General features: G+C 42.3%; 13 non-coding genes across 13 annotated transcripts; 10 read left to right on the top strand and 3 right to left on the bottom strand.

Annotated features, from left to right (window-relative positions):
* Positions 1-20,231: 20,231 nt before the first annotated feature.
* trnag-gcc (transfer RNA glycine (anticodon GCC)) lies at positions 20,232-20,302 on the top strand. Its single transcript has one exon. It is a non-coding gene; the product is annotated as a tRNA-Gly (tRNA).
* Positions 20,303-23,517: 3,215 nt separating this feature from the next.
* On the top strand, positions 23,518-23,599 carry trnas-cga (transfer RNA serine (anticodon CGA)). Its single transcript has one exon. It is a non-coding gene; the product is annotated as a tRNA-Ser (tRNA).
* Positions 23,600-24,533: 934 nt separating this feature from the next.
* Positions 24,534-24,606, bottom strand: trnar-acg (transfer RNA arginine (anticodon ACG)). Its single transcript has one exon. It is a non-coding gene; the product is annotated as a tRNA-Arg (tRNA).
* Positions 24,607-26,223: 1,617 nt separating this feature from the next.
* trnas-gcu (transfer RNA serine (anticodon GCU)) lies at positions 26,224-26,305 on the top strand. Its single transcript has one exon. It is a non-coding gene; the product is annotated as a tRNA-Ser (tRNA).
* A 1,333-nt stretch (positions 26,306-27,638) lies between these two features.
* Positions 27,639-27,720, top strand: trnas-cga (transfer RNA serine (anticodon CGA)). Its single transcript has one exon. It is a non-coding gene; the product is annotated as a tRNA-Ser (tRNA).
* Positions 27,721-28,654: 934 nt separating this feature from the next.
* On the bottom strand, positions 28,655-28,727 carry trnap-agg (transfer RNA proline (anticodon AGG)). The gene has a single exon. It is a non-coding gene; the product is annotated as a tRNA-Pro (tRNA).
* A 1,616-nt stretch (positions 28,728-30,343) lies between these two features.
* Positions 30,344-30,425, top strand: trnas-gcu (transfer RNA serine (anticodon GCU)). The gene has a single exon. It is a non-coding gene; the product is annotated as a tRNA-Ser (tRNA).
* Positions 30,426-31,758: 1,333 nt separating this feature from the next.
* On the top strand, positions 31,759-31,840 carry trnas-cga (transfer RNA serine (anticodon CGA)). Its single transcript has one exon. It is a non-coding gene; the product is annotated as a tRNA-Ser (tRNA).
* A 2,621-nt stretch (positions 31,841-34,461) lies between these two features.
* trnas-gcu (transfer RNA serine (anticodon GCU)) lies at positions 34,462-34,543 on the top strand. The gene has a single exon. It is a non-coding gene; the product is annotated as a tRNA-Ser (tRNA).
* A 1,334-nt stretch (positions 34,544-35,877) lies between these two features.
* Positions 35,878-35,959, top strand: trnas-cga (transfer RNA serine (anticodon CGA)). Its single transcript has one exon. It is a non-coding gene; the product is annotated as a tRNA-Ser (tRNA).
* A 934-nt stretch (positions 35,960-36,893) lies between these two features.
* Positions 36,894-36,966, bottom strand: trnar-acg (transfer RNA arginine (anticodon ACG)). Its single transcript has one exon. It is a non-coding gene; the product is annotated as a tRNA-Arg (tRNA).
* A 1,616-nt stretch (positions 36,967-38,582) lies between these two features.
* On the top strand, positions 38,583-38,664 carry trnas-gcu (transfer RNA serine (anticodon GCU)). Its single transcript has one exon. It is a non-coding gene; the product is annotated as a tRNA-Ser (tRNA).
* A 1,333-nt stretch (positions 38,665-39,997) lies between these two features.
* On the top strand, positions 39,998-40,079 carry trnas-cga (transfer RNA serine (anticodon CGA)). The gene has a single exon. It is a non-coding gene; the product is annotated as a tRNA-Ser (tRNA).
* Positions 40,080-72,089: the final 32,010 nt, after the last annotated feature.

The following is a 72,089-nucleotide window of genomic DNA, read 5'->3' as shown; positions in this document are numbered from 1 at the left end:
AAAGTCTTACTGCTGCTCCAGTTCTTCAGAGCTCCCATGTTCCCCTTCATCTTCCTCGTCCTCCTCAGTCTTTGGAGGAGCCTGCGGCAGCTCTTTCTGCTGGACAGCAGGCGCTTCCTCAGGGCATCTGGAACTGTAAAAGTACCATTACATAAAATACTAACCGAGATAACCGGTTTCAAAAAAGCCTTTGAAAATACAATGAAGAAATGTCAAAATTTAATCTCTCACCTTGCTGGTTTGTCTTCAGGTCTCCCCCGTACGAAACAGCCCATGGACTCCACCAGTCTCACAGCTAGGTTCCTATTTGCCTTGTCAAACAATAGCTCTATGCTCTCGTAATCCACAACACGCCCTTTCCTCAGGTGACTCATCAAGTCCTTCCTGGCCTGGCGAGAGGCCATCCTGATCTCCTCTGGTGTGGCTTGCTTCATACACGCCCTCTTCAAGTGAGCAGGAAGCTGGTCAAATGTCCTCAGGCACATCTTGCACACCAGGGGAATCCTGCTGGGTTTCCTAAGACAACATAGAAAAATGTTTGTCTATAGAAACAAGAGAAGGCCTACATTTTCCTAATTAAGCTTTCTCCCTAATTGCATTTTATCAGATAGGTACGTGATTCTGAAATAAAACAACAATGAACTCTTACTTGGTGGATGTTCCAACTGAAGCCATTTGAGATCTGTCCCCAGACGTCTTCAGATGTAAAGGACTGAGGGAATTTTCCTTTTCAAAAGATATATGAAGAATGAAGTCAACATTATTAATATCAGGGGAAGTCAAAATGAATTAGCTAAAACAATTCCCTTAGGTTCTCATCTAATTGCCAGCAACCATACCACCCTGCAACTCACAACTAACAACCCACTGAAGCTAAGCAGGTATGAGCCTTGTCAGTACCTGGATGGGAGACCTCCTGGGAAAAAGGAAGGTAAGTAAAGTAAGGCTGCTGGAAGAGGTGTTAGTGGGACCAGCAGGGAGCGCTCACCCTGCAGTCTGTGTGGGCCTTAATGCCCCAGTATAGTGACAGAGAAACTGTACCGTAGAAAGGTGCTGTCTTTCGGATGAGACGTAAAACCGACCTGTTGGGTCCTGACCCCCTGTGGTGTTACCCAAGCATCCTGGCTAAATTTCTCATTGGCCTTTTCCAATCATGGCCTTGTAATAATCCCTATTTATGAATTGGCTTCATCACACTGTTCTTCTCCCCACTGAGAGCTGGTGTGGTGAGTATTCTGGCACACTATGGCTGCCATCGCATCAGAAAGAAATGAGTTTTACATTTGTTCTGTAAGTACTTTTTCAGAGATGTTCTGAACAATAACACATTAAAAGATAACTGTATAATATTCATATTTAAATGAACTCTTAGTGCCATTTTAAATATTCCAATAAACAGAGAATGTGGGAAACAGTCTCTTAACAATCAGAGTTAGGAAGTCTTAAAGTTTTAATTTTATATCACGTCAAAACTAAAATCAGTAAGATCATTGGGACATATTTAGCTCCGCTTCCACTTTCCTTATTCAATATACTGACACTGTTATATTTTCCATAAGCTTCTGTGAAGATGTATGCATACCCACAGTCCAATTACCCAATTACCAAAAAAATTTAGGAAGAAGTAAGAGTGCAAAGGAATATTTAAATGACCTCTAGTTAAATTGGAGATTTTACAGAGAGAATTAACTGCCTATCTGTCCCCCAGTCTGAGAACAGCAGGTGTCTGTCTCAGGTTACACCCAGACCCTCACAGACACAGGAGATGGAGGCTGACTCCTGACATCCTGACTCTGAATGTCTCTCTGTGGACTTGATTAACTGTCCACTTTCCTTATTCAATATACTGACACTGTTATATCTTCCATGAGCTTCTGTGAAGATGTATGCATACCCACAAAACAGTTAAGATATATGGCAATAAGAATCCATGGTTCTCAAAAGAATTGCAAGACCTGTGCCATAAAGAGGACAGGTCTTTTATCATGGCTGACTGAGCTGAATATATCTCTGACAAGTGTGAACTGTGCTCAGCAGTGAAGAAAGCAAAGAGAAGCCACATTACAAAGCTGGAAGAGCAATTGGATGAAAACAAGCAGAAATCAGACTGGAGAAAAAGAAAAAAATGACCAACTATGAAACAAAAAACTGGTCAAAGGCTCCAGCCTCCCAGGTAAATGTAATCAGTTTGATGCGCTCTTTGAGAAACTTGATTGAAGGGCTGTAGACAATATGTCACTGTGCAGACCACCTGGCTCCTGTGTTCACCGGATTTGATGATACTTCACAGTTTCAGAGTATCCACTCTAATTCCTGGTCCCGAATCTTCAAAAAAATCATGCCCTAATGGCTACAGGCCAGACCAACTGCTCTGAGCTCGAAGGCTATGAATGGCTTTGAGCATCTGGTGCTTAAGCACCTCCAGCTGTGCCCATCTCCCCTGTTGGATCCTTACCAGTCTGCCTCTCGGGCCATCAGGTCTGCTGAGGATGCTCTTAACCTGGCTCTCCACTTGACACCCCAGCACTTGGAAGAACCATATTTCTGCTCCTTGCTTTGTTTGGATTTTAGATTGGCCTTCGTCACCATTAACCCACATAAATTACTTGTTAAGATGGTAGTAGTGTCGTTGGCCTGTATAAGCATATATGATGTTTAAATACGATTTCTTACCTTTTGTCGGCAATATTGATTGCAGAAGCTGAACTCAGATGTTAATGATAGAAAATCCAGATCTTCGGGTTTTTTCTACCGCTAAAATAGAGGAGAAATCGAAAATGCAGCCAACAGTAGAAATGCCGGAGAGCTCATCCAGTGACTTGTGTCTCAAATGGAATTGGTGTCTCTAGTGAGTAGAGAGATGTGGCTTATCAAAAGAAATCCGTTCGGCTGCTCCACCCCCGCAGTCTCCTCCCCTCCTCCAAGCCCAGCCTTTTATTCAATCTAACTAACCAGATCAACTAACCAGGTCATGGAAAATAATGGCTTTCATATTAGCACACATCACTAGAAAAGGATTATATTTGTATATTTCTCTTAAATACAATTAATTTAGAAGTGCTGTTATTGCCTGGTCCTGATGCCCTTCATTGTGTGGTTCCCATATGGTTGTACAGTCAATACAGCGGGAAGAGTTTTACTCACTACACTCAAAACTTACAGAACAGAGACGTTCTGAACGACAAAACATAATTATTCTTAATCCTACAAGAAAGAAAAGAACAATCTTAATGTTAAGACATAATAAATTGTGTTCTTCCCAGTAGTAATTTGTACTACCAACCAACCCATCTTTGGGAACAGTCCAATTACCCAATTACCAAAAAAATGTAGGAAGAAGTAAGAGTGCAAAGGAATATTTTAATGATCTCTAGTTAAATTGGAGATTTTACAGAGAGAATTAACTGCCTCTCTGTCCCCCAGTCTGAGAGCAGCAGGTGTCTGTCTCAGGTTACACCCAGACCCTCACAGACACAGGAGATGGAGGCTATAACATCCTGACTCTGAATGTCTCTCTGTGGACTTGATTAACTGTCCACTTAGCATGTCAATCAGCCCCATCAGTCTGTGCAGGAAGGGAAACTACTGAAACTAACCTCCAACCTGAAATTAGATTCCACGAGACACATTTATCTGTCTTTAGCGCCACGGTGAAAACAAAACTAAAACAATAATGAGAGTATTTTAATAAAGGAACAAGTAATAGGTTTATTCCATGCTGAAAAGAGAAGAGAGAAAACACATTATTTCGTCTGTGAAGCCTTCTTCAGGTGTGAGCAGGTGTGAATATTTTAATAAACCTGTGTGAGCAAGAGCTGTGATCTACATGAGACTTGGAAGAAGGTACATGGTGACATATTACATATATGGAGAATCTCAGTCATTATATACATCATGCTAACACACACTCTTCTGAAAAAATAAGAATATCATCTTATATACATCATGCTAACAGTGACAGACTGTGCTTCAGTGTGTCTCAGCACTTCCACTCCACCTACACTCTTCTGAAGAAATAAGACGGAATGGAGGAACACGCTGTAAGATGTTGGTGCCACAATAATATTTTCTTGGTTAGCTGAATACCCAGCTATATACAGTAAATAGACTAAACACAAAGAAAAGTCTTTTCTGATGACTATTACATAACGTGAAATGTACAGTACACAAAATTAATTTCATAGACTCCCTTCAACAATTTATAAATAACATATGAACAAAAATCACATTTCTGACAGAGCGCCATTATGAAGCTGAAATGTAGCACTCATGGTGTGTTCAACCAGCTCTCACATTTTAATTAACATCTTACACATTAAAATCTAACCCAGACATAAAATGAAATGAATAAATGAATGAATGAAAATGAATAAAACTAAAATATTTGCATTCTTGCTTAATTCTGAATGTTTAATTTGTTGTCTTGCTACAATGTAAACTGTTTTGGTGCAAAAGTGTCTGGATTCTGTGCTTCTTATGCCCCTTCAGATTTGTTGACGTTTTTCAACTTATAATGTTAGCCACATTCTGTTTCTTTATCTTCAGTAATATTTTACAAGAGTTTTTCTTGGTTTGCTCGTCGTATATGAAGTATCTCAGGCTCCAAATCTTTTTCTTCCAGCTGAAAGCATGAAGAACCACAGGCATTTCTTTTGTCTCCTTGCCTTTTATTTTCTCGAATCAAGGTGCTCTGATTTGAATCTTTAATCTAATTAACAGTGTACACATCTCATTGTCTATCTGCGTAGCAATCAGTTAACACACAATAGGGATTCATGACGTGGGGTGTGGAGCAGACCGAATGGAAAGAACTACAACTCAACAAGGGAGAAGAGGAGAGAGAACAGCATACCCCGATACTGGAGATTCTCACACAGCAGTAGCCCTGAGGCACTGCACAGCTCTGGGATTATTCCCAACACAGCCAGCCTGCTGTTGGCCAGACAGAAAGTAAATGCGCAAACTGCCAACTTAATGTGATGAAATTAATTTCCGTTTGCGTTTTAGTCAAACGGGTCATTTTGACTCATCCTAATTCACTCAAATAAAAATGCAAAGCAATTTAGTCTTCATCACGGTCACTGTGGATTTCATTCGCTAGCATTTCGTCATTGTTAACTAAAATGAGAAAAAGATTTTTTTTATCGGTTCAACCAATGGTTTTATTGTAGAAACCATTTACGTTAAGTTGGGGAGAAAGGTTTTATTCATTGGTTTTTCAAACACTTTGAATCTGGAGATGTCTTCTAATCAACAATGATCCTGTAAAGGGAGAGGTTGTGTGTGCTTACCATGGAGAAGTCATAACAAAGAAAACAGCACAGTCCTAAAGACATAGCTGGCACAGGAATCACAAGAATCTAGCACCTGTCATCCAGATAAAGACACGTTTGGAAGACAAATAAATTAAAGAGTCAACCTTAGACCAGTGAGGCAGGCTTTTGTGGTCGATGAACAGGACTTCATGACATTACTGTTCCTTGCCAAAAGAGATTGCTGTGGGAGAAGACCTGAAATATGATTAAGTGTCTCCAGGAGGTTTTTTTAGGGAGAACGACACGCTTTGGAGCAGGCGGGTGACTGTTTTTATCTTCTCTGCAAAATATGAGATTTGTTAGAGAGAGTTAATTGCCTCTCTGCAGCCCAGTCTGGGAACAGCAGGGGTCTCTCTCAGGACACACCCAGACCCTCATAGACAAACGAGAGGGAGGCTGTAACATCTTGACTCTGAATGTTTCTCTGTGAACTTGATTAACTGTCCACTTAGCATGAGAATCAGACCCATCAGTCTGTGCAGGAAGTGAAACTGCTGAAACCAACCTCTAACTTGACACCTTTATCTGCCTTTAGAGCAACAGAGAAACCAAACAAAAAAATACTGAAATTGAGAGTGTGTATTTTAATACCAAAGATGGTACACATAGGCCAGATGATATACGGGACACCTGGAAGAACCCATGAATCTCAGTCATGGGTCATTGCTGAGAAAACTGGGCCTGCTCTCCAGCAAGGCACATGAGAAATTTCTGTTGGGATTTGGGCTTTATTGAAGGTAAAGGCCTTAAAGAGCCTCGTTGATAACAAATAACCAACAGCTGGCTTTATTCCTCAGGAACAAAAATAGACTGAAACTGGCTTTTGTTTGAATATTTTCTCATGTAATTTTATGCTAAGTCTGTGTTGTTGCAGTTTCTCAAGTTCAACACTTCTATTTCCATAACAACTTCCTGAATTTTGCATCGAGTCTGGTTTGGTCAGCTCATGCAAGCAAAAGACATCAGTACAATATAGGACAGTACAAACATAAAACCAATAATAACATTCCCACATCATATACTGTCCTTACATACTCCAGTAATAATGTATTCATTTAACCTACATTATATAACTGTATTCACACATCTCAAAGCCTCTGGGCAGGTGCTGTTACAGAAGCTGTGCACCTTATTTTAACAGACCTAAGCACTACCAGAGAGGAGAAAGGTAAACAAAGGCTGGGCAGGGTGGAAGCAGCCGGCGAGCATCTTTAGAGCTTTGTGTTTCAGTCTAGAGATGGAGAATGAATCCACAAAGGGAAGGGGAGTTTTAGAGGCGATATACACTGCCCTCTCTACCTGTTCCGTGTCCTGGGCAGAAGTGTTGCCATCTCACACAGTGATGGGAAACAGCACAACACTCTCAATGACAGATCCGTAAAAGAGGGCCATTGCTTCCTGTGACCCTTCAAACTTCTTCTTGTGCTTCAGGGATAAATTGAAAATCTCTCTAAGACAGTAGCAAGATGGTTGGCACAGGATTTCAGTGTAGAGGTTACAGGAAAGCCAAGATGCTTCCCTGCTGTTCTGTATGTAGAAAAACAATCAACCCAGCAGCCCCTGCTCTCTAAAGCTACACTATAAGTAAGTAAGGGTTACCTTTTATGCTACTGTGGAGAGATAGTTGTCATTGAACTGTAGTAAAGTGTGTTCAAAGGTAAAATTCCAAAAAGAGTCTTTTGTTCCCTGAAAAATAGAAATGGTTGCCAGATAATCTGAAGTTCAGTGGTTTATAATTAGGATCTCTCATTGCGACAATCCTGGTTACTGGGACAGTACTAAGAAGTCTGACTTTAGATTACAGATTGAAAACACCCACGCAGAAATCCTAGCCAAGGCAATTTCCTCGTTTAAAAAGGAAGGGTACGGGTCTTATCCAGTTTAGCTTTAAACTGCTCTAGATAAATTTGAATTGACACTGGCCTGGTTGTCAAAAGCTCAGACGCTCAGAAGAAGAGTAAGCTGGAGGAATATAAAAAAGAGCAATTTGAAATATTGGGCATAATCAGTGGAAAGAAAATGGAAAATGAACAGAAAAAGAAACTACTCAAAGAAGCATTAGTGAAAATAGAAAATAGAAGACCCTCTGTCATGGACGAGGCCAGAAAAGAGATACAGGTAAGCTTGCATGAACAGGAAATCAAACTGGAAAGTTTACACAACAAGACTAACGAATAACTGAACAAAGAGAAATACTGATCAAGGAACAAGACTCTGCCCTGCAAGAAATCAGAGATCTCGAGCAGGGCATGTGTGTCTCAGGTAGGGACCAAGGGAACAAGGGCATTCAGGAAGCCTGGGCACAGAGAATCTCTAGGGCAAGATCTCCGAGTAGATCAGAAAGAACCCTATACAGGACGCTCAGGTGTATCCATCATGTTCTTGGTCCTTTTTGCAGGTAAGACAGCGGATTTAACCTCAAAAGACAAAGAAATGATTGATCTGACAATACCTAGTACAGGATGTGCATTTATTGATTCTAGAAAAAAAGCCTTTCTTTATTTCTCTAGTTCACTTTAAAATAAACTATTATTCCACAATGCAGAGTATTACATGGCCAGTATTTACACATGATATTTGTGATTTAAAGAAATTAACACAAGCAGCTTTTGGAGATTTAAGTGTTGGCTGAGTTATTGCAGGATAAAAGACTAGAGATGTTGGCAAGAAGAAGATAATTTGGGGAAAGCTGAGGAATACACTTATAACAAGAACACTTCCTATTGGGGTTAGGCATACTTTTGATGAAGATGAAGTTAACAGACTATATGTTTACATAGATACTGAAATAAGGATTGTATTTTAGATTATGTGTAGTTGCTGGCATTGAACTGTGTGTTGGATGCACATGAATTGAAGGAATGGGCAAACATAGCTGATGCGGATCCACAGAGCCAGCATATTAAGATGTTTATAATTAGAGGCAATTTGTTTAAATAACTAGGTATGGATACTGATGTGCAAGAGAGGTGGAAAGGCTGTTTCCTTAAGCCAGCACTATAAAATATTTTATTCTCAGTGAGATGCTGCCATTTCATCGTGGGTTTCTAACACTGTGTATAGTTCCATCCACACAGTGCCTTTACTTCCATCCATTTCTAATCTCTTTATCCAGTACAGAGGATTTGGAGCCTATCCCAGTAAGCAACGGACACAAGGCAGAATACACCCTGGACGTAGCGCCAGTCCATCACAGGACAGACAGACACAAACACACACACACCAGGGCCAGTTTTCCCATAAACCAATTAGATTACCAGTATGTTTTGGAGTGCGAGAGGGAGTCATATCACACATATGGAGAAAAACCATGTAACCCAGAGAGAACATGTAAATCCCACACACACAGGATGGCAGGAATTGAACCTAGGACCCCACTGCTGCAAGATAGCAATGCTAACCACTTCGCCACCATTATAAATGGATGGATATCTTAGTTATCTTTCTAGTTCACAGGTTTGCATGCATAATTTAATTTTGAAAGCCACTGAGACATCAGGTACTACTGTTGTATTTATGAAAAAGAAACAAAACAAAAAACGTACTAACAACTGTGCCATCCTACTCCTTAGTTAATACATTTTATTATTCATAAACAGTTAACATTGTTAGCAAAATATTTTGAATTATATTTAACCCTATTTTTTCTTTAGTTTTGTATTTAACTTATTATATGATAGTCAGACTTAATGTATATTTGAACAATGAAAATATATTTTTACAAGATGCGGGGGAAAGTGCAACAGCTTATTACAGTGCTAAATTTAATATTATTGATTGCTAATAGTTTATGCTAACACCTAACTTTCTTAATTAGATGTATTTAAAACAGTGAACTAAGTGTAACATACTATTCAGAAATACAATCGAAAATAGTTTTGTGGTGTTTGTATGGATGAAACGTTTCTAAAATGTATAACGTAACAGAATTAAAGACGGTTAAAATCTGTAATCTTTCCACTTGTAATGTCATTAGACAGAACAACACGTTTCTGATTTGTTTTAATTAGTATTAGTTAGTAGTTAGTAGTTTTAATTTAATTAGTTTTGCAATTCGCACTGATTCCCTTGCGAAGATATGGACTTAAGAATATTCGTGCCTGGTCAAAAAATGGCATTAAGCACTTAAAATTAATATGGTTAATAATAGTAAACTGTAACATGCTGTAACAAGATCGGTTAAACTGCGAAGAAAATGCTTTCAGAGAAAATGTTTCAGGTGTGAAGAACATAGATCTCCAATGCAATTTCAACCAAACCTGTTCCCACACACCCTGGCCCCACTACCATTAGAATATACACAAAGCACTGAAATCTTTCGAGCTAATGATCAGGTGACCCGAGAGAGAGCGAGAGAAACACCAAGGGGTGCGGAACCAGGGAACTATTTACATGGAAAACGGGCGATCTCCCCAGACTGTCCGCCCGTTTCACTGTTACCTGGATACAGTACCTCTTTATTTCGAACTCACTAACACTGATTTTTAGTTTAGAAGGATTCAAGTAGGGTTTTAGATGAAAGGCAGCGACCTTAATCAAGCCCAAATCATAATTGAACCCATTCAGAGCCTACATTACATTTTAGCGTTTCATTCTGAGCAGAAGACCCTCACACCTGAAGAAGGCTTGCGTTTTCTCTCTTCTCTTTTAAGCATGTGTACAATGTGTAATACAATTACAATGTGTAATTACAATGCTGTAATACAATTTGAATCGTATGAGGGTGGGGGGGAGGTGTCTTTCGCTGGAAATCTCGCCTGCTTCTACTTTACGAGTACAACCCCCTCTCTGCCGGAGTGCTGGCTGTGACAAATTAAACCGGTTTCACAGGTTTCAATCACAGACCATGTGACATGGGAGTCAGGAAACTAACACACAGCGCCACCGGATTTGATAACACTATAAAAACGCTATAAAATAATGTGACTAGGCACAGAACAAGTTTACAGCACAGTACAATAATAAATGCTGACCATGACTTTAGAAGCATAAATTGCCTTACACTCAATTTAAACACAAGCTGTCTTTAGCCCTCTAAGCTGGTTCATACAGAAATGTAGAGATCCAGGCTCAGAACACACAGCTTCATTAGCGAAAACATATGCAGGACAACTAGAGAAGACGTTTTACAGAGGATGGATTTTTAGAAACATCCCATCAGTGACATCACTGAAGTCAACTCCTAGGTACTGTAACTGTCGTGTGGATAGTTTCACAAGAATCAGACAAAGGTTTAAGCATCGCTTGTTCTAGATAAAACTGCAAAAAAAAACAACAACAACCCATAATGTACTTCTTTGCGGCTCTGTTTGCCCAAATCATATATTCACAACGTGAAATCTAGAAAATAATATTACGTAACCAAAATCCGCAATATGGAAACAGAACCTGTGTAATTGTTGATAGATGATGTACTCGTAACATTTTTTCAAGACGAACTACAACATTTAAAAAATGACTTGTATGTACTTGATATCTCTAATCAATCCACGGGTCCCAGCACAAAAACGAAACTAAAACGCATACCGTTTCGCGCTTCTTATTAGTTGCTCAAAAGTAATTTGACCGTATGAAATGCATAATATAAACCTAGAAACATATACGTGAGCAGTACTTAAGCACTGTAGTATCGGTGTTAAGACATACCTCTCAAATACTGTAAATCAAGTTAAAAATATCTCAAGACCGATTCTGGCCATAATGAAACCATGTTTCGTGTATGTTTTCTTTAAAGTACCAAGACCAGCCATATACTGTATGTTTATGTTCCAAAATTAATATCGTTTATGGCCTTCACACGCGTTGCAGTATGCTCCTATTCTTTTTATGCTCAGCTACTAAGATTTCCCTTCAGTGGTAAAATTAGATATGAATATTCAATACTTAAATGGGCACAGTTAAGACATTAAATATACATATACATACTGTATACAGTACAGTTTTCATACGGTAATATGTTTATGTTCCTAAATCAATCTCTTTTATGATCATGTGAAAGGCATGGTGAATCGATTCTCAAAAATTACTGTACTTTGCATGATTGGAAACAAATGCGTGATTGCGAAATGCTGTAGTGTTACTTTTACAAAGACGGTCGATGAAAAAAAGAATGTTGACCAGGGCAATACTTTGAGCTTACACTTACAGCTTGTCCAAGGTCATTCATTATTAATACTATTAGTAATATCTTCGTTAAAGACTTTGATGGCCACAGCTCAAACATGAGAGGTTGAGCTTTATTAGCTCCACCTTGCGGAAATTCCGGATACTATTATTTTGCTTGTCGTATTATAGGAGAATTTACGGTAACTCGCGGTATTTACCGGTAGCTTGCGGTAGACTGCGTACAGCGTACCGCAAAATAATGCGGTATCGCCCGTGCATTTTGAATGGCTGCATCTGTAGGCTGCCAAAAGTCTCCGAAACCAAATTTTGATAGCAGAAAATTCTCACTCGTCCAGAAGTTCCCTTGGGACCCAACATCCAGTACAGAGTGGTAAAAAAGCGTCTTTTTTGGAGACCCTTACAGCGTGCATTGGTGGTTCAGTGGTAGAATTCTCGCCTGCCACGCGGGAGGCCCGGGTTTGATTCCCGGCCAACGCAGTGGCTTTTGCAGCGAGCGGCTCCATCACTTGCATCCCGTTTCAACTCGCAACTGAAAACCCTCTGAAGCTTAGAAGCTGTGAGCCAGGTCAGTACCCGGATGAGGGTGACCTACAGGGAAAAGCAAAGCTTACAGCTGGAAGCGGTGTTAATGGAGCCAGCGGTGGGGCACTCACCCTGAGGTCTGTGCGGGTCCCAATGCCCCAGTATAGTGACGGAGACGCTGTGAGGTAAAAAGGCGCCGTCTTTTGGATGAGATGTAAATCCGAGGTCATAGCTCTCTGTGGTCATTAAAAGTGACCACCAAAACCTTTGACAAAAGCTCTTGGTAATTGATGGTCTTCAATAATGCTTCTCCTTTAGGTACATTTGAAATCAGCTGAAAAATGCTGTGAAATGGGGGGGCACTTCAGGCCAGTGTAGGATTTGGGATACAAGAACCATTAAACAGCACGAGAAAGCCCGTACACTGAATCGCACGGCTTCCTATTCAAAGAAGGACAAAAGAAATTTCTCTCAATTCCATTTTTTGCAGCACAGCGAAGACAGCGGGTACGAGGCCTGTTAGCTCAGTTGGTTAGAGCGTGGTGCTAATAACGCCAAGGGCGTGGGTTCGATCCCTGTTCGGGCCAGGCAGTCTCCTCCGCTCTTGCCAAAACCCGTTACTGTGGTGAGATCGGTGGTTTTGCAAAGACGCCACATACTGCCGACAGACGAGAGTGTTGCGGGAGAAGAGAGAAGTGATGGAAGATTGAAGAGTGTCCTAGGTGGAGCCAAGATGAAGTGTCACAATTGCCTAGGGGAGGATTTCAAATGTTTAAGATGGTAAAAATAACCGGAAGTGATCCCCCAGTCCGGCGCAGTCTGACGTACTTCTGTCATATAAAGTGAAACTAGATGTCGAACTGGAGCCTCACCATTTGCATAAGTGAGGCTCCAGTTATACATCTAGTTTCACTTTAAATGACAAAACTGAAGAGACTTAAAAGAGCTGGAGAGGATTTCTTACAACTTTTGAGCCGGCACAGTTTTCGAAAACGTTTTCTTCACGCTGCACTGTACAACACAGACAGCCAAGAGTCTCCAAAACAAAACGAATTGACAGATAGGAGAAAAGTCCCACTCGTCCTAAAGTTCCCAAAATCCAGAACTGAGCGTAAACAAAGTGTTCAAGTAGCGTGGGAATGCTACCCCTAATCCTAGCTGGAGTTTGAGCGTCTGGTTCAGAGTTTGCTCAAGAGTTTACCTTTCACAGATGCGCAAAGATGAATGTTGAGGGTGCACGCTTCAAGGCGCCTTACAGTGCAGGGAGTGATTAGAGACGATTCGTGACGTGTGCTCGTTCCCATATACCGTACGCCCCGGGTTGCAGTGCTAGGATGACGTCCAATACCGCTTCGGCACGTAACGGCATTATATTCAAGTGCAGGACGTGAGGGTTTTATTTTGTTCGTTTTGTTCTGCTCTGCTTTGCTTTGTTTTGCTTTCCATGGCGTTCGTAAGAGGGTCAATAAAAAGGCGATTCCTGGGGCTAACACGAATGTAAGAGCTATTTCAAGTGCGGCTTCTAAAATGCTTGTAGACATTTGTCTGTTGTTGATTGTTTTTTTGGGTCTAACAAAGTGCCATTTTCCTGTCCGGACGGGGAGACTATATCATTCCCACATGAAGCAACCCTTAATTCCTCTGAGGCGTGTCTGTCTGCAAGGCTTGTATTTTGGAAAGGTTTTTTTTTTAATGGAGATCGACTTTGAAAAAGGTTTCCGCCGGCGCCTCGCGATCCATGTGAGATTGTAGCAAGAACGCAACAACGGCGGCGCTCGCTGTAGTTGTGGCCGAATGTTTAAGGCGATGGACTAGAAATCCATTGGGGTCTCCCCGCGCAGGTTCGAATCCTGCCGACTACGGTGTCCTCCTCACGTCGTCGTGTGCCGGCGCAAGCAAGGAAAAGTGCCTTTCTGCTTTTCCTGGTGGTTTTAAAACGCGAGATCGCTTGTACCCGCTGCCTTGGAAAGAAATGTCTACATGTTTACTTGCACATTGTCTATTGTTTGTTTGTACATTGTCTTGATGCACTGTTTGCACTTTGTCTTGTTTTTTACACTTGTTTTACAATCGAGAGACCTTCTGTAAGTAAGAATTCCATTGTACCAGTACCGGTTACATATGGCAATAAAGTTCAAGTTCAAATGCTTCAGCGTCCGCAAACGGCATTTTGCAGCTGGAAGCAGATGGCGACGCTTTTTGCGGTCGCGTGTCTTGTGCCCCATTTCCGGCCTTTAACATCGAATCAATAAAGCTGTTAGAACCGACACCATAGGTGCTTTTCTTACAACTTTTGATCTGACTCAGTTTCGGAATGCAATTCCTGAACACTGCGAGAGACAACCTACAGATGCAGCCATTCAAAATGAGCGGTAAAAACCCGTGGTACAGTAACCAACCCGCAGGGCATCGTAGGGCACCGCGGTAAGTGATTGGCTGGCCAAAATGACCGACAGGGGCACTCGTGGTGCATTGGTTGGTAGTGAAAAGATTTAATCATTTAATGTCTTTACTGTGCACATTTCAATCCGCTTAGTTTTGAATATTTATATGGAATTTTACCACTAAAGGGAAATTTTAGTAGCTGAGCATAAAAAGAAGAGGAGCATAACGCATCTGAAGGTCATAAACGATATTAATTTAGGAACATAAACATTACTGTATGTACATAAACTGTACTGTGTATGGCTGGTCTTGATAGTTTAAAGAAAAAATACACACCAGTCTTCCATTTCTCCCTAAACATTTTAAGCATGAAAGTTTTATGAAACGGTACCCAAATATGTGATTGCTGTATAGAATGAATTTTAATTTTTAAAAATGATTTAACACGAAAATTAAGCTGTTTACATCTTCCGCCTGAGAACAGTCACCCGTTGCTTCCCAACGCAGAAACACAGCCACTAACTAGCAAAGAGAGGACATTAGCTAGCCAATATGATAAAGAAATAAATGATTATTTTGTTTATTTCTTTTGCACATTTATTTGAACATTTCCATCGATTGTACAAGCACTTGGAAACTGTCCAATCCCTAGTTCATCAAGCATTTACCGGTCTGGTGCCGGTCTGTGTCTTCTAGGATATAATGCCAGCGAACTCTTGTTTTTATGTCCACTATACCTACGCTGGGCAAACGTTCCGAGGTCAAATTCTTCCAGCACGGGGGTACCTTTAAAGCGGAGACGACGGCACCGACATTTTTTGGCGCGCCTTCTCTTTAAAGCCCTGGCCAAATATGAAGACAGTACGTACAGTTATAATTCAAACGGAATTAAAAACTACACATCCCAGTTACCATGGTGGTGCTTGTGATCATTGCGTTTAACCAACGAAACAGGGCGAAAAATCAGTCACATGACTTTGGGGCAGAGTTTCGAAAGCTTAACCTATCAGCAACAAAGCGAAATTTACACGATAGGCTACCTCAAACTGTCAGTTACACGACTGTGTATGTCGCTTAAGCCACTCCTATTTGGCATTTTAGTTATGGAGGCGAGAAGACGCCCCCCCCCCCCCCCTCTGGGTGTCTGATTTGCCGCCATCTTTAACTGTTCGGTGTCCGAATCGGAGTAGCTACGCGTACGAAATAAAGTTAATCCCAACTACAAAACATATATTTTTGTGGTAAGAGGGCGCAAAACATCAGTATTTACTGCTATTAATTACTGTACGATTTATAGTTGAAATCTGAGCCTAGATATAAAGTTAGATATAAAGTTAAAATCTCGACAAAGCAATGTAGGAAATACAGAGAAAATAAATCCTTTCTGACATCTAAAATCAGTTTCGATCAAGGTCTCTAAAACGAACAAGAAAAAGAGGATTTTCGGAGGGCAATTACGCTGTGTTTATATAGAATAACTGATTTATGAGCAATCTAATTTCTTGTTCGTTTAAAACAGTGAAATGTCAGCTGCAAAAGATCGCACCAGAAACAGCACTCTCTCTGCTTGTCATAGACGTTCAGGAAAGGCTGAATGAAGTCATGTCAAGTACAATAATTCGGTGATCAATAATAACAGTTGTAGGACAGTATATAAGGAGGATAAGGATTTTGAAGTTGACTCGAAATCTGATAGGTAACCAGTGCAAGGACTTGAAAACAGGTGTAATGCATCCCTGATAGGATTCTTGCTGTCATATTCTGAACATATTGAAGATTGCTCAGTGTGGATTTAATTTCCCCAGTGAACAGGATGTGCATTTATTGATTCTAGAAAAAAAGCCTTTCTTGATTTCTCTAGTTCACTTTAAAATAAACTATTATTCCACAATGCAGAGTATTACATGGCCAGTATTTACACATGATATTTGTGATTTAAAGAAATTAACACAAGCAGCTTTTGGAGATTTAAGTGTTGGAGTGTTGGAGTTATTGCAGGATAAAAGACTAGAGATGTTGGCAAGAAGAAGATAATTTGGGGAAAGCTGAGGAATACACTTATAACAAGAACACTTCCTATTGGGGTTAGGCATACTTTTGATGAAGATGAAGTTAACAGACTATATGTTTACATAGATAATGAAATAAGGATTGTATTTTAGATTATGTGTAGTTGCTGGCATTGAACTGTGTGTTGGATGCACATGAATTGAAGGAATGGGCAAACATAGCTGATGCGGATCCACAGAGCCAGCATATTAAGATGTTTATAATTAGAGGCAATTTGTTTAAATAACTAGGTATGGATACTGATGTGCAAGAGAGGTGGAAAGGCTGTTTCCTTAAGCCAGCACTATAAAATATTTTATTCTCAGTGAGATGCTGCCATTTCATCGTGGGTTTCTAACACTGTGTATAGTTCCATCCACACAGTGCCTTTACTTCCATCCATTTCTAATCTCTTTATCCAGTACAGAGGATTTGGAGCCTATCCCAGTAAGCAACGGACACAAGGCAGAATACACCCTGGACGTAGCGCCAGTCCATCACAGGACAGACAGACACAAACACACACACACCAGGGCCAGTTTTCCCATAAACCAATTAACTTACCAGTATGTTTTGGAGTGCGAGAGGGAGTCATATCACACATATGGAGAAAAACCATGTAACCCAGAGAGAACATGTAAACCCCACACACACAGGATGGCAGGAATTGAACCTAGGACCCCAGTGCTGCAAGACAGCAATGCTAACCACTTCGCCACCATTATAAATGGATGGATATCTTAGTTATCTTTCTAGTTCACAGGTTTGCATGCATAATTTAATTTTGAAAGCCACTGAGACATCAGGTACTACTGTTGTATTTATGAAAAAGAAACAAAACAAAAAACATACTAACAACTGTGCCATCCTACTCCTTAGTTAATACATTTTATTATTCATGAACAGTTAACATTGTTAGCAAAATATTTTGAATTATATTTAACCCCATTTTTTCTTTAGTTTTGTATTTAACTTATTATATGATAGTCAGACTTAATGTATATTTGAACAATGAAAATATATTTTTACAAGATGCGGGGGAAAGTGCAACAGCTTATTACAGTGCTAAATTTAATATTATTGATTGCTAATAGTTTATGCTAACACCTAACTTTCTTAATTAGATGTATTTAAAACAGTGAACTAAGTGTAACATACTATTCAGAAATACAATCGAAAATAGTTTTGTGGTGTTTGTATGGATGAAACGTTTCTAAAATGTATAACGTAACAAAATTCAAGACGATTAAAATCTGTAATCTTTCCACTTGTAATGTCATTAGACAGAACAACACGTTTCTGGTTTGTTTTAATTAGTATTAGTTAGTAGTTAGTAGTTTTAATTTAATTAGTTTTGCAATTCGCACTGATTCCCTTGCGAAGATATGGACTTAAGAATATTCGTGCCTGGTCAAAAAATGGCATTAAGCACTTAAAATTAATATGGTTAATAATAGTAAACTGTAACATGCTGTAACAAGATCGGTTAAACTGCGAAGAAAATGCTTTCAGAGAAAATGTTTCAGGTGTGAAGAACATAGATCTCCAATGCAATTTCAACCAAACCTGTTCCCACACACCCTGGCCCCACTACCATTAGAATATACACAAAGCACTGAAATCTTTCGAGCTAATGATCAGGTGACCCGAGAGAGAGCGAGAGAAACACCAAGGGGTGCGGAACCAGGGAACTATTTACATGGAAAACGGGCGATCTCCCCAGACTGTCCGCCCGTTTCACTGTTACCTGGATACCTCTTTATTTCGAACTCACTAACACTGATTTTTAGTTTAGAAGGATTCAAGTAGGGTTTTAGATGAAAGGCAGCGACCTTAATCAAGCCCAAATCATAATTGAACCCATTCAGAGCCTACATTACATTTTAGCGTTTCATTCTGAGCAGAAGACCCTCACACCTGAAGAAGGCTTGCGTTTTCTCTCTTCTCTTTTAAGCATGTGTACAATGTGTAATAGAATTACAATGTGTAATTACAATGCTGTAATACAATTTGAATCGTATGAGGGTGGGGGGGAGGTGTCTTTCGCTGGAAATCTCGCCTGCTTCTACTTTACGAGTACAACCCCCTCTCTGCCGGAGTGCTGGCTGTGACGAATTAAACCGGTTTCACAGGTTTCAATCACAGACCATGTGACATGGGAGTCAGGAAACTAACACACAGCGCCACCGGATTTGATAACACTATAAAAACGCTATAAAATAATGTGACTAGGCACAGAACAAGTTTACAGCACAGTACAATAATAAATGCTGACCATGACTTTAGAAGCATAAATTGCCTTACACTCAATTTAAACACAAGCTGTCTTTAGCCCTCTAAGCTGGTTCATACAGAAATGTAGAGATCCAGGCTCAGAACACACAGCTTCATTAGCGAAAACATATGCAGGACAACTAGAGAAGACGTTTTACAGAGGATGGATTTTTAGAAACATCCCATCAGTGACATCACTGAAGTCAACTCCTAGGTACTGTAACTGTCGTGTGGATAGTTTCACAAGAATCAGACAAAGGTTTAAGCATCGCTTGTTCTAGATAAAACTGCAAAAAAAAACAACAACAACCCATAATGTACTTCTTTGCGGCTCTGTTTGCCCAAATCATATATTCACAACGTGAAATCTAGAAAATAATATTACGTAACCAAAATCCGCAATATGGAAACAGAACCTGTGTAATTGTTGATAGATGATGTACTCGTAACATTTTTTCAAGACGAACTACAACATTTAAAAAATGACTTGTATGTACTTGATATCTCTAATCAATCCACGGGTCCCAGCACAAAAACGAAACTAAAACGCATACCGTTTCGCGCTTCTTATTAGTTGCTCAAAAGTAATTTGACCGTATGAAATGCATAATATAAACCTAGAAACATATACGTGAGCAGTACTTAAGCACTGTAGTATCGGTGTTAAGACATACCTCTCAAATACTGTAAATCAAGTTAAAAATATCTCAAGACCGATTCTGGCCATAATGAAACCATGTTTCGTGTATGTTTTCTTTAAAGTACCAAGACCAGTCATATACTGTATGTTTATGTTCCAAAATTAATATCGTTTATGGCCTTCACACGCGTTGCAGTATGCTCCTATTCTTTTTATGCTCAGCTACTAAGATTTCCCTTCAGTGGTAAAATTAGATATGAATATTCAATACTTAAACGGGCACAGTTAAGACATTAAATATACATATACATACTGTATACAGTACAGTTTTCATACGGTAATATGTTTATGTTCCTAAATCAATCTCTTTTATGAGCATGTGAAAGGCATGGTGAATCGAGTCTCAAAAATTACTGTACTTTGCATGATTGGAAACAAATGCGTGATTGCGAAATGCTGTAGTGTTACTTTTACAAAGACGGTCGATGAAAAAAAGAATGTTGACCAGGGCAATACTTTGAGTTTACACTTACAGCTTGTCCAAGGTCATTCATTATTAATACTATTAGTAATATCTTCGTTAAAGACTTTGATGGCCACAGCTCAAACATGAGAGGTTGAGCTTTATTAGCTCCACCTTGCGGAAATTCCGGATACTATTATTTTGCTTGTCGTATTATAGGAGAATTTACGGTAACTCGCGGTATTTACCGGTAGCTTGCGGTAGACTGCGTACAGCGTACCGCAAAATAATGCGGTATCGCCCGTGCATTTTGAATGGCTGCATCTGTAGGCTGCCAAAAGTCTCCGAAACCAAATTTTGATAGCAGAAAATTCTCACTCGTCCAGAAGTTCCCTTGGGACCCAACATCCAGCACAGAGTGGTAAAAAAGCGTCTTTTTTGAAGATTCTTACAGCGTGCATTGGTGGTTCAGTGGTAGAATTCTCGCCTGCCACGCGGGAGGCCCGGGTTCGATTCCCGGCCAATGCAGTGGCTTTTGCAGCGAGCGGCTCCATCACTTGCATCCCCTTTCAACTCGCAACTGAAAACCCTCTGAAGCTTAGAAGCTGTGAGCCAGGTCAGTACCCGGATGAGGGTGACCTACAGGGAAAAGCAAAGCTTACAGCTGGAAGCGGTGTTAATGGAGCCAGCGGTGGGGCACTCACCCTGAGGTCTGTGCGGGTCCCAATGCCCCAGTATAGTGACGGAGACGCTGTGTGGTAAAAAGGCGCCGTCTTTTGGATGAGATGTAAATCCGAGGTCATAGCTGTCTGTGGTCATTAAAAGTGACCACCAAAACCTTTGACAAAAGCTCTTGGTAATTGATGGTCTTCAATAATGCTTCTCCTTTAGGTACATTTGAAATCAACTGAAAAATGCTGTGAAATGGGGGGGCACTTCAGGCCAGTGTAGGATTTGGGATACAAGAACCATAAAACAGCACGAGAAAGCCCGTACACTGAATCGCAGGGCTTTCTATTCAAAGAAGGACAAAAGAAATTTCTCTGAATTCCATTTTTTGCAGCACAGCGAAGACAGCTGGCACGAGGCCTGTTAGCTCAGTTGGTTAGAGTGTGGTGCTAATAACGCCAAGGTCGTGGGTTCGATCCCCGTTAGGGCCAGGCAGTCTCCTCCGCTCTTGCCAAAACCCGTTACTCTGGTGAGATCGGTGGTTTTGCAAAGACGCCACATACTGCCGACAGACGAGAGTGTTGCAGGAGAAGAGAGAAGTGATGGAAGATTGAAGAGTGTCCTAGGTGGAGCCAAGATGAAGTGTCACAATTGCCTAGGGGAGGATTTCAAATGTTTAAGATGGTAAAAATAACCGGAAGTGATCCCCCAGTCCGGCGCAGTCTGACGTACTTCCGTCATATCAAGTGAAACTAGATGTCGAACTGGAGCCTCACCATTTGCATAAGTGAGGCTCCAGTTATACATCTAGTTTCACTTTAAATGACAAAACTGAAGAGACTTAAAAGAGCTGGAGAGGATTTCTTACAACTTTTGAGCCGGCACAGTTTTCGAAAACGTTTTCTTCACGCTGCACTGTACAACACAGACAGCCAAGAGTCTCCAAAACAAAACGAATTGACAGATAGGAGAAAAGTCCCACTCGTCCTAAAGTTCCCAAAATCCAGAACTGAGCGTAAACAAAGTGTTCAAGTAGCATGGGAATGCTACCCCTAATCCTAGCTGGAGTTTGAGCGTCTGGTTCAGAGTTTGCTCAAGAGTTTACCTTTCACAGATGTGCAAAGATGAATGTTGAATTGCACGCTTCAAGGCGCCTTACAGTGCAGGGAGTGATTAGAGACGATTCGTGACGTGTGCTCGTTCCCATATACCGTACGCCCCGGGTTGCAGTACTAGGATGACGTCCAATACCGCTTCGGCACGTAACGGCATTATATTCAAGTGCAGGACGTGAGGGTTTTATTTTGTTCGTTTTGTTCTGCTCTGCTTTGCTTTGTTTTGCTTTCCATGGCGTTCGTAAGAGCGTCAATAAAAAGGCGATTCCTGCGTCTAACACGAATGTAAGAGCTATTTCAAGTGCGGCTTCTAAAATGCTTGTAGACATTTGTCTGTTGTTGATTGTTTTTTTGTGTCTAACAAAGTGCCATTTTCCTGTCCGGACGGGGAGACTTTATCATTCCCACATGAAGCCACCCTTAAGTCCTCTGAGGCGTGTCTGTCTGCAAGGCTTGTATTTTGGAAAGGTTTTTTTTTTTAATGGAGAACGACTTTGAAAAAGGTTTCCGCCGACGCCTCGCGATCCATGTGAGATTGTAGTAAGAACGCAGCAATAACACCGCTTGCTGTAGTCGTGGCCGAGTGTTTAAGGCGATGGACTACTAATACGTTGTGCTCTGCATGCATGGGTTCAAATCCCACACTTGTCGCTCTCCATGTCTGACACGTGTGGTACTAGAGCAGTATGTTTTCCAGCGGTGGCTGAACATGGTATCGTAGGCTAACATTGGTATCAAGCAGTGACAATAACAGTAGTTAAGTGCCGCTACTGCCAAGTGGCTTTGGGTTGAGACCGCGTTTTCACTTACTTGCAACACGAACGGAGAAAGCGTTTTCTGACAGTCTCTCGAGAGACTGCGCTAGGTGTTTAGAGATAGACTTTGTCAGTTCCCCCTGGGATGATGGCCTCTCAAATAGTTTGTGATTCCTCTAGACGTTTATACAGTAGAAGCATGGCTCGTGGCTTAAATTCAAGCTGACCAAGACTAAGGAAACGAGTTAGAGGTCTGATGCAGAACTGCGAATTCAGTGAACGGGAACACTACAGTACATTGCACTGTATGTGTGAGGAAAGCTGCCCCCTTCAGTCCCTTGTCGACCGAACAGAGAACTGTAAAGGATACCGCCAAGAAACTTTAGGATGCTGGTTGGAATCCAGCTCCAAAGAAGCCCCTTTGGGTGTTATGTCATCAAAAAGTAAGAACAACGAATCTCCCTTTGATCAAAAGCGCAACAAAACTGTTTTCCGTGGAGCAGGTTTCAGACCCGTAGACCTGTTTTATTTGTAGGGCAGGCGCATTCCCAAACGCGAATCTCCTGTTTTAGAAATGCTTTGGGCGGCGTGAAGTGAAAATAAGAAATGAACTCCAGATGCACATGGAAGCAATCAAGTGTTTCATCCGAGCTGTTTCAAAGACTGCTCAAGAGCTTTCCTTTCACAGAGGCGCAACGATTAATGATGGCGGTGCACCCTTCAATGCGCCTTACAACTCTAGGGAGTGATTGAGACGATTCGTAGCGTGTGCTCATTTCCCTATATTCCCCGTGCTGCAGTGGAAGGATGACGTACGTTACTGCTTCGACACGTAACAGCATTATATTCAACTGCAGGAGCTGAGGGCTTTCGTAAGCGCGTAAATCAAAGGCAATTCCTGCGTCTAACACTAATGTAAATGCTTTTCAAAGTGCAGTGTGGTGCAGCTTGTAAAATCCTTGTCCACATTTGTGGTTTGTTGATGTTTTTTCTGTCTGCCAAAGTTGCATTTTGACATCCGGACGGGGAGACTTTATCCTTTGAACGTGAAGCCACCCTTAAACCCTCGGAGGCGTGTCTGTCTGCCGGCACATATTTTGTCAAAGGTATTTTTTTTTAACGGGGAGCGACTCTGAAAAGGTTTCCCCAGCCACCTCGCACTCGTGTTAGATTATAGGAGGAATGCGGCAACCCCAAACTCGCCGTAGTCGTGGCCGAGTGGTTAAGGCGATGGACTCGAAATCCATTGGGGACTCCCCGCGCAGGTTCAAATCCTGCCGACTACGGTGTCTGCCGCACGTTGTAGTGTGCCTGCGTGGCAGAGGCGAAGTGCCGCTTCTCCTTTTCTGGTACTATAAAAGCGCTAAATCGCTTGGACCCGCTGCCATGGAAATCAATTCTTCAGATAACCACACATTTTGCGTTCGCACGTCTGGTGCTCTACTTATGCCTTTGAAAACCGGATCAATAAAGCTCAAAGAACCCACACGATAGGTGCTCGTAAAGCACGCAGTAAAGAACTCTTATCAGCGAGGGTTTCAGTGGGTTAACTGAGGAGAAGGCGTGATCGCTAATTGTTGAGTTTTTATTTGGTGTTAGAAACACTCTTACTGTGCATGAAGTGCAACAAATGTAGCCACAGAAATTGCATCGCGCTTTCATTTATGCTATTGCAGACACCAACGTTGCCTAGATAGAAAACCGATAAAGCCGTGGGTTTGCTTGCCGGTCTGAAGGATCTCTCTTCGAATCTCTATCATTTGTCAATGGAAGTAAAAGGCGCTGCAATCTGATACGTTCACATTCAAACCCGCAGCTGTTGTTCGACTTTATTTCTTGACTAATTACAACTGAGTGTCGCATGAGCAGTTACGTAAACTTGTCTGCTATATTTGAACACAAATGCCGTTCTTCAATTAAAACTAACAGTACATTGTCAGGGACATTCAGTTATATACAAACAAGAGACAGACAAGAGAATATTTCTACCTTTCATGTGGACTACGTGTTGACTTACTGATTGGAATAATTGAAATGTTCGGGTTCATAGCCGATGCAGTGCGTGCTAATTAGAACAGCAACGCTGGGCTCTCAGCACCGTACTGAGCCCAGGTGCAGTTCATTTACATGAAGGAAATCTCGTACTGGGTACGATTACACCCACATACAGTAAGTAGCACAGGCTACTTAGGGAGTAGCCGGATGCGTTTAAAAGTGACCCGAGCCAGGTAGGAGTCGAACCTACAATCTCCTGATCCGTAGTCAGACGCGTTATCCATTGCGCCACTGGCCCTACTGTCACACTGCACGACTGTAACCCAGTGAGCTCAGCACTGCAACTAGTAAAACATTACCCCCGGTCCATTCTTTTCCAAAAGTGAGAAACACCTGTTTTCTACATTCTGTCTGTTTAAAACCATATCTCTTTAAACCAAACCAAGAGTTTGTCCTTTGCACTGATATTCTGATTCATTTCGATTTCAAAGAAAAAAAAAACACTTTCTTCCAAAGCATCATAAAATTGTCCCTTCTTCCAGACTCTACTTCTCTCTTGTAGTAGTACAGCAGACCTTTCCAGGTGAGCAGATCACAGAGTCCGAAATGAGCTTCCTCCATCCAGCAAAGTACCTGAACATGACTCTGTCATCATAAAAGCACCCCTGTAGTAAAGCAATTAAATCCGAAATCAAGAGGGCAATTGCCTACTGAAGTTCAAGAAGTCATCAATTTTAACCTAGCAACACATTAAAGGCTGCATCTATACAAGTACGATTCTAGAAATGCTCACCAGATTACGTTTTAAGAAGGAACTGCGGCTCAGGTTCCGCCGAGATCTAAACTCGGATGGCAGGATTCAGAGTCCAGAGTTTGGACGGGTGGCGCACAGAGGGTCCATATACTGTAGATCCCTCAGTGATCTTCCGCGTGTTCAAACCGCCAGCGTGTGACTCCCCTGTCCCCGTGACCTCATTGCTCTGCTCTCGCCTCTGTGCAGCCGAGCCCGACTCATGGTAAAGTGGAAAAAAAATGCCCTCAACGTGTGATTTACTCTGGAGCGAGGACAGATGTCACCTTCTTATCATTGAAGAGGATGTATGTGATGTGGCGACTAGGTTCAATTTTTTATCCTCTTTAAAAGATTAAGGACTGGGTGAGCCTGATTTACCACCCTTTCAGCTAAGAACCCGACGTGCGGACCGTTTAAGCTGCGTAGACTCGGTCGTTTAACTCTTCTCCATTAGCAGGGTTAAGGTTAAAGAAAAAACATTGCTGACTTCTTTTTTGTTTTCCAGCCGCGAGCGCTGATTAGCAAGGTTTGCATTTCATGTTTTGCAAGTTGCATTCTAAGAAAAACAAGTCGTTCAAGACAGGAAATGAATACTTGCATTTAATTAAGTCTAGCCGTAGGCGGTTGTCCATAATGACCAGTCCTGTTCGAGAAGTCAGAACAAAAAAAAGGCACCGCTGGGATTCGGACCCGGGATCTCCTGTTTACTAGGCAGGCGCTTTAACCAACTAAGCCACAGCGCGCCGGGAGCGCTGTCCTTTTGCAGCCACTTGGACACACAGCTCAGACACATCTGCATTCGCTGTGCGCTCCGCCTGCTCGCTGAGCAAGTTGCCACCTTTACATACAATAGCAACATCGACACCAAGAGAAAGGATGACAAATGGCTTTTAACTGGAACTTTTCATGTCCAAGGAGCTCAATGTGCTTTCCGTGTACAACAGGGCCACTGAACTCCACACCGGCCACTGAAGCACAGCAGTGGCTTGCTGGCTTGACATCTCCCAAGGAAGATGTTGAAATTGCATGTGGAACAGGAAAATGACCCTCGAGTACGAGGGAAAAAAAAGAAAAAGAAAATCTGGAGCGCGCCAACTCATATCCGGACAGCCTGGTTTCCTCGGCGAGGTGGCCGAGTGGTTAAGGCGATGGACTGCTAATCCATTGTGCTCTGCACGTATGGGTTCGAATCCCATCCTCGTCGCTCTCCATGTCTGACGCGTGTGCCTGTTCAAAGTCGGCCCTCGGTACGAGAGCAGTACGTTTTCCAGCGGTGGCTGAACATGGTATAGTAGGCTAACGGCGGTATCAGTAGTGCAGTGACAGAAACAGTATTTACGTGCTGCTGCTGCCAAGTGGCTCTGGGTTGAGACCGCGTTTTCACTTACTTGCAACACAAACGGAGAAAGCGTTTTCTGACAGTCTCTCGAGAGACTGCGCTAGGTGTTTAGAGATAGACTTTGTCAGTTCCCCCTGGGATGATGGCCTCTCAAATAGTTTGTGATTCCTCTAGACGTTTATACAGTAGAAGCATGGCTCGTGGCTTAAATTCAAGCTGACCAAGACTAAGGAAACGAGTTAGAGGTCTGATGCAGAACTGCGAATTCAGTGAACGGGAACACTACAGTACATTGCACTGTATGTGTGAGGAAAGCTGCCCCCTTCAGTCCCTTGTCGACCGAACAGAGAACTGTAAAGGATACCGCCAAGAAACTTTAGGATGCTGGTTGGAATCCAGCTCCAAAGAAGCCCCTTTGGGTGTTATGTCATCAAAAAGTAAGAACAACGAATCTCCCTTTGATCAAAAGCGCAACAAAACTGTTTTCCGTGGAGCAGGTTTCAGACCCGTAGACCTGTTTTATTTGTAGGGCAGGCGCATTCCCAAACGCGAATCTCCTGTTTTAGAAATGCTTTGGGCGGCGTGAAGTGAAAATAAGAAATGAACTCCAGATGCACATGGAAGCAATCAAGTGTTTCATCCGAGCTGTTTCAAAGACTGCTCAAGAGCTTTCCTTTCACAGAGGCGCAACGATTAATGATGGCGGTGCACCCTTCAATGCGCCTTACAACTCTAGGGAGTGATTGAGACGATTCGTAGCGTGTGCTCATTTCCCTATATTCCCCGTGCTGCAGTGGAAGGATGACGTACGTTACTGCTTCGACACGTAACAGCATTATATTCAACTGCAGGAGCTGAGGGCTTTCGTAAGCGCGTAAATCAAAGGCAATTCCTGCGTCTAACACTAATGTAAATGCTTTTCAAAGTGCAGTGTGGTGCAGCTTGTAAAATCCTTGTCCACATTTGTGGTTTGTTGATGTTTTTTCTGTCTGCCAAAGTTGCATTTTGACATCCGGACGGGGAGACTTTATCCTTTGAACGTGAAGCCACCCTTAAACCCTCGGAGGCGTGTCTGTCTGCCGGCACATATTTTGTCAAAGGTATTTTTTTTTAACGGGGAGCGACTCTGAAAAGGTTTCCCCAGCCACCTCGCACTCGTGTTAGATTATAGGAGGAATGCGGCGGCCACAAGCTCGCCGTAGTCGTGGCCGAGTGGTTAAGGTGATGGACTCGAAATCCATTGGGGACTCCCCGCGCATGTTCAAATCCTGCCGACTACGGTGTCTGCCGCACGTTGTAGTGTGCCTGCGTGGCAGAGGCGAAGTGCCGCTTCTCCTTTTCTGGTACTATAAAAGCGCTAAATCGCTTGGACCCGCTGCCATGGAAATCAATTCTTCAGATAACCACACATTTTGCGTTCGCACGTCTGGTGCTCTACTTATGCCTTTGAAAACCGGATCAATAAAGCTCAAAGAACCCACACGATAGGTGCTCGTAAAGCACGCAGTAAAGAACTCTTATCAGCGAGGGTTTCAGTGGGTTAACTGAGGAGAAGGCGTGATCGCTAATTGTTGAGTTTTTATTTGGCGTTAGAAACACTCTTACTGTGCATGAAGTGCAACAAATGTAGCCACAGAAATTGCATCGCGCTTTCATTTATGCTATTGCAGACACCAACGTTGCCTAGATAGAAAACCGATAAAGCCGTGGGTTTGCTTGCCGGTCTGAAGGATCTCTCTTCGAATCTCTATCATTTGTCAATGGAAGTAAAAGGCGCTGCAATCTGATACGTTCACATTCAAACCCGCAGCTGTTGTTCGACTTTATTTCTTGACTAATTACAACTGAGTGTCGCATGAGCAGTTACGTAAACTTGTCTGCTATATTTGAACACAAATGCCGTTCTTCAATTAAAACTAACAGTACATTGTCAGGGACATTCAGTTATATACAAACAAGAGACAGACAAGAGAATATTTCTACCTTTCATGTGGACTACGTGTTGACTTACTGATCGGAATAATTGAAATGTTCGGGTTCATAGCCGATGCAGTGCGTGCTAATTAGAACAGCAATGCTGGGCTCTCAGCACCGTACTGAGCCCAGGTGCAGTTCATTTACATGAAGGAAATCTCGTACTGGGTACGATTACACCCACATACAGTAAGTAGCACAGGCTACTTAGGGAGTAGCCGGATGCGTTTAAAAGTGACCCGAGCCAGGCAGGAGTCAAACCTACAATCTCCTGATCCCTAGTCAGACGCGTTATCCATTGCGCCACTGGCCCTACTGTCACACTGCACGACTGTAACCCAGTGAGCTCAGCACTGCAACTAGTAAAACATTACCCCCGGTCCATTCTTTTCCAAAAGTGAGAAACACCTGTTTTCTACATTCTGTCTGTTTAAAACCATATCTCTTTAAACCAAACCAAGAGTTTGTCCTTTGCACTGATATTCTGATTCATTTCGATTTCAAAGAAAAAAAAAACACTTTCTTCCAAAGCATCATAAAATTGTCCCTTCTTCCAGACTCTACTTCTCTCTTGTAGTAGTACAGCAGACCTTTCCAGGTGAGCAGATCACAGAGTCCGAAATGAGCTTCCTCCATCCAGCAAAGTACCTGAACATGACTCTGTCATCATAAAAGCACCCCTGTAGTAAAGCAATTAAATCCGAAATCAAGAGGGCAATTGCCTACTGAAGTTCAAGAAGTCATCAATTTTAACCTAGCAACACATTAAAGGCTGCATCTATACAAGTACGATTCTAGAAATGCTCACCAGATTACGTTTTAAGAAGGAACTGCGGCTCAGGTTCCGCCGAGATCTAAACTCGGATGGCAGGATTCAGAGTCCAGAGTTTGGACGGGTGGCGCACAGAGGGTCCATATACTGTAGATCCCTCAGTGATCTTCCGCGTGTTCAAACCGCCAGCGTGTGACTCCCCTGTCCCTGTGACCTCATTGCTCTGCTCTCGCCTCTGTGCAGCCGAGCCCGACTCATGGTAAAGTGGAAAAAAAATGCCCTCAACGTGTGATTTACTCTGGAGCGAGGACAGATGTCACCTTCTTATCATTGAAGAGGATGTATGTGATGTGGCGACTAGGTTCAATTTTTTATCCTCTTTAAAAGATTAAGGACTGGGTGAGCCTGATTTACCACCCTTTCAGCTAAGAACCCGACGTGCGGACCGTTTAAGCTGCGTAGACTCGGTCGTTTAACTCTTCTCCATTAGCAGGGTTAAGGTTAAAGAAAAAACATTGCTGACTTCTTTTTTGTTTTCCAGCCGCGAGCGCTGATTAGCAAGGTTTGCATTTCATGTTTTGCAAGTTGCATTCTAAGAAAAACAAGTCGTTCAAGACAGGAAATGAATACTTGCATTTAATTAAGTCTAGCCGTAGGCGGTTGTCCATAATGACCAGTCCTGTTCGAGAAGTCAGAACAAAAAAAGGCACCGCTGGGATTCAGACCCGGGATCTCCTGTTTACTAGGCAGGCGCTTTAACCAACTAAGCCACAGCGCGCCAGGAGCGCTGTCCTTTTGCAGCCACTTGGACACACAGCTCAGACACATCTGCATTCGCTGTGCGCTCCGCCTGCTCGCTGAGCAAGTTGCCACCTTTACATACAATAGCAACATCGACACCAAGAGAAAGGATGACAAATGGCTTTTAACTGGAACTTTTCATGTCCAAGGAGCTCAATGTGCTTTCCGTGTACAACAGGGCCACTGAACTCCACACCGGCCACTGAAGCACAGCAGTGGCTTGCTGGCTTGACATCTCCCAAGGAAGATGTTGAAATTGCATGTGGAACAGGAAAATGACCCTCGAGTACGAGGGAAAAAAAAGAAAAAGAAAATCTGGAGCGCGCCAACTCATGTCCGGACAGCCTGGTTTCCTCGGCGAGGTGGCCGAGTGGTTAAGGCGATGGACTGCTAATCCATTGTGCTCTGCACGCATGGGTTCGAATCCCATCCTCGTCGCTCTCCATGTCTGACGCGTGTGCCTGTTCAAAGTCGGCCCTCGGTACGAGAGCAGTACGTTTTCCAGCGGTGGCTGAACATGGTATAGTAGGCTAACGGCGGTATCAGTAGTGCAGTGACAGAAACAGTATTTACGTGCTGCTGCTGCCAAGTGGCTCTGGGTTGAGACCGCGTTTTCACTTACTTGCAACACAAACGGAGAAAGCGTTTTCTGACAGTCTCTCGAGAGACTGCGCTAGGTGTTTAGAGATAGACTTTGTCAGTTCCCCCTGGGATGATGGCCTCTCAAATAGTTTGTGATTCCTCTAGACGTTTATACAGTAGAAGCATGGCTCGTGGCTTAAATTCAAGCTGACCAAGACTAAGGAAACGAGTTAGAGGTCTGATGCAGAACTGCGAATTCAGTGAACGGGAACACTACAGTACATTGCACTGTATGTGTGAGGAAAGCTGCCCCCTTCAGTCCCTTGTCGACCGAACAGAGAACTGTAAAGGATACCGCCAAGAAACTTTAGGATGCTGGTTGGAATCCAGCTCCAAAGAAGCCCCTTTGGGTGTTATGTCATCAAAAAGTAAGAACAACGAATCTCCCTTTGATCAAAAGCGCAACAAAACTGTTTTCCGTGGAGCAGGTTTCAGACCCGTAGACCTGTTTTATTTGTAGGGCAGGCGCATTCCCAAACGCGAATCTCCTGTTTTAGAAATGCTTTGGGCGGCGTGAAGTGAAAATAAGAAATGAACTCCAGATGCACATGGAAGCAATCAAGTGTTTCATCCGAGCTGTTTCAAAGACTGCTCAAGAGCTTTCCTTTCACAGAGGCGCAACGATTAATGATGGCGGTGCACCCTTCAATGCGCCTTACAACTCTAGGGAGTGATTGAGACGATTCGTAGCGTGTGCTCATTTCCCTATATTCCCCGTGCTGCAGTGGAAGGATGACGTACGTTACTGCTTCGACACGTAACAGCATTATATTCAACTGCAGGAGCTGAGGGCTTTCGTAAGCGCGTAAATCAAAGGCAATTCCTGCGTCTAACACTAATGTAAATGCTTTTCAAAGTGCAGTGTGGTGCAGCTTGTAAAATCCTTGTCCACATTTGTGGTTTGTTGATGTTTTTTCTGTCTGCCAAAGTTGCATTTTGACATCCGGACGGGGAGACTTTATCCTTTGAACGTGAAGCCACCCTTAAACCCTCGGAGGCGTGTCTGTCTGCCGGCACGTATTTTGTCAAAGGTATTTTTTTTTAACGGGGAGCGACTCTGAAAAGGTTTCCCCAGCCACCTCGCACTCGTGTTAGATTATAGGAGGAATGTGGCGGCCACAAACTCGCTGTAGTCGTGGCCGAGTGGTTAAGGCGATGGACTCGAAATCCATTGGGGACTCCCCGCGCAGGTTCAAATCCTGCCGACTACGGCGTCTGCCGCACGTTGTAGTGTGCCTGCGCGGCAGAGGCGAAGTGCCGCTTCTCCTTTTCTGGTACTATAAAAGCGCTAAATCGCTTGGACCCGCTGCCATGGAAATCAATTCTTCAGATAACCACACATTTTGCGTTCGCACGTCTGGTGCTCTACTTATGCCTTTGAAAACCGGATCAATAAAGCTCAAAGAACCCACACGATAGGTGCTCGTAAAGCACGCAGTAAAGAACTCTTATCAGCGAGGGTTTCAGTGGGTTAACTGAGGAGAAGGCGTGATCGCTAATTGTTGAGTTTTTATTTGGTGTTAGAAACACTCTTACTGTGCATGAAGTGCAACAAATGTAGCCACAGAAATTGCATCGCGCTTTCATTTATGCTATTGCAGACACCAACGTTGCCTAGATAGAAAACCGATAAAGTCGTGGGTTTGCTTGCCGGTCTGAAGGATCTCTCTTCGAATCTCTATCATTTGTCAATGGAAGTAAAAGGCGCTGCAATCTGATACGTTCACATTCAAACCCGCAGCTGTTGTTCGACTTTATTTCTTGACTAATTACAACTGTGTCGCATGAGCAGTTACGTAAACTTGTCTGCTATATTTGAACACAAATGCCGTTCTTCAATTAAAACTAACAGTACATTGTCAGGGACATTCAGTTATATACAAACAAGAGACAGACAAGAGAATATTTCTACCTTTCATGTGGACTACGTGTTGACTTACTGATCGGAATAATTGAAATGTTCGGGTTAATAGCCGATGCAGTGCGTGCTAATTAGAACAGCAATGCTGGGCTCTCAGCACCGTACTGAGCCCAGGTGCAGTTCATTTACATGAAGGAAATCTCGTACTGGGTACGATTACACCCACATACAGTAAGTAGCACAGGCTACTTAGGGAGTAGCCGGATGCGTTTAAAAGTGACCCGAGCCAGGTAGGAGTCGAACCTACAATCTCCTGATCCCTAGTCAGACGCGTTATCCATTGCGCCACTGGAACTACTGTCACACTGCACGACTGTAACCCAGTGAGCTCAGCACTGCAACTAGTAAAACATTACCCCCGGTTCATTCTTTTCCAAAAGTGAGAAACACCTGTTTTCTACATTCTGTCTGTTTAAAACCATATCTCTTTAAACCAAACCAAGAGTTTGTCCTTTGCACTGATATTCTGATTCATTTCGATTTCAAAGAAAAAAAAAACACTTTCTTCCAAAGCATCATAAAATTGTCCCTTCTTCCAGACTCTACTTCTCTCTTGTAGTAGTACAGCAGACCTTTCCAGGTGAGCAGATCACAGAGTCCGAAATGAGCTTCCTCCATCCAGCAAAGTACCTGAACATGACTCTGTCATCATAAAAGCACCCCTGTAGTAAAGCAATTAAATCCGAAATCAAGAGGGCAATTGCCTACTGAAGTTCAAGAAGTCATCAATTTTAACCTAGCAACACATTAAAGGCTGCATCTATACAAGTACGATTCTAGAAATGCTCACCAGATTACGTTTTAAGAAGGAACTGCGGCTCAGGTTCCGCCGAGATCTAAACTCGGATGGCAGGATTCAGAGTCCAGAGTTTGGACGGGTGGCGCACAGAGGGTCCATATACTGTAGATCCCTCAGTGATCTTCCGCGTGTTCAAACCGCCAGCGTGTGACTCCCCTGTCCCCGTGACCTCATTGCTCTGCTCTCGCCTCTGTGCAGCTGAGCCCGACTCATGGTAAAGTGGAAAAAAAATGCCCTCAACGTGTGATTTACTCTGGAGCGAGGACAGATGTCACCTTCTTATCATTGAAGAGGATGTATGTGATGTGGCGACTAGGTTCAATTTTTTATCCTCTTTAAAAGATTAAGGACTGGGTGAGCCTGATTTACCACCCTTTCAGCTAAGAACCCGACGTGCGGACCGTTTAAGCTGCGTAGACTCGGTCGTTTAACTCTTCTCCATTAGCAGGGTTAAGGTTAAAGAAAAAACATTGCTGACTTCTTTTTTGTTTTCCAGCCGCGAGCGCTGATTAGCAAGGTTTGCATTTCATGTTTTGCAAGTTGCATTCTAAGAAAAACAAGTCGTTCAAGACAGGAAATGAATACTTGCATTTAATTAAGTCTAGCCGTAGGCGGTTGTCCATAATGACCAGTCCTGTTCGAGAAGTCAGAACAAAAAAAGGCACCGCTGGGATTCGGACCCGGGATCTCCTGTTTACTAGGCAGGCGCTTTAACCAACTAAGCCACAGCGCGCCAGGAGCGCTGTCCTTTTGCAGCCACTTGGACACACAGCTCAGACACATCTGCATTCGCTGTGCGCTCCGCCTGCTCGCTGAGCAAGTTGCCACCTTTACATACAATAGCAACATCGACACCAAGAGAAAGGATGACAAATGGCTTTTAACTGGAACTTTTCATGTCCAAGGAGCTCAATGTGCTTTCCGTGTACAACAGGGCCACTGAACTCCACACCGGCCACTGAAGCACAGCAGTGGCTTGCTGGCTTGACATCTCCCAAGGAAGATGTTGAAATTGCATGTGGAACAGGAAAATGACCCTCGAGTACGAGGGAAAAAAAAGAAAAAGAAAATCTGGAGCGCGCCAACTCATGTCCGGACAGCCTGGTTTCCTCGGCGAGGTGGCCGAGTGGTTAAGGCGATGGACCGCTAATCCATTGTGCTCTGCACGCATGGGTTCGAATCCCATCCTCGTCGCTCTCCATGTCTGACGCGTGTGCCTGTTCCAAGTCGGCCCTCGGTACTAGAGCAGTACGTTTTCCAGCGGTGGCTGAACATGGTGTAGTAGGCTAACGTCGGTATCAGTAGTGCAGTGACAGAAACAGTATTTACGTGCTGCTGCTGCCAAGTGGCTCTGGGTTGAGACCGCGTTTTCACTTACTTGCAACACAAACGGAGAAAGCGTTTTCTGACAGTCTCTTGAGAGACTGCCCTAGGTGTTTAGAGATAGACTTTGTCAGTTCCCCCTGGGATGATGGCCTCTCAAATAGTTTGTGATTCCTCTAGACGTTTATAAAGTAGAAGCATGGCTCGTGGCTTAAATTCAAGCTGACCAAGACTAAGGAAACGAGTTAGAGGTCTGATGCAGAACTGCGAATTCAGTGAACGGGAACACTACAGTACATTGCACTGTATGTGTGAGGAAAGCTGCCCCCTTCAGTCCCTTGTCGACCGAACAGAGAACTGTAAAGGATACCGCCAAGAAACTTTAGGATGCTGGTTGGAATCCAGCTCCAAAGAAGCCCCTTTGGGTGTTATGTCATCAAAAAGTAAGAACAACGAATCTCCCTTTGATCAAAAGCGCAACAAAACTGTTTTCCGTGGAGCAGGTTTCAGACCCGTAGACCTGTTTTATTTGTAGGGCAGGCGCATTCCCAAATGCGAATCTCCTGTTTTAGAAATGCTTTGGGCGGCGTGAAGTGAAAATAAGAAATGAACTCCAGATGCACATGGAAGCAATCAAGTGTTTCATCCGAGCTGTTTCAAAGACTGCTCAAGAGCTTTCCTTTCACAGAGGCGCAACGATTAATGATGGCGTTGCACCCTTCAATGCGCCTTACAACTCTAGGGAGTGATTGAGATGATTCGTAGCGTGTGCTCATTTCCCTATATTCCCCGTGCTGCAGTGGAAGGATGACGTACGTTACTGCTTCGACACGTAACAGCATTATATTCAACTGCAGGAGCTGAGGGCTTTCGTAAGCGCGTAAATCAAAGGCAATTCCTGCGTCTAACACTAATGTAAATGCTTTTCAAAGTGCAGTGTGGTGCAGCTTGTAAAATCCTTGTCCACATTTGTGGTTTGTTGATGTTTTTTCTGTCTGCCAAAGTTGCATTTTGACATCCGGACGGGGAGACTTTATCCTTTGAACGTGAAGCCACCCTTAAACCCTCGGAGGCGTGTCTGTCTGCCGGCACGTATTTTGTCAAAGGTATTTTTTTTTTAACGGGGAGCGACTCTGAAAAGGTTTCCCCAGCCACCTCGCACTAGTGTTAGATTATAGGAGTAATGCGGCGGCCACAAGCTCGCCGTAGTCGTGGCCGAGTGGTTAAGGCGATGGACTCGAAATCCATTGGGGACTCCCCGCGCAGGTTCAAATCCTGCCGACTACGGCGTCTGCCGCACGTTGTAGTGTGCCTGCGCGGCAGAGGCGAAGTGCCGCTTCTCCTTTTCTGGTACTATAAAAGCGCTAAATCGCTTGGACCCGCTGCCATGGAAATCAATTCTTCAGATAACCACACGTTTTGCGTTCGCACGTCTGGTGCTCTACTTATGCCTTTGAAAACCGGATCAATAAAGCTCAAAGAACTGACACGATAGGTGCTCGTAAAGCACGCAGTAAAGAACTCTTATCAGCGAGGGTTTCAGTGGGTTAACTGAGGAGAAGGCGTGATCGCTAATTGTTGAGTTTTTATTTGGTGTTAGAAACACTCTTACTGTGCATGAAGTGCAACAAATGTAGCCACAGAAATTGCATCGCGCTTTCATTTATGCTATTGCAGACACCAACGTTGCCTAGATAGAAAACCGATAAAGCCGTGGGTTTGCTTGCCGGTCTGAAGGATCTCTCTTCGAATCTCTATCATTTGTCAATGGAAGTAAAAGGCGCTGCAATCTGATACGTTCACATTCAAACCCGCAGCTGTTGTTCGACTTTATTTCTTGACTAATTACAACTGAGTGTCGCATGAGCAGTTACGTAAACTTGTCTGCTATATTTGAACACAAATGCCGTTCTTCAATTAAAACTAACAGTACATTGTCAGGGACATTCAGTTATATACAAACAAGAGACAGACGAGAGAATATTTCTACCTTTCATGTGGACTACGTGTTGACTTACTGATCGGAATAATTGAAATGTTCGGGTTCATAGCCGATGCAGTGCGTGCTAATTAGAACAGCAACGCTGAGCTCTCAGCACCGTACTGAGCCCAGGTGCAGTTCATTTACATGAAGGAAATCTCGTACTGGGTACGATTACACCCACATACAGTAAGTAGCACAGGCTACTTAGGGAGTAGCCGGATGCGATTAAAAGTGACCCGAGCCAGGTAGGAGTCGAACCTACAATCTCCTGATCCGTAGTCAGACGCGTTATCCATTGCGCCACTGGCCCTACTGTCACACTGCACGACTGTAACCCAGTGAGCTCAGCACTGCAACTAGTAAAACATTACCCCCGGTTCATTCTTTTCCAAAAGTGAGAAACACCTGTTTTCTACATTCTGTCTGTTTAAAACCATATCTCTTTAAACCAAACCAAGAGTTTGTCCTTTGCACTGATATTCTGATTCATTTCGATTTCAAAGAAAAAAAAAACACTTTCTTCCAAAGCATCATAAAATTGTCCCTTCTTCCAGACTCTACTTCTCTCTTGTAGTAGTACAGCAGACCTTTCCAGGTGAGCAGATCACAGAGTCCGAAATGAGCTTCCTCCATCCAGCAAAGTACCTGAACATGACTCTGTCATCATAAAAGCACCCCTGTAGTAAAGCAATTAAATCCGAAATCAAGAGGGCAATTGCCTACTGAAGTTCAAGAAGTCATCAATTTTAACCTAGCAACACATTAAAGGCTGCATCTATACAAGTACGATTCTAGAAATGCTCACCAGATTACGTTTTAAGAAGGAACTGCGGCTCAGGTTCCGCCGAGATCTAAACTCGGATGGCAGGATTCAGAGTCCAGAGTTTGGACGGGTGGCGCACAGAGGGTCCATATACTGTAGATCCCTCAGTGATCTTCCGCGTGTTCAAACCGCCAGCGTGTGACTCCCCTGTCCCCGTGACCTCATTGCTCTGCTCTCGCCTCTGTGCAGCCGAGCCCGACTCATGGTAAAGTGGAAAAAAAATGCCCTCAACGTGTGATTTACTCTGGAGCGAGGACAGATGTCACCTTCTTATCATTGAAGAGGATGTATGTGATGTGGCGACTAGGTTCAATTTTTTATCCTCTTTAAAAGATTAAGGACTGGGTGAGCCTGATTTACCACCCTTTCAGCTAAGAACCCGACGTGCGGACCGTTTAAGCTGCGTAGACTCGGTCGTTTAACTCTTCTCCATTAGCAGGGTTAAGGTTAAAGAAAAAACATTGCTGACTTCTTTTTTGTTTTCCAGCCGCGAGCGCTGATTAGCAAGGTTTGCATTTCATGTTTTGCAAGTTGCATTCTAAGAAAAACAAGTCGTTCAAGACAGGAAATGAATACTTGCATTTAATTAAGTCTAGCCGTAGGCGGTTGTCCATAATGACCAGTCCTGTTCGAGAAGTCAGAACAAAAAAAGGCACCGCTGGGATTCAGACCCGGGATCTCCTGTTTACTAGGCAGGCGCTTTAACCAACTAAGCCACAGCGCGCCAGGAGCGCTGTCCTTTTGCAGCCACTTGGACACACAGCTCAGACACATCTGCATTCGCTGTGCGCTCCGCCTGCTCGCTGAGCAAGTTGCCACCTTTACATACAATAGCAACATCGACACCAAGAGAAAGGATGACAAATGGCTTTTAACTGGAACTTTTCATGTCCAAGGAGCTCAATGTGCTTTCCGTGTACAACAGGGCCACTGAACTCCACACCGGCCACTGAAGCACAGCAGTGGCTTGCTGGCTTGACATCTCCCAAGGAAGATGTTGAAATTGCATGTGGAACAGGAAAATGACCCTCGAGTACGAGGGAAAAAAAAGAAAAAGAAAATCTGGAGCGCGCCAACTCATGTCCGGACAGCCTGGTTTCCTCGGCGAGGTGGCCGAGTGGTTAAGGCGATGGACTGCTAATCCATTGTGCTCTGCACGCATGGGTTCGAATCCCATCCTCGTCGCTCTCCATGTCTGACGCGTGTGCCTGTTCAAAGTCGGCCCTCGGTACGAGAGCAGTACGTTTTCCAGCGGTGGCTGAACATGGTATAGTAGGCTAACGGCGGTATCAGTAGTGCAGTGACAGAAACAGTATTTACGTGCTGCTGCTGCCAAGTGGCTCTGGGTTGAGACCGCGTTTTCACTTACTTGCAACACAAACGGAGAAAGCGTTTTCTGACAGTCTCTCGAGAGACTGCGCTAGGTGTTTAGAGATAGACTTTGTCAGTTCCCCCTGGGATGATGGCCTCTCAAATAGTTTGTGATTCCTCTAGACGTTTATACAGTAGAAGCATGGCTCGTGGCTTAAATTCAAGCTGACCAAGACTAAGGAAACGAGTTAGAGGTCTGATGCAGAACTGCGAATTCAGTGAACGGGAACACTACAGTACATTGCACTGTATGTGTGAGGAAAGCTGCCCCCTTCAGTCCCTTGTCGACCGAACAGAGAACTGTAAAGGATACCGCCAAGAAACTTTAGGATGCTGGTTGGAATCCAGCTCCAAAGAAGCCCCTTTGGGTGTTATGTCATCAAAAAGTAAGAACAACGAATCTCCCTTTGATCAAAAGCGCAACAAAACTGTTTTCCGTGGAGCAGGTTTCAGACCCGTAGACCTGTTTTATTTGTAGGGCAGGCGCATTCCCAAACGCGAATCTCCTGTTTTAGAAATGCTTTGGGCGGCGTGAAGTGAAAATAAGAAATGAACTCCAGATGCACATGGAAGCAATCAAGTGTTTCATCCGAGCTGTTTCAAAGACTGCTCAAGAGCTTTCCTTTCACAGAGGCGCAACGATTAATGATGGCGGTGCACCCTTCAATGCGCCTTACAACTCTAGGGAGTGATTGAGACGATTCGTAGCGTGTGCTCATTTCCCTATATTCCCCGTGCTGCAGTGGAAGGATGACGTACGTTACTGCTTCGACACGTAACAGCATTATATTCAACTGCAGGAGCTGAGGGCTTTCGTAAGCGCGTAAATCAAAGGCAATTCCTGCGTCTAACACTAATGTAAATGCTTTTCAAAGTGCAGTGTGGTGCAGCTTGTAAAATCCTTGTCCACATTTGTGGTTTGTTGATGTTTTTTCTGTCTGCCAAAGTTGCATTTTGACATCCGGACGGGGAGACTTTATCCTTTGAACGTGAAGCCACCCTTAAACCCTCGGAGGCGTGTCTGTCTGCCGGCACATATTTTGTCAAAGGTATTTTTTTTTAACGGGGAGCGACTCTGAAAAGGTTTCCCCAGCCACCTCGCACTCGTGTTAGATTATAGGAGGAATGCGGCGGCCACAAGCTCGCCGTAGTCGTGGCCGAGTGGTTAAGGCGATGGACTCGAAATCCATTGGGGACTCCCCGCGCAGGTTCAAATCCTACCGACTACGGCGTCTGCCGAACGTTGTAGTGTGCCTACGCGGCAGAGGTGAAGTGCCGCTTCTCCCTTTCTGGTACTATAAAATCGCTTGGACCCGCTGCCATGGAAATCAATTCTTCAGATAACCACACATTTTGCGTTCGCACGTCTGGTGCTCTACTTATGCCTTTGAAAACCGGGTCAATAAAGCTCAAAGAACCCACACGATAGGTGCTCGTAAAGCACGCAGTAAAGAACTCTTATCAGCGAGGGTTTCAGTGGGTTAACTGAGGAGAAGGCGTGATCGCTAATTGTTGAGTTTTTATTTGGTGTTAGAAACACTCTTACTGTGCATGAAGTGCAACAAATGTAGCCACAGAAATTGCATCGCGCTTTCATTGCTTGCCGGTCTGAAGGATCTCTCTTCGAATCTCTATAATTTGTCAATGGAAGTAAAAGGCGCTGCAATCTGATACGTTCACATGTATTTATCCAGAAGAAGTGTCAATGTACTCATGGCCAGATGAGTTAAAATCATTACTCTAACCTCTTAGGCTGCATCCTTGATATTTCAGGAAATGTATCAGGACCCAGGATCACCCTTGACATTGGATCTCATCTTCCCTCATCTCTCAGTGATAGACTTATTTCTTTTTGGAGCCTCTACATTTATTTACCAATTACATCTTTTCACACCTTTTCCCCAGGACACTCTTTCTCACCTGCTCTGACCACTGATCGTCCTGTTCTCTCCTGTTCGCCTGTTATTGTCCTTTCTTTCCCACACACCTGAAGAAGGTTTAATCACTTTTCCTTTGCTGGCTGCGTGTGTTCATCGGAATTGAAAAGCAAACTGAATGAATTCCAATTCCATCAGTGAATGGGTCAAGTGTAAACACTCGTGTTCAGCTAGGAATGTTCAAGAACTTGAAGGTACAGAAAGTAGTCATATTCCTGATGATTAGCTTTTTAGGTTTCCCTTCATCTTTCTCGTCTGCTTCAGCCTCCAGAGGAGCCTGCAGCTTCTGTTCCTGCTAGAAAGCAGGCGCTTGCTCTGGGCATCTGGAACACATTTATACACTTTTAACATACCTAAAATGTGAATCAAATATTGCAAACAAAGCTTTGAAAATAAACTAAAGAAGCATTTGAAGTTAATATCTCACCAAGCTGGTTTGTCTTCCCGTTTCCCAAGTACAAAACAACCCAAGGACTCCAACAGTCTCATAGCCAGTTTCATATTCGCCTCATTGAACACGATCTCAATGTAATCCATGATCTGCCCGTTCCTCAGGTGATTCAACATGTCCTTCCTGGACTGGCGAGAGGCCATCCTGATCTCCTCTGGTGTGTCTCGCTTTATTCACACCCTCTTCAAGTGAAGAGGAAGCTTGTCAAAAGCCCCCATATTTTGCACACCAGAGTGTCACGACTACCAACCTGCCCAGACCAGCCCCCAAGAGAACTAATCAGTACCAGCAGCATGGCGATAATTACAAATGCCGCTGCATTATCGATTACCCTTTTAGCCTTCAGTTAGCCTTCCGCTACTTGTTTCGGATTGTTTGTTGCCGTGCCTCCCTCCTACTCCTTCGTCTGCACAGGATCCCTATCTCCTCTTCAGAGTATCCTTACACAGAGGGATCCTTGTGGAATCTCAGTCATGGGTTCCCACTATGGTATTAACAGGAGACACTGGGCACTGATTTGGGCCGAACTGGCCTGTCTCCCAGTAACTCAGCATTACTGTGGAAAACTGCACCTGCTCTCCAGCAGGATGGATTAGAGATGCCCACAGGGATTGGGCACAAAATGATTCTATGATGGCTACTAGAAAACCAACCTTGTGGGATAACTCAGCAATGCACACAAACGGATACTAATACACGACATAAAATGTGCATATAAACATAACAAATCTTAAGAGTGAGGGTTAGCAGAATACAAAATATATATATTCAATAACGAAGAGTAACAAACCAAGAGAGACATTCATTCAGTATACCATTCATTTATACCATTTCGTTAATGAGCTTTAATTACAACTTCTACACTAGATACTCAAAGGCAAGTACATCACTCATAGGAGGTAAATTGATATCAACTGGGGTTGAGGTAACAATTGAATTCTCGAGCTGTAATGTATAATGTTGAATGAACTCATCCAATCTGTGTGGATTCAGATCTCCCGCGGACACAAGGGAACTGGGACAGGCTGTTCCTGCGTCCAATCGGAATCCTCTGGCTCGGTGCCAGGCAGTCCTGTTTCGGCGTGAAGTGGGAGAGAAGGAGGGAGAGATTCCTACTGCGGCGCACTGGCAGTGACTCTCTGAAGACCAGCTAGTTAGTCCTGGCTGAACTAGCAAGAGTTTGTGCACATGAAAAGTGACAGTGGGTCCAAGCAAGACCCACTCTTAAACGGGAAGAAGACCGACCGTAGTTCACTCATTGATCAGGCGAGCATTCTATGGTTACGCACGGGCGACCTCCGGTCTCGACTCTTAGAACAAAGTAAATTCTGGCCGTCACGTGATTGTCCGAGATGAGTCAAATGTCCTGGAGGGGCACCTTCTGGGCCCTGTGCTGCCTCCTTTATCTGGAGGAATGGTCGTTCATTGGTTGAAAGTTTTGCAGGCATTCGAGACCCACATGGGGTTACCCTGCCCTACCAGTTCCTGGCTGATCGAGGTGGAGGATGAGTAACAGTGCTCCCTGACATTAGGGTTGTAAACAACCTAGGGAGACTCTACCAAGGAATCTCCCAGACAGTAAGGCACCAGAGATGACCATTTATTAGGGTGGCTGGAGAATCTCAGCCTTGGGAGTTGTTCCTTATCAGGAAACTCTATCAGATAGAAAAACACCTTAAATCTGAACCAAATGGAATGGCCTCTCACTTTGTGTCCAGCACCACTGAGATGAGGGAGAGAGGGACTGGGAAGGGAGCAGCAAACTTAATTCCTGTATTATTAATAAGCCTTGCCGCTACAACTCTGTGTTGTTGCTTGTTCTGAGTTGCTCTCCAGTTTTTCAAGTTCTATTACCGTAACAACCATTAGCATCGAGTCAGCTCATGCAAGCAAAAGGCATCAGTACAATATACTACAGTACAAACATAAAACCAATAATAACATTCCCACATCACATATTACCCAAACACACTCCAGTAATAATGTATTTATTTAATCTACATTATAGAACTGTGTTCACATACCTCACAGTCTCCGGGCAGGTGCTGTTACAGAAGGTGCACTCCTTATCTTAACAGACCTAAGTGTTTACTAGTGAGGAGGAGAGTAAACATACTGTAGGCTGGGCAGGGTGGGAGCAGTCAGGGAGGATCTTTAGAGCTTTGTGTTTCAGTCTAGAGAAGTGGAGTGAATCCACAAAGGGAAGGTGAGTTTTAGAGGTGATATACTCCCTTCTCTAGCTGTTCCATTTACTCTCCCTGCTGACTAACTCATCGGTGTTTGTGATGAGCCCTTGAGAGCAGTATTATCAGCGAACGTGAACATTTTGTGAAATTCAGTCACTTGTATACATTGAATAAAGCACTGAGGAGCACTGGTGCTCTGGGTGAGAGACTGAGTGATGGTATCCTTCAGCTTCACCACTACTTCCTATCAGAGAGGAAGTCCAGTAGCCAATTATGCAAATTAAGATTAATACTCATCTCGGCCAGTTTATCAAAAAACTTGAGAGGGATGATCGTGCTAAAATCTGAACTTTTAATTCTGTTAAAAGCAGAACAACAAAGTGGAAGCAAAACAGAACTATAATGAACAAGCAGGATGCAGAAATTCGTGGTCGGTGATTCTAGAAATGTACTGAAATACATCATGGAGCCAAAGGAAGACTGCATCATCCACTGACCTGGGTCCAGGCAAACTGACGTGGGTCCTAGTGCTCTTTGCACAGAAATGTGTCTATGATTTGCTCAATTAACTCCATGATAACAGATGTCGAGGCTACCAGTCTGTAGTCATTGAGGCGGTTCACAATGCATTTCTTAGATTCCACTACTATATAAAGGAACAAGTAATAGGTTTATTCCATGCTGAAACAAGAATAAAGAAAACACAACGTTTTGGCTGTGGAGCCTTCTTCAGGTTTTTTTCTCTTTTTTTTTTAGAAAATAAACTTTGAAAAAGGAATCCCGCGTGAGTCCCTCCTGCGTACCGAGGGACGACCAGTTGTAAAGCCGCCAGTCCCGGACAGTAGTGTGAAACCAGCAACTTTAAGCGACACTAACTTGCTTCCTATTGGCTGTACCTTTCAAAATAAATATACCTTAAAATAAATAGATCTTTCAAAATCCAAATAAAAGTGCCCCTTAAAACATTCTTCTGAAAAATAGAAAAATAACAATCTGTGTATCCTCATAACTGGGTGGAAAGTGATAAACAGACCCACAGCTACTAGGAAATTACCGTTCTTCATTCACTTTTGCTAATTCTTTTGGCGTTTTTATATCACTTCCTCTTTGTAAATTAGCACAGTGCTGTGCAGTGCTAGACAGCGAAAAGTCTCATTCCTGACTCCACATTCCGTTACTTCTGGGCCCTTTAACTTCAGAGTCTCAAGTTCACCCTATTTTTCCTGTTGTCCTCACCGCTAGGACCCTGCTGCTCCCAGACTTCAACACAGAGCCTCCTGCTACTACTCCATCAGGTCACTGTTTCACACACAATCAGTACCTCAGACTCCCAGGTCTGCCTCCAGCCCTGATGTCCTCTTCCCAAAACCACCAGGTTGGGTTACACGAATACACACTACCTACATCACCAAGTCTCTTCGGCACTACACACCGTGCCGAGACCCAACACACTGTCCCTTTCTAACACACACTCAAAACCTCTCTTGTGCCTCACTCACACCCTTAGGTTGTGAATTCACAGCTGCCAGCGCACCTCAAATTGTGTCCTGCCATCACTATGTTACACCATGCAGCCACCAGCACACCTCACTGTGCCCAGCCACCACTGATCTATTTCCCAGAGGGTGCAGCAAAATAGACCCCACTCAATTCCCTGATACCAATGTATTGTTACGGGGAGGGTCCCTCTACCACAAAACCCACTCTGGTCCACACACACTAACTCACTAATCAAATCACAACTCACTCATACAGCGGACAAGACACTCACACACGAGCAGGATGCTGTCCCTTTAAATCTTTAGACGATCTCATAAACCTCTGCTTCTTCTGTCAGTCTCCTCACAGACTGACGTTTTCACTCTCGCAGGCCATTCCTCTCACAATCCCCTCCGGAATTGTTGTTCTTCTCCAGCCCCTCACGGGGTTACTACAGCGGCTAATCAAGACTTTGCTCACTCATACTGTACTGTACATGGCGGCACGCCCTTCTAACATCACCCCGACTAGTAGCATCTCACACCCGCTACTGTCCTGCTTCAGCCTGGCTCTCACAGCAGAGCCTCCACATTTGTTCTCTCACCACTGCAGCCTCAGCAAGGCCAAGTTTCTGCTGGATCTTTCCCCCTTTAAACCACATCTACACCTGCCGTTCATTTACTTAATCATGTCAGGTATGTTTTCCACGGCAATGAGTCTTCTTTAATCCAGGGCTCCGCCCCCCACACCAGACACTCCCTGCATTGTACCACAACATGTTTATGGTAGTTGTAGTTCTTAAGCCAGCGCTATTTCTGGTAATGATCAGAGCCAGTTTTTATACCCGGCTGCCCTTAAAATAGGGTTGCACATAGGGACATAAATGGTGTGTGTCAGAAACAGAGATCTCCAGTGCCCAAATATTGTGAACCCATGGGAGGCATTGCTACTGTTCATCCTTTTCAGAGGGTTGTAGATAAGGGTAAGTGCAATGTACTTGTGGTGGAGGACTACTTTACAAAGTTTGGTAATCTTTATGCTCTTCCTGACCAAAAGTCTACCACAGTAGTTAAATGATATTACCACTATATCAGTGAAACAAAACATACCTACCAGGGCAGGCGGTGTGAGTCTGGTCTGACATGCTAAGAAATTTGGGCATCAAAAAGACACATACGTCACCATATATTGCAAAGTCAGATGACATAGTTGGATGATTTAATATGGCCCCTGTTGTTTTGTTAACAACACCTCAACACATGCTAGTACTGGACATACACCCTACTTCCTCAGACATGACACGAGGCTAGGATACCTTCGAATGTCCACATTGGTCTACCTTCCCTGGGTGATCATTTCCAGAATGCTGAGTTGACTGGAGACTACCTTTGACTTTACGAAATAATTTTATTGCAAGTGATGATGCACAAGTCTGAATGCATCATGAACCCTACAGTATGGGGGTTAAGTATGGCTGAGTATTTGCTTCAGACAGCAAATTCAAACTTGCTCCTCACTGCAGGGGGCTGTACCAGATACAGCATCGCTCGGACCTGGGGGATTGTGAAGCTTCCTATCAGATTCCCTGCACTCTAGGCCCCGATAGCTCTGCTCAGGACGTACACTACAACAGGCTCAGACCATACACATTACCCTTGTCTCCAATGTCTGAGATCGGACCTTTTGACCTTTTATCATCATCTCCCCCGCCCAGCCTGTACTCTTGGATGGGACCCTGCTCAGACATGCCTGTGTCAAATGTCTCAGCAATCAATGATTCAACACAGGACACAACAGCTACTGGACTGTTGGGGCGACAGGCCTGTCACTGGCTGACCTGCCTCATACACTCTTTCAGATTGGCAGATTGGAGGATCTGCGGGCCTCTTAGACTGCCTCACCATTTGAAGGATTTTGTGATTTGATTGTTGACTTCATGTACAGTAGGTTTCAAGCAATTTACAGTGTGTCTAAAAATTAGGGTGACTAGATGTCCTCTTTTTCCCGGACATAAAATATCGGTCCGGTGGGAACTTATAAAGTTTTGTTTTGCTTGTTACTCAGACTGTGTAAACAAAAATAAGCCTTCATATTTTCATTTGTTCCATGCATTACCGGTAGATGTTTTGAACTTACTGTACATGCAGCGTATGCAGCATACCTGTAGCTTGGAACTGTGTGTACTGCATAGCAGACATTGATAGGAAACGCAGAGGGGTTGATTTAAAAAACCATTGCAACTGCATTGTAGTTTGACCTAGTTCACAGCTTGGAGGATTGGGCAGAGCTGTGCTATGATTGAAGACTAGATCATAAGTACAAAAGACGCCCAAACAAAAGGGTAAATTTACAGATGAGTTAAAAAATAAATACCCATGTTTTCGACCTGGACGTGATGAGTGGGAAGCCGAATGTATTATCTGTAGAGCTGGCACGTAGGTGTCAGTAGCAAATAAAAGCGTTAACGACTTAGAAGCCCACGTTCACTTTACAAAGCACAAAACTGCTGTTAACGGAGAGAGCCCGTCAGCAAAAGTGACAGACTATTTTGTAAGACCAGGTAAAACAAAGGATGCTGTAACTGCAGCTGAAGGTGTTTTGGCATTTCACATGGTTAAGCATCACAATTGTTACAGAACAATGGATTGTACACCTGCCTTGATCAAGAAGACATTCCCAGATTCTGACAAGGCCCGAAAATTGTCAGCAATCATTAATGCTGTGTTGAAACTGCACTCTCTTGAAACAGCTCTAAAAGCACTTATAAGATACAGATGCAGCCATTCAAAGTGCGCGGCACAAACACGTACCGCAGGCATTTCCCTACGTCATAATGCGTCATACCGCGGTATGTGATTGGTTGGCCAAAATGACCGACAGGAGCACTCGTGGTGCGTTGGTCGGTCGTGGAAAGATTTAATCATTTAATGTCTTTGCTGTGCACGTTTTAGTATTGAATATTTATATGGAATTTTACCACTGAAGGGAAATTTTAGTAGCTGAGCATAAAAAGAATAGGAGCGTAACGCATCTAAATTTCATAAACGATATTAATTTGGAACATAAACATTATGTAAACTGTAGAAAAAATACACACCAGTATTCCATTTCTCACTAAACATTTTAAGCATCAAAGTCTTACATGTGGTTATTTTGGAAACGTTTTTACATGTTCCTTGCTCCTTCTGACCATGTCACTGTACGTTTAAAAGCATACTTTTAGAATTTGATTAATAGGGAATATAATATGGAATTGCATATCTAAAGAAATAACGGTATAACTATATTCATGCACTGTTGCACAAACAGTAGTATAAGACTTTCCATTGAGATGTACTTGTCACATGCCTGCCTTGGTGGTGTAATAGCTTGTGACTGACTTGTAATCCTGACATTGAGTGTTCAAACCCAGGTGTCACCATCAGTTTTCTTTTAACATATAAAAATTTCTTTGAAAAACTAAAATAGCTAATATTATTGCCATTATATTGACATTTTTTATATTTCTAAATATCACATGTTCATACTGTATGTACACAGCGATAGGGCGCAAATTCACGTGATCCCTATTAATAAAGGGTATTAAGGGTATTAAGATCCCTTTAGATCTCCCTTCAGATTTAAAAGGTTATTAATAATATCTTCGGTGTTGCATCTTCCCAGTTTAGCTGATCTTTTGCTGCCTGCGCATGCTTACACAGCTCCCTGGGTAAACTATCATGCTTGACTGAGAAAACTTTAGAGAACTTAACATTTTTATTATCAACAAATTGTAAATACGACGTTTACATTGGCGTTATTAATTTTTCACTTGAGTGTATGGAGGAGTGTCAGCTGTCAATGAGAGCAAACCCCCCCTCTTAGGCTGGGCAAACAATTTTTTTAATTTTTAAAAAAGAAATAAAAAAACAGATATAATGATATAAACATTTACTGCAATACAATACTGATACGTTTTGGCTGTGAAGCCTTCTTCATGTGTGAGGCTGAAACGCTTGGAATTTGTAATTTAGGGTGCTCTGGACGTGTTAAACTTTAATGCAGGAAAAATGTATTTCCCAGAAGCCACAGTAAACTGATTCTTATGGAATGTGTTTTCTTTCTTCTTTTTACAGCATGGAATAAACCTATTACTCTTATTCTATTACCTACAGATGCAGCCATTCAAAATGCGCGGTCGATACCGCATTATTTTCCGGTACGCTGTACGCAGTCTACCGCAAGTTACCGTTAAATACCGCAAGTTACCGGTAAATACCGCTAGCAAAATAATAGTATCCGGAATTTCCGCAAGGTGGAGCTAATAAAGCTCAACCTCTCATGTTTGAGCTGTAGCCATCAAAGTCTTTAACGAAGATATTACTAATAGTATTAATAATAAATGACCTTGGACAAGCTGTAAACTCAAAGTATTGCCCTGGTCCACATTCTTTTTTTCATTGACTGTCTTTGTAAAAGTAACACCACAGCATTTCGCAATCACGCATTTTTTTCCAATCATGCAAAGTACAGTAATTTTTGAGAATCGATTCACCATGCCTTACACATGCTCATAAAAGAGATTGATTTAGGAACATAAACATATTACTGTATGCAAACTGTACTGAATACAGTATGTATATGTATATTTAATGTCTTAACTGTGCCCGTTTAAATATTGAATATTTATATGGAATTTTACCACTGAAGGGAAATCTTAGTGCCTGAGCATAAAAAGAATAGGAGCATACTGCAACGCGTGTGAAGGCCATAAACGATATTAATTTTGGAACATAAACATACAGTATATGGCTGGTCTCGGTACTTTAAAGAAAACATACACGAAACATGGTTTCATTATGACCAGAATCGGTCTTGAGATATTTTTAACTTGATTTACAGTATTTGAGAGGTATGTCTTGACACCGATACTACGTAAATACTGCTCACAAACTGTATATGTTTCTAGGTTTATATTATGCATTTCATACGGTCAAATTACTTTTGAGGAACTGATAAGAAGCGCGAAACGGTATGTCCAGGGCGTTTTAGTTTCGTTTTGTGCGGCGACTGCTTTAACTATATCGCCGTGGATTGATTAGAGATATCAAGTACATACAAGTCAATTTTTAAATGTTGTAGTTTGTCTTGTAAAAATGTTACGAGTACATCATCTGTCAACAATTACACAGGTTCTGTTTCCATATTGCGGATTTTGGTTACGTAATATTATTTTCTAATTTAACGTTGTGAATATATGATTTGGGCAAACAGAGCCGCAAAGAAGTACATTATGGGTTGTTGTTTTTTTTGCAGTTTTATCTAGAACAAGCAGTGCTTAAACCTTTGTCTGATTCTTGTGAAACTATCCACACGACAGTTACCCACAGTAGGAGTTGACTTCAGTGATGTCACTGATGGGATGTTTCTAAAAATCCATCCTCTGTAAAACGTCTTCTCTAGTTGTCCTGCATATGTATTCGCTAATGAAGCTGTGTGTTCTGAGCCTGGATCTCTACATTTCTGTATGAACCAGCTTAGAGGGCTAAAGACAGCTTGTGTTTAAATTGAGTGTAAGGTAATTTATGCTTCTAAAGTCATGGTCAGCATTTATTATTGTACTGTGCTGTAAACTTGTTCTGTGCCTAGTCACATTATTTTATAGCGTTTTTATAGCATTATCAAATCTGGTGGCGCTGTGTGTTAGTTTCCTGACTCCCATGTCACATGGTCTGTGATTGAATCCCATGGAACTACTGTACAGTATCACTATTTTTTAACAAACATTTCTTTGAAAAAATGAAGCGTTTCCCTTGGTCAGAGATTAAATAAAACCTCACTCGCACCAAACAAAATTATATTTCTAAATATCACAACATGATCGAATTTAAGTCTTTTTAATAACAATGAATAGTCACCTATGCGTTACAAAATAAACATTTATATTGATTTGAATCGCGTTTTGATTTAAATCGTAAACGCGTGTTTAAATATATGTGTTTAAAGGCGATATACTGTATAAAAGCACTGATTCTTATGGAGTGTGTTCCGCCGGGGATTCAAAAAATTTATTTTTTTTAATCGCGTATCTAAGGAAAATTGCAGTATAACTTTGTTAATGCACAAACAGTGGCATGTTACATTATAATTTGGGTGTCTCCCCTTGCCAGAAAGCTCTAAATTGCATTTTGAGTGCGGTTTTTGACTTTTTCTAAATTGCAACCCATAAATAAAGCTGATAAAGCATAGACTAACTGTATTCTAAACTGTATTACAACGTAAATTGCAAAAATGCACTTGGAATCTGTCCAAGCCCTCCTACGAAAATTATTTAAACTGCGACACTGATCATTCATCTCTAAATAAACTTTATTTTATATAGCGTTTTAGGCGAATAGGTAATTAGATTGCTCATAAACCTAATCGCTTTTTCTACATAAACACAGCGTGATTGCTCTCTGAAAATGCTTTTCCTTTATATTTAGGCTCAGATTTCAACTATAGATCGCATTTTTATAAACTTTCTTGGAAAAATGTATTTTATGTAAACCATGTTTGCTATTAATTCATTTAGGGCTAAAATACGTTCATTGTCTTCCAATCGAGTCGAGTTGACATTAGAAGCTTGCCACTCCCGGACTGTTACACCAACGCATTAGCATGTTAAAGCGACTTAATTGAGGTGCCCAGCTACCAGTTAACACTGTACTTCCTACTTTAAAAATACTTGTGAAACCGGTTTAATTCGTCACAGCCAGCTCTCCTGCAGAGAGGGGGTTGTACTCGTAAAGTAGAAGCAGGCGAGATTTCCAGCGAAAGACACCTCCCCCCCTCAAAAACCCAGTAAGCAGCAAGGCTTTATGTTGAAAATTGAGGTGGATTTTGTTTATGATAAAGAGGAGAAACTGGGATGGGAGGTGGGTTTGGTTTTGCATAAGGGGCGGGATTATGATAATTGGAAGAATTTACGAGAGTATAATGGTTTGATATATTTGATTTTGTATTGTGGTCGTTATCTATGTTTTGGTTGGTATTATGTTTATATGGTTGTTTTTGTTGGTTGGTTGTTATTATGGTTATTAATAATACGATCTATAGTTGAAATCTGAGCCTAAATAAAAAGAAAAAGCAAGTGATTAGGTTTATGAGCAATCTAATTACTTATTCGTTTAAAACGCTATATAAAATAGTTTATTATTAATTTGCTGGACAGAGCGGTGAACATTATTATGCATAAGAGAAAGATAACGATCCTGATCAGTTTAGAAATCTGTGTACGCTGTAAGGTTTTTACTTCTTAAACTTTTAAAATACACGTTTCGAATAGAAAGAAATCCTCTTCCTGGTACAGTCGCATGAAGAGACAGGCGAAACAGCCCTACACAGCCCTGTCGCAGTACACGAATATAATCATATCGTTATTAAATTCTTTAGATACGCGATTCCATATTATATTAGCAGAAAAGCTTAAACTACCACTTTTTCACACGCTATTTCACATGTTAGTTAAATTTAATTTATTTATATATTATATATTTATATCTCTGACCAAGGGAAACGTCTCATTTTTTCAAAGAAATGTTTGTTCACAACGGCGACTGTCAGAAGATAGGACACAGCGGCTCAGACACCCGCTGAATGGAAAAGGGGCACTTTAATGTTCTGTATGGCTAATACTAAAGCCAATACTAATATTCAATACTTTAATATCCTTTTCTGTATGTTTAACAATAGTGGGTACTGGCCTAATTCGTCCCTGCTCCCGTTGTTAGGTGTTAATGTGTTGTTAAGTGTGAATTTGTAGCTGTTTCCCTGGGGTCTGGCTTTTTTTCTGGAAAACCATAACTGGTCTTGTCCAGATTGACTGTCGGCGCCCAGGTCTGACAGTGCTGCTCCAGCAGTGCCAGGTTCTGGCGCAGCCTCTGTTCTGTGGGCGACAGCGGGACCAGGTCGTCTGCACAGAGCAGGAACTCGATTTCCATAATTAATGCAGATCAGTAAATCAAGGGACAAAACAATTATTGCGCCCGGGTCCTCAATGGGCTTTGACGTGCTAATGCGTTGGTTTAACAGTCCGGGTGTGGCAAGCCTCTAATGTCTCCCGACTTTGAAAACCAAGTAATAACTTAACTATATGTGCAAACGTTTCATATGTTGCTGTTGTGGATGCCTGTGGAGTGTATCTTATTTGCCGCACGCCCTCCCCCCCTCTTTCCCTCAATTCAATTCAATTCAAGGTGTTTTATTAGCATGGCAGATGGGTTCAATCAGTGTTGGGTATTTACTTTGCTTTGAGATTCCACTTTTAAAGTTGATATATAAATTTTTTACTAAAATAAATTGATATCTTTGTCTTCTAAGCTCTCTGTGTACAGTGGAGCCTCCTGTCCAGCCAGCACATGTCCACAGACATTCACAACAGCGACATATCATAAAACGTTTGTACATATAGTGTGCAAAAATGCACTTTATTTACTAAAAATAAGACAGAGATACTGTATCAATTTATGTTGCATTAGCCTGATTATGATTAAAAAAACACATATAATTAAACCCGATTTAAATCAATATAAATGTTTATATTGTATCGCATACTGTCCAGCCTCCATTTCTCTATAAAAATTTACTCTATTACACACACACACAATAGAAGCAGGAAGCAGAAGCATGGACCGTTGTCAGAAGGGAAGAAGGTGACTATTCATTGTTATCAAAAATGACTTAGAATCGATCATGTTGCGATATTTTGAAATATAAAAGTCAATTGATTGTCCATAATATCGCTATTCTATTTTTTTGAAGAAATGTTTGTTAAAAGAAAAGTCCAGCACCAGCTGGATGTGAACACACAACCTGCAAGTTGTTAATCAGGCACGTAGACCAGTAGGCTACAAGACAACTCGCATGAACAGGGAGGCGAAACAGCCCTACACAGCCCTGTCGCAGTACACGAACATAATCATATCGTTATTAAATTCTTTAGATACGCGATTCCATATTATATTAGCGGAAAAGCTTAAAACTACCACTTTTTCACACGCTATTTCACATGCTAGTTAAATACTTCGATGCTTGAAATGTTTAGGGAGAAATTGAATACCGGTGTGTATTTTTCCTTTAAAGTACCGATTCCTGGAATCTGACTGGCTGACACCCTTCTGAAGTGGTTCCATAAAATCTGGAATAAGGAAAAGAAAGCATTTGTAGCGGCGAGGCTTAATAATAAGGCAGAATTAAGTGTTTCTGAGCTTCCCAAATGAGGCCCCATTTCTCTGTTCATCTCTGTGGTGCAGCCACAGAGAGACCATTAGGGTGATTTAAGGTTTCCTAGGACAGCTCCCAAAGGGGGGTGCACTTAGCTAAGCCTGGCTATCATGATCAATGGTCATCCATTGGCGCCTATCTGTCTAGGGAGTGCCAGTTGGACATCTGGACTGCATTCCTAAGTGTCAGGAGTAAGTGACTCATATCTCACCGTGGTCAACCAATCAGGGACTGGTAGGGCCGAGTAACCCACGTGGGACTTTAGCCAATCAACGAGCTGAAGTTCCTCCAGGTAAAAACAGGCAACACAGGCCTGGAGACTCCAGATTCAACAAGTCAGATTCAACAAGATTCAGATTCAACAAGATTCAGATTCGGGAGATTCAGTAAGATTCTGGAGAGGATTCTGTGGACTGTTCTAAAGGGAATTCAAAGGAGAATTCCAGGGCAGGACGGCCCAGGAGCAGAAGGCTCCCAAGGGCAGGACATTCTCGCAGCTCGCCTCCTGACCATCCTGAGACTCAGCCCGGACAACCACGGAACGGCCAGTGTGTCCGAGTGCCAGAACTTTCCTTTGTTCTAAGAGTCTAGAGTGGAGGTTGCCAGAGAGTAACCAGCAGCAGGCCTCGTGAACAGATCGGAACTGTGGACAGCTGAATCACTATTCAGAACTAGTCTTCATCAGGAACGAACCGGTCCTCTTCCTGACTTGCTGGGATCCACAGTCATCTTTTCTCCTGTGCACAAACTTTGCTAGTTAAAGCCAACACTAACTAGCCGGTCAGTGAGCATCAGCAGCGCACCGTCGCAAGCCGCACAGCACAGCCTGGCACGGAGCCAGAGAGCGCGGATTGGACAGCAACAAGCCTGCAGCTGATTGTTTGTGCCTGCAGGAGATCTGAATCCCCAGAAATTGGATGAGTATTCAACTTCAATGCATTACAGCTCGAGAATTCAATTGTTATCCAAACCAGTTGATATCAATTTAATTCCTAAGAGTTATGTACTTGTTTTGAGTATCTAATGTAGAAGTTATAACCAAGTTCATTTACGAAACGGTCTTAATGAATGATATACTGAACGTATGTCCTCTTGATGTGTAACACTTCGTAACTGAATGAATATATATCTTTTGTATTCTGATAACCCTCTCGATAAGATCTGTTAGGTTTATATGCATATTCTATGTATTAATAAATGTATCCTCGTGTATTTGTACCTGTGTGTGCGCGTTGTTTGAGTTATATCGCATGGTTGGATTCTAAAGCCATCAAAAGAATCAACTTTGTGATTTACTGCTACAATTAATAATTGTCTCAGTAAATGCCCAAACCCTACAGAACTGGTGCCTTCAGAGAGCCACTATGATTACATATTTGGCGTCCCTGAACGGCTATGAAACACTACATTTATGGCGTCCCTGGACCGGCGTGGCAAGACTGAAATGAATCAACCAAGCGGAATAATTCATATAAAACGCCGCGGGTTTCATACACGACAATACAGTGTGCTGAAAGCCGAAAGGAAAAAAGTTCCCCTTGCTCTTTAAGCAGTGCTTGATTGTTTTGTGATCTTTTGCAATCTACCGGGTTGATTGCATACTTGATCTTGTGGTTTTCTGTGGTAAAACTGTGATTTCGTACTTAAAAGTAATACTCTTTAAGTTTAACGATGGTTGCTAAAAGGTCTGAATTCGAGTCGCTATTAAGCACTCTCTCTAGCAGCAACAAGTCTGACCACGATCTCTTCCATATCTCCGTCAGCGGAGAAGCTAGAAGAATAAATCTCCATTCTCTGAGAGAGCTAGCGAAGGACATAGAGAGATTTGACCCCGCAGTGTCAGAGAATAATATCGAGAGTTATATTCAGGACCTCAGGTATACCCTGCAGTACCTGCCAAACGCCACAGAACAGGAGAAAGTGTTTCTGGTCAGGAAAACTACCAGCAGAGCTGTACATGAGTGGATGGCTAGGCAGATGAAAGAAGTCTGTAATGACTTTGAGCAGCTATGTCAAGCACTTATCGAAGAATACAGTGCGTTTATTGACCCGACTGCCGCGATAGCCGCCGCCCTTAACATTAAGCACGAGAGAGCAGAGTCCCCTCGCGAATATTACGAGAGACTTAGACGAACTTATTTTGCAGGGCGAAATGATGAGGGTTGCGAAGAGAACACACATTTCAAGGGTTTATTCATTGCGAATCTCCACCCGTCAGTCAGAAAGATGATCTTAATGCATACAGATGCACAGACCATGAAAATGACTGATATTAAGAGATTCGCGCAGAAAGCCTGGGAGTATGATGTCCAAAGTCGCTCTGAGCAAAAAGCTGCTAAAGCGACTGTGTTCGCCGTCAGAGCCAGCAGGGTTAATTCCCCCCTGCTCGAAGGAGCACAGGCTCCTGAGCTGGCTAAGCCCCGTTCCAAAGCACTCACACAGGACCGCACCCAGCGTCCTAAGTGCCATGAGAACACCGGGGAAGGGAAAGGGCTAGAAAAGGCTGAACAAAAGGATTCAGTAGCCACCCGCCTGGCCAGGCTTGAACAAGCTTTATTAGGACAGGGACAACCGCTCCCCAAGGCTGCCGGAAGCGTGAATGAGCTGATACTCTCCACTGGAGGAGGCGGAGACCCGCCCCCTCTCACTCCCTCAGTCTATCTGATTGAGCGGAAGGGTTCCTGCCAGGATGAGGTCAGCCACTCCCAAGCGAGTGCTGACTCCACCCCTGAAGTCACAGAGCAGGCAGTAAAACACGGAGGAAAAGCAGGAAGCTTTTACCTCAAGGCTGCCATGGGAGATGTCTTACCCAGTGAGACACTGATTGACACTGAGGTTGAAAGGTGTTTGATGTCACACGGCAAGCTCAAACGGGTTGAAAAAGAAAAGGGCATGCGACTCAGAGAGGAACCTTTGGTGGATCACCAGAAAGGCAAAGTGTGGAAACAGGTCAAGGCTCCTAAGCCTTCTGTACAGAAGGAAAGGGGGGCCAAGAGGCAGACTGTGCTCACACAGTGCCCACCGAACACAGAAGCCTATGTGGAGATTCCCTCTGTTCCCTCTGGACAAGAAATAAAAATATTTTCTTGTTCCCCGGATATACAGGGAAGTCGTGTCCCGGCTGAGGTCACAACAGCCTCCCTGCCACAGGAGCGGTGCTCCAAGCAGCCGCCTGATCCACCAGGTAAAGCACACCCCTTTTACATCCCTAAAGAGGAGCAGATCTCCCCACCTGGCGATGAAAAGGAGCTTTCCCTGTGCACCCTGGCACCCAAGAGGGGTCAGGACCACCACCCTGCAGTGGTGGAAGGGATCCAGATGGCAGGAGAGCAGGTTGGTGATGTAGCCCTCGCCCTTAGCCCTGAGAGGTCCTCTATTAGTGAGGATCTGCTTGAGCAGCTATCACAGGGCCACCGCCAGGTGCCCCTGGTGCAACATTCACAGGTTAGACAGGAGGTCCAGCTGGACGCTGAGACTACTGCGCTGTGGACACACCTGATCCCAGATGCCGATTCCCTCTGCTGTGACCCAGGGAACCTGCAGTCAGGTAACATTATTTCTCACAACTACCAGGTAGTGAGTGAGACTGACCTGATTGTTCCTGCCTCGACAGCAGGGTTGCCAACACACCCAGTCCCCCAGAAGGGACAGGGAATGAAAGCCGAGCCGGTTTTCTTACAGCCACCAGCTCAGTCTGTCAGTCTGAGTCTGACCAACAGTGGTTCACCCAGACTGGAGCTGGATGGTCAAGTCACCCGCCTGCCAGTGCAGGACATCGCAAAGAGGGGTGTCAGAATCCCCGCCTGCACTGACATGGGCCTGGTGGGTGATAGTAAGTTCAAAGACAATGAACTAGCTATCCCAGTGCTGGGGCAGCTCCCTGAACCCCTAGCGAGGGAAGGGGGGAGCGAGCAGGTGTCCTACACCTACCCCCAGCGAACGATTGTAAACATGCCGATAGAGGGATTCCTCAATCAGGAAGGGTGCAGGGTGGACCTGAACAGTGAGAATGGGGTAACAATCCCAGATCACTCAGGTGCTCCAGATGACCACTCAGCCGAGGGTCAGGCATGGTCCACCGCTGCACCGCCCCCTGCAGGGTTCCTAGAGCACAGGCATGAACAAATCGAAAAAGCAGATGCCCTGGAAAAGGAGGAGCAGCATCAGCAGCTGCGTCAGATCTCCTCAGATTTCCAGGATGTTGGTGCCCAAGATGCCACATGGCATACTGAGAAAGACACCATGTACACGCTGCGCCAGCTTAGAAAGGCGACAGTCACTCAGAAGGAGATGACTGGGATCAGCCACCCGAAAAGACTTTTGGGAGGACTGATCGCTGCCGCCACTGTTGCACGTTTGCTTTTTCTGGTAGGTTTGTGTGCTACTGGCACTCTCACCCTGACTGCCCCAAGAAGGCAGGTGTCAGAGATACCAGAGGGTAGTGACAGACTGTATCGACAGCAGCAAAAGTTGGAAAGCTTAGGGAAAACCCTACAGGCAATTTCCTATGCAACAGGGTTAAACCTTATTCCCCAACCAGTGGACATGATTGTTGGTGTTATACAGTGGGTTTATGCTTGTGTGCAACAGGCCAGAATGTTGACACAAGACCTGTTAAGGGAGCTTAGTGCCACTGTAGCCAGTCTAACCACGGCACAATTCCCAACCCACTTGATTCCACTCTTCTCAGTAGAGGAGTGTGTGACATTAACCCCATCGTTCATAGCTCACCCAGAAGGCAAACCAAGATTGAATTCGGTTCCAAATCTTGAGATGGGTATGGCTACCAAAGCTATCCATTGGCTGTGTCTAAACGATTCACCAATGAAGGGTGTAAAGCTACTAACGAGCAGAGGAAGGTTAATGAACCCCATGAAGAGCAGGTGGGAAGTAAATGGCTGGTCAGCACACCACGTTTAACTGACACTGTGACTTGTGACAGGCATGATGCAGCTACCTAATAAAACAGTTCCTTTAAGTTCCTGAGGAGGCCATAGTACAGCATGGTAACTTAACACTGTACGGTCTAGAACCAGACAACATAAGACCAAACTTGAGGTCATGGATGCCTTCAGATGCCACACTAAGGAATTGGATAGAAATCCAAGAAACAGTAAGCCCTGAAGAGGTACAGGTAGTTTAGTTTGCTTTAATGGAACAAACCTCCAAACCACCCTAGCAGATACCCAACACAGGTGTTGTGGTTTATCGGGGGGCTGGGAACAGGAACTGTTGTTATTGTAACACTACTGCCAGGTAGCTGGATCATGACTGACAGTGTACTCTGAATGATGTACTCTCACATCAAGATGTACTCCGGGTAGCATGAATGAGTCAAAGGTAGCATGTCAAAAGAAAGGAAGTGACTTCTCCCCAAATATCTACCACAGAGGTATCAGATATTGACAGTGAACTTCCTGATGTGTAATTCCTAGACTGAGATAATGTCTCCTACCGTGTTTATACATACTCCAGATGTTATTCATCCTGTTTGTTCCCAATGCTGGTTCCGGTATGAATTCTCGAGGAGTAATGTAGACATTTAAGATTAATGTTCTAATGGCAAGGGACATCACTTAACTCTGTTTTGTTTTGAAGGCAACAACGCCTCAGGACCTCGTGACCTTCAAAAAGGGGGGATATGTAGCGGCGAGGCTTAATAATAAGGCAGAATTAAGTGTTTCTGAGCTTCCCAAATGAGGCCCCATTTCTCTGTTCATCTCTGTGGTGCAGCCACAGAGAGACCATTAGGGTGATTTAAGGTTTCCTAGGACAGCTCCCAAAGGGGGGTGCACTTAGCTAAGCCTGGCTATCATGATCAATGGTCATCCATTGGCGCCTATCTGTCTAGGGAGTGCCAGTTGGACATCTGGACTGCATTCCTAAGTGTCAGGAGTAAGTGACTCATATCTCACCGTGGTCAACCAATCAGGGACTGGTAGGGCCGAGTAACCCACGTGGGACTTTAGCCAATCAACGAGCTGAAGTTCCTCCAGGTAAAAACAGGCAACACAGGCCTGGAGACTCCAGATTCAACAAGTCAGATTCAACAAGATTCAGATTCAACAAGATTCAGATTCGGGAGATTCAGTAAGATTCTGGAGAGGATTCTGTGGACTGTTCTAAAGGGAATTCAAAGGAGAATTCCAGGGCAGGACGGCCCAGGAGCAGAAGGCTCCCAAGGGCAGGACATTCTCGCAGCTCGCCTCCTGACCATCCTGAGACTCAGCCCGGACAACCACGGAACGGCCAGTGTGTCCGAGTGCCAGAACTTTCCTTTGTTCTAAGAGTCTAGAGTGGAGGTTGCCAGAGAGTAACCAGCAGCAGGCCTCGTGAACAGATCGGAACTGTGGACAGCTGAATCACTATTCAGAACTAGTCTTCATCAGGAACGAACCGGTCCTCTTCCTGACTTGCTGGGATCCACAGTCATCTTTTCTCCTGTGCACAAACTTTGCTAGTTAAAGCCAACACTAACTAGCCGGTCAGTGAGCATCAGCAGCGCACCGTCGCAAGCCGCACAGCACAGCCTGGCACGGAGCCAGAGAGCGCGGATTGGACAGCAACAAGCCTGCAGCTGATTGTTTGTGCCTGCAGGAGATCTGAATCCCCAGAAATTGGATGAGTATTCAACTTCAATGCATTACAGCTCGAGAATTCAATTGTTATCCAAACCAGTTGATATCAATTTAATTCCTAAGAGTTATGTACTTGTTTTGAGTATCTAATGTAGAAGTTATAACCAAGTTCATTTACGAAACGGTCTTAATGAATGATATACTGAACGTATGTCCTCTTGATGTGTAACACTTCGTAACTGAATGAATATATATCTTTTGTATTCTGATAACCCTCTCGATAAGATCTGTTAGGTTTATATGCATATTCTATGTATTAATAAATGTATCCTCGTGTATTTGTACCTGTGTGTGCGCGTTGTTTGAGTTATATCGCATGGTTGGATTCTAAAGCCATCAAAAGAATCAACTTTGTGATTTACTGCTACAATTAATAATTGTCTCAGTAAATGCCCAAACCCTACAGAACTGGTGCCTTCAGAGAGCCACTATGATTACATATTTGGCGTCCCTGAACAGCTATGAAACACTACACATTGATAAAAAAAAGCCTGGATTCTCATGTATCTCATACAAGTATCTTTTAATACAGTCTTTGCTGTGCTCTTGAGGATCCTTGTGATGTTTTGAGCTCTAGTTGAATGATAAGTGTCGCATTTTAAATCATTTTCGTAGTTAAAAATTATGAAACGCCCTGTTAAAAGCAAGGGAGTTTTTATGCCCGTTGAAGTAAAACAAAATGCCTGACAAAGTATGGCTTGGACAGATTCCAAGTGCTTGTACAAATGTGCTAAAGAAATTATACTTTGAGTATACAGCTTGTCCAAAGTCATTCATTATTAATACTATTAGTAATATCTTCGGTAAAGGCTTTGATGCATAAATATTTCTGATAAAGGTAGGTTGTGTACTTTTGTCCAGCTGAGCAATCTTGCTTTCATAAAATATATACGCGATTCAATATTATATTCCCTTTTAATCAAATTCTAAAAGTATGCCTGTTGACTCCGGTATCTCTTTAGTTAACGACTTCGATGATTAAAATGTTTAGGGAGAAATGGAATACTGGTGTGTATTTTTTCTTTAAAGTACCAAGACCAGCCAAATACTGTATGTTTATGTTCCAAAATTAATATCGTTTATGGCCTTCACACGCATTACAGTATGCTCCTATTTTTTTAATGCTCAGCTACTAAGATTTCCTTTCAGTGGTAAAATTCAATATCTACAACAGGCACAGCAAAGACGTTTACTGTAAGTCTTTCTACGACAGACCAACGGACCACGAGTGCCCCTGTCGGTCAACCAATCACGTACTGCGGTGCCTCGCGTCATCTTGCGTCACAATGCGCGACACCACCTGCAGTACGTGTCTGTAACGCGCACTTTGAATGGCTGCATCTGTATTACCTATTATTTTTATGGAAGCCTGTTTCTGCCAGGGAGTAAAAAAAAACACACACACTTTTTCATTGACAAAAAGTAACGCCACACTCTCTTGTTTAAAGCACCACGTCTCTTCCCGTTAAAAAGAGGGGACACTTTACACTTTCACTCTTCAGTTCACAGAGAAATGTCACCAGAGCCCCCCCGCCAAAAGCCCTTTTTTTTTTGCTTACAGTAGTACTTCTCACGTTAAGAAAGTTAGGTGTTAGCATAAACTATTAGTAAGAGGCTCTGGTGAAATTTCTCTGTGAACTGAGGAGTTAAAGTGTAAATTGTCTCCTCCTTTTAACGGGAAGAAAGGTGATGCTTTAAACAAGAGAGTGTGGCCTCATGTAGGTTATTGCTGGGAAGAGAGGGAGAGAGTTACAAACTGTAGGTGATTGCATAGGCACAACAAGTGCAGCTGATAAGTATCTCCTACTGCAGCTATGCCTACTAAACACCCTGCAAAGATGCCATCCTGTCACAAACCTATCCTTTTAGAATAGGTCCACCAAGCACTAAAATTCAGAACAGCATGTACCATAAAGGTGTTGGAGTCTTGATGAATCCCTCCCATTGAAAAATGGTCCAACACCAGTATCAACTCAAGGTAATTGTGGAGTGCTCCCATATACACTTAAATGTCGGGGTACTCCTTTGCAATTATGCTTCAGTTCTGTACCAAGTGCAACACTTTTTGACAGAGAAAAGCCACCAGGTGCTGCTATAACAGACATGCAATAGCTTTTAATAAGGCAAAAATTAACTATTCTATGACACCTAATGTTAAAGAGGACTAGAGCCTAACTTTTTATTAGAATGGTTCCCCAAAACACAGGACACTTCAATTGGGTGAACAACAATAGTATCAATGACAATGAAAGGACAGAGTATTCAAACCTACCGTGTTTGTTTTCTACAGCAAATATATACATACAGAGAAAATTTTGGATATATTATGCAGTAGTCTTCTCTTTCACTTGGCATTTCAACTAAAATAAAATGCATTCACTACAAAAGGGATAGCATACATTTCCTTTTGTGAATGAAAAGACTGTAGGATAAAGACTTCACAACAAGAAAATGAGAAATTTACATAATAAGAGCAAGTACAGATGCAGCCATTCAAAATGAGCGGTAAAAACCCGCGGTACAGTAACCAACCCGCAGGGCACCATAGGGCACTGCGGTAAGTGATTGGCTGGCCAAAATGACCGACAGGGGCACTCGTGGTGCATTGGTTGGTAGTGAAAAGATTTAATCATTTAATGTCTTTACTGTGCACATTTCAATCCGCTTAGTTTTGAATATTTATATGGAATTTTACCACTAAAGGGAAATTTTAGTAGCTGAGCATAAAAAGAAGAGGAGCATAACGCATCTGAAGGTCATAAACGATATTAATTTAGGAACATAAACATTACTGTATGTACATAAACTGTACTGTGTATGGCTGGTCTTGATAGTTTAAAGAAAAAATACACACCAGTCTTCCATTTCTCCCTAAACATTTTAAGCATGAAAGTTTTATGAAACGGTACCCAAATATGTGATTGCTGTATAGAATGAATTTTAATTTTTAAAAATTATTTAACACGAAAATTAAGCTGTTTACATCTTCCGCCTGAGAACAGTCACCCGTTGCTACCCAACACAGAAACACAGCCACTAACTAGCAAAGAGAGGACATTAGCTAGCCAATATGATATGAAATATGAAATAATAATATGAAATAAATGATTATTTTGTTTATTTCTTTTGCACATTTATTTGAACATTTCCATCGATTGTACAAGCACTTGGAAACTGTCCAATCCCTAGTTCATCAAGCATTTACCGGTCTGGTGCCGGTCTGTGTCTTCTAGGATATAATGCCAGCTAACTCTTGTTTTTATGTCCACTATAACTACGCTGGGCAAACGTTCCGAGGTCAAATTCTTCCAGCACGGGGGTACCTTTAAAGCGGAGACGACGGCACCGACATTTTTTGGCGCGCCTTCTCTTTAAAGCCCTGGCCAAATATGAAGACAGTACGTACAGTTATAATTCAAATGGAATTAAAAACTACACATCCCAGTTACCATGGTGGTGCTTGTGATCATTGCGTTTAACCAACGAAACAGGGCGAAAAATCAGTCACATGACTTTGGGGCAGAGTTTCAAAAGCTTAACCTATCAGCAACAAAGCGAAATTTACATGATAGGCTACCTCAAACTGTCAGTTACACGACTGTGTATGTCGCTTAAGCCACTCCTATTTGGCATTTTAGTTATGGAGGCGAGAAGACGCCCCCCCCCCCCCTCTCTGGGTGTCTGATTTGCCGCCATCTTTAACTGTTCGATGTCCGAATCGGAGTAGCTACGCGTACGAAATAAAGTTAATCCCAACTACAAAACATATATTTTTGTGGTAAGAGGGCGCAAAACATCAGTATTTACTGCTATTAATTACTGTATGATTTATAGTTGAAATCTGAGCCTAGATATAAAGTTAGATATAAAGTTAAAATCTCGACAAAGCAATGTAGGAAATACAGAGAAAATAAATCCTTTCTGACATCTAAAATCAGTTTCGATCAAGGTCTCTAAAACGAACAAGAAAAAGAGGATTTTCGGAGGGCAATTACGCTGTGTTTATATAGAATAACTGATTTATGAGCAATCTAATTTCTTGTTCGTTTAAAACAGTGAAATGTCAGCTGCAAAAGATCGCAGCAGAAACAGCACTCTCTCTGCCTGTCATAGACGTTCAGGAAAGGCTGAATGAAGTCATGTCAAGTACAATAATTCGGTGATCAATAATAACAGTTGTAGGACAGAATATAAGGAGGATAAGGATTTTGAAGTTGACTCGAAATCTGATAGGTAACCAGTGCAAGGACTTGAAAACAGGTGTAATGCATCCCTGATAGGATTCTTGCTGTCATATTCTGAACATACTGAAGATTGCTCAGTGTGGATTTAATTTCCCCAGTGAACAGGATGTGCATTTATTAATTCTAGAAAAAAAGCCTTTCTTGATTTCTCTAGTTCCCTTTAAAATAAACTATTATTCCACAATGCAGAGTATTACATGGCCAGTATTTACACATGATATTTGTGATTTAAAGAAGAAGACCCTCAGAAGACCCTCACACCTGAAGAAGGCTTGCGTTTTCTCTCTTCTCTTTTAAGCATGTGTACAATGTGTAATACAATTACAATGTGTAATTACAATGCTGTAATACAATTTGAATCGTGTGAGGGGGAGGTGTCTTTCGCTGGAAATCTCGCCTGCTTCTACTTTATGAGTACAACCCCCTCTCTGCCGGAGTGCTGGCTGTGACGAATTAAACCGGTTTCACAGGTTTCAATCACAGACCATGTGACATGGGAGTCAGGAAACTAACACACAGCGCCACCGGATTTGATAACACTATAAAAACGCTATAAAATAATGTGACTAGGCACAGAACAAGTTTACACACAGTTACACAGTACAATAATAAATGCTGACCATGACTTTAGAAGCATAAATTGCCTTACACTCAATTTAAACACAAGCTGTCTTTAGCCCTCTAAGCTGGTTCATACAGAAATGTGGAGATCCAGGCTCAGAACACACAGCTTCATTAGCGAATACATATGCAGGACAACTAGAGAAGACGTTTTACAGAGGATGGATTTTTAGAAACATCCCATCAGTGACATCACTGAAGTCAACTCCTAGGTACTGTAACTGTCGTGTGGATAGTTTCACAAGAATCAGACAAAGGTTTAAGCATCGCTTGTTCTAGATAAAACTGCACAAAAAACAACAACAACCCATAATGTACTTCTTTGCGGCTCTGTTTGCCCAAATCATATATTCACAACGTGAAATCTAGAAAATAATATTACGTAACCAAAATCCGCAATATGGAAACAGAACCTGTGTAATTGTTGATAGATGATGTACTCGTAACATTTTTTCAAGACGAACTACAACATTTAAAAAATGACTTGTATGTACTTGATATCTCTAATCAATCCACGGGTCCCAGCACAAAACGAAACTAAAACGCATACCGTTTCGCGCTTCTTATTAGTTGCTCAAAAGTAATTTGACCGTGTGAAATGCATAATATAAACCTAGAAACATATACGTGAGCAGTACTTAAGCACTGTAGTATCGGTGTTAAGACATACCTCTCAAATACTGTAAATCAAGTTAAAAATATCTCAAGACCGATTCTGGTCATAATGAAACCATGTTTCGTGTATGTTTTCTTTAAAGTACCGAGACCAGCCATATACTGTATGTTTATGTTCCAAAATTAATATCGTTTATGGCCTTCACACGCGTTGCAGTATGCTCCTATTCTTTTTATGCTCAGCTACTAAGATTTCCCTTCAGTGGTAAAATTAGATATGAATATTCAATACTTAAACGGGCACAGTTAAGACATTAAATATACATATACATACTGTATACAGTACAGTTTTCATACGGTAATATGTTTATGTTCCTAAATCAATCTCTTTTATGAGCATGTGAAAGGCATGGTGAATCGATTCTCAAAAATTACTGTACTTTGCATGATTGGAAACAAATGCGTGATTGCGAAATGCTGTAGTGTTACTTTTACAAAGACGGTCGATGAAAAAAAGAATGTTGACCAGGGCAATACTTTGAGTTTACACTTACAGCTTGTCCAAGGTCATTCATTATTAATACTATTAGTAATATCTTCGTTAAAGACTTTGATGGCCACAGCTCAAACATGAGAGGTTGAGCTTTATTAGCTCCACCTTGCGGAAATTCCGGATACTATTATTTTGCTTGTCGTATTATAGGAGAATTTACGGTAACTCGCGGTATTTACCGGTAGCTTGCGGTAGACTGCGTACAGCGTACCGCAAAATAATGCGGTATCGCCCGCGCATTTTGAATGGCTGCATCTGTACATATCTCTGCACTCTACTAAAGTAAAGACTACATAATCCAATAGTATCCCTCCATCAACCCAATTCAACACACACAAGGCAGGGTTTAACCTGGAGAGTATACCAGTCCATCCAAGGGCACTCATAGACATACACATTCTCATATTGGACAACATTCCAGTGTGTTTTTGGCAATACCAGTATGTATTTAGAGTGTGGGAGGAAACTTACACAAACATGGGGAGAACATCCAAACTGTATGCAGAGAGACCCCCAGGTGCAGAATTGAACACAGGGCCCTATTGCAACAAGGCAGCAATACTAACCACTGCACCACCATGTTACCCCTAATCTATTACTGTCTAATTATCCAACCTTTTCCTGCATGTGATTCATAGCAGTTTTCACAGAGATAAATAACACTAAGTATTTTTTAAATTACTTCTGTTTCAGAACAGCCCAATGAAAAATGCAAGCTTCTAAGAAGGTGTTCACTATATTTAAATAGAATTAATTCCAACAGAAAACTGTTTGAGATCTAAATTCTGTATGTGTAAAAACTAAAGGTCTTGTTAGCAGGATTGCTCACATAAAAGTGCTTTGCAGATCATTCTAGAAGTAAACAACAACCAGGTTTACCCACACAACCCAAAGCAGTCACTAAAAAGATAAACATGTTCTTGGTTTTCCAAATGCTACTCAGCTGGCAATTATTTTCACAGGTGAAAACCAATGACACAAAATGTGCTCTCTCTCAAGACTCCTTAGGCTTGAACAAAGAAAATCTACCTCCTTTTTAAGTTTGGGCCACACTAACTGCTATTACATCTGATAACGATATTCACATGGAATCAACAACATGCTGTTGCTGTTCCTGAGATGTTAATTGTAGCAATAGGTATGGAGTGTAAGGTCTTTAAAGGTGTGGTGCAGTTTACTGTATATACTGAACCTGAATTAAATCAACTGAAGGAAAAAAAGGAAATGAAAAAAGGCACTGCACCACAATGCTTGCCAGCTACAGTACTATATATACAGAGATTACTCTATGCCTATAACCATTATAGCTATACATCATCTTCAAGAGGTGAGAAAGGACAGGGCAGTGCAACACTGGGACTTGGCAGAATTGATCTGTAATAGTCTGGAAAGCAGTAGGGTACTGATCCATCTTCTAATCTGTGTCTGGGTTACCTTTTGTAGCGAGTTCAATGACAGTGGCCCAGTGGTGGTGATGTAATTAATAAATCTTTAATAACCAGTGAAGAAAGATACAAGATATGAAGAAGGGGTTAATTAAGTCCTTTCTGCATGAAGATTAGACTTCTAAGGCTGGAGTTCATGGCAAGAAAGGGATAACTGATAAAGATTCCAGATGCAGCTAGGGAACCCCCAGGGAAGGTAATCTAACTCACCATTTGGCCAGAATCCGTAAACTGTCCAAACACCATGACCCCCCCCCCCCGCCCTTTACCATAATAAGGAGCGACGTCAGACGCGGCAGGAAAACCCTATATAAACTGAAAGTTTGAACAATACTTCGGTTTTGTTGTCTCTTGCGGGAAACAAGACTTCGGCTTTATTGTTCCTTGCATGCAATAAACTCATCTGTTTAACTTCATCTCGGGATTCAGAACTTATTCCTTCTGTTACAACACCAGTGAACTCCAGGAAACCCTCAATGTCCTTTTTGAACTTTGGAAGACAGTGGCTTCTTGAAATGTTAAGCATCGTCAGGGCTTAAGGTAGAGACAACCACCTGAGATTCCCCTGTGAGGTGGGGTCTTGCCCAAAGAGATTTACAGATCAAGAGAAATGCTTCAGGGAAGTCTTCTAGATCCACTAGGAGATGGGAGATGATCAATCCTGCTTATGCCCTGCTCCCACACTCAAGCTGCTTGCCATTTCTACTGAGTTGTGTATTTCCAGCATTCTGCAATTCACTTCCAGTGTCGCACCCCAAGAGTTATCAGGTAACCTACAGGTAACCCTTTCTCATGTCATCATGTTTTTGAACATTCATGAAAAAGTTGCCAGCTGTGGATATGTGACCTAAAAACATCCATATGGCTTTATTTATGGGTTGCAATTTAAAAAAAGTCCAAAACTGCACTCAGAATGCAAGAGTGCCTTAAGCGCTTTCTGGCAAGAGGAGACACCCAAATTAATAATGTAACAAAACCGACTAAAATAACAAGCTTATAAACTAAACACTAGAATTAAAACGTGTCATTTTCTAGGGAATGTTCAAGGCAGTGTGGTTCTCTCTGTTTTTGTTTTTTTTTTCACTTAACATGATGGAGTGTTCTTGAAGAGGTTGGTAGAAAAAGATAAAGAATAATACAGATGGAGGTGCAGCGTTACTGAGTTAAGGAGAGCTGACAAACATCTCCTGCTGCAGCTCTGCCTAATCAATATCCCAGAAAGACACTGTCCTGTCCCAGAGGGATTTCACAAAAATTCTCAATCTTAACATTACATTTATTGAACACTGACTACAAATTTATTTTTTTATTTTACAAAATGCCCTTGAAAAGGTGTCCACATACCCATAAAAATTAAGATAAAAAATTTGAATCTGGCTATGACAACTGCTTGCATTTGTACTATATGGAATTCTCTTTGTTATATTTGAGGAAAAAATAATTTATTCAGTTGGAATTAGCAAGCTAATTCCAACAAAGCAAGCTCTCATAATGAGAATAAACAGCCACCTGAGGATAGTAAATTAAGTGCATGTATTATATAAAAACCTATGTAATCTATCTACTTCCTTTTCTTATTACAATGGAATATTTCCACCCTTTAGTAACAGATAAGAGCTGTTACAATTGCTGTTAAAAGCCACACCTTCATGCATATTGCAAGCGGAATATCTTTTCCTGAACTGATAATAGCGTTGATTGATGTGGTATTGATGGATATCTATAAATATTGAGAACAAGTGACCATGCAAATTTTACCAAGCAAAGCGAAATATACTGTAGTATAAACTGAGTTGCTTTCCGTTTAGGATAACGACCAGAGTCCCTTATCATAAAATGGGATTTCTAACCATTACCAATTTTGAATACTGTAAATTTTTACTAGAACCTATTAGTCCTACTGTACCATTATAGAAAAGCACATATTCAATTTGGGAAATTTGGTTTCAAAAGTCCTCATATCAACGATGCCTATACTGTTTTCCTCTACAGTACTGTATGTTAATCTATCATTCTGTCCATCGAAAACCTGTTTATGTGACCATTCAGAACACTTGGCTGTTTTCTTCCTAGCACAATTTATGAGCACTCTGTGATTAAATTAATTCTCATTACATTATCATTCTCACTGTGCATAACAAGGAAGATTAATAAACATAAAGTTGTTTAATGACAATCTATTGTATATCTCATGGCTAAATAGTCAAGTCTAGCCAAAAGACGAAACATCAACTTTATTCAAACTTCAACGAAAGTATTAATGATTTTTAATTACCATACTTTTAAACATAAAGCAAGCTTCATTAGCAGATGAAATACAAAAACAAAAGCTGTGTTTCCAACTTTCAATGAAATTCACTGCCTGACTGAGGGACCTTACGGAGATGGGTACATTTATTCTGAAATCATGTAAACCATTTTTGTTACACACAGACAGAAGCCACTAAACTAATCGGTATTTTTGTGCACCTAAATAAAATTAGTTTTGACAAGCAAAAGGCTTGGAATACTTATGCAATCTTGACTTTCCCATTTTTTCTTTTCTGTTAATTACCTATTTACATCTATCTTTTTATTTTTTTGCTTTGAATGTGTGGAGTAAGTTGTGTATGTAAAAATATTAATTGCTACTTCAAAGCCATGATTGCAAGCTTTAAAGTACCATAATGTGAAAACAAGGTCTGAATAATTTTGTAAGAAACTAGATGATTTGTCAGTGTTATCAACTTTGGCAAAATTAATTTCAGTCTTGTGAAATGAATAATGGAATAGATGAAAGGTGAACACTGTTCTGTATTCTCACGTTGCAGTGGCTCATCAGTATCTTTTATTCTAAATTTTTATGTACATAAGAGGTGGTAAATAAGAGGCGGCTATTTGGCTCACTTGGTAGTTAGTAGTTACTTAAAATACAAGATTCTCATACATTTTTAGTGCCCTTAACATACTACATACCATATCCAAAAAAAAAATTTTTAGACTCACTGATTTAATTCACTCTTGACAAATTTGCTTGTTATACCAATACTCACATTGGCTTAATATGGTCTAAATGAAATGTATTCTTTGATTAAATAGACTGTACAACAAAACTGTGGGATAAAGCACAATAGCAATGATTTTTTAAAGCAAACCTTACTGTGAAGCTTTTGTATAGACACTGACTAAAGAAATGCAAAATTACCATATTCTTGTTGCCTTAAATACAAGCCATTCACAATACCTCATATTTAAAATTCTTTACTTGATACAGGAATAAGTCTTTTTTTGGGGTTTGTCTATGCTTATGCATATGAATCATTTGGTTACAATAATATGGATATCAGGCGTGCTTATGTGTCTTATGAGTTATATCCCTTTTCACATTTTTTCCTTTTCTTCCTTTCATTCTATATATACTGTATGTGTAATATTTCATCATCACAGAGAAAGACAGAATGTCTTTCATCCATTCACATGACATGCAAATAGCAACAGGAGACTGTGAAATTCCATATTGCCATCTTTTGGAAAACCTCCCAATTATCTCAAATGCAAGTGTGTCATCCCTCTGGAAAAAGTCTGCCAACTCCCCTTTGTGTCAGCATGCCAGCTGAAGATTATATGATTTGACAGAACTTTTAACACCCAATGATTTAAAAAGGCAGCCATTTCTAACCTCATTTCCATTGCTTTCCAACAGGGCACTCATCTTTAGGCAGGAAATAACACCTGAGCCTGCTGACATAAAAAGTGTTGTTTTTTTAAAGTGGTGACCCTCCCCCAATGTCTTGCAGCTTTCACCAGAGCCTCTTACTAATAGTTTATGCTAACACCTAACTTTCTTA

The sequence above is a fragment of the Atractosteus spatula genome (assembly GCF_055471065.1).
Source record: "Atractosteus spatula isolate fAtrSpa1 chromosome 17 unlocalized genomic scaffold, fAtrSpa1.hap1 SUPER_17_unloc_3, whole genome shotgun sequence".
Classification (NCBI taxonomy): domain Eukaryota; kingdom Metazoa; phylum Chordata; class Actinopteri; order Semionotiformes; family Lepisosteidae; genus Atractosteus; species Atractosteus spatula.
The sequence above is the reverse complement of the archived record's forward strand: the minus strand, read 5'-3'. Positions and strand labels throughout refer to the sequence as shown.